This window comes from Stegostoma tigrinum, unplaced genomic scaffold, assembly GCF_030684315.1.
Source record: "Stegostoma tigrinum isolate sSteTig4 unplaced genomic scaffold, sSteTig4.hap1 scaffold_238, whole genome shotgun sequence".
Taxonomy (NCBI): Eukaryota; Metazoa; Chordata; class Chondrichthyes; order Orectolobiformes; family Stegostomatidae; genus Stegostoma; species Stegostoma tigrinum.
This window is the reverse complement of record NW_026728172.1, coordinates 38,918-111,006: the sequence shown is the minus strand read 5'-3', so window position 1 is coordinate 111,006 and position 72,089 is coordinate 38,918. Positions and strand designations below refer to the sequence as shown.

The 72,089-nt window shown below is 44.7% G+C and overlaps 1 protein-coding gene and 1 long non-coding RNA gene across 6 annotated transcripts; one reads left to right on the top strand and one right to left on the bottom strand.

Annotated features, from left to right (window-relative positions):
- Positions 1-33,824: 33,824 nt before the first annotated feature.
- Positions 33,825-40,021, bottom strand: LOC132207991 (uncharacterized). Of its 3 annotated transcripts, XR_009444099.1 has the most exons (3): positions 39,938-40,021; positions 39,733-39,827; positions 33,825-34,738 (listed from the first exon to the last, which is right to left on the bottom strand). XR_009444099.1 is itself a non-coding variant. In XM_059643763.1 (2 exons), the coding sequence occupies exons 1-2, from the start codon at positions 37,645-37,647 to the stop codon at positions 34,532-34,534; spliced, it is 636 nt and encodes a 211-aa protein (XP_059499746.1). In that variant the 5' UTR covers positions 37,648-39,567; the 3' UTR covers positions 33,825-34,531. The 3 variants fall into 3 exon arrangements, 1 of the variants encoding a protein (XP_059499746.1); XR_009444098.1 differs by lacking the exon at positions 39,938-40,021 and having other exon boundaries at positions 39,733-39,925; XM_059643763.1 differs by lacking the exons at positions 39,733-39,827; positions 39,938-40,021 and adding an exon at positions 37,219-39,567.
- An 8,086-nt stretch (positions 40,022-48,107) lies between these two features.
- On the top strand, positions 48,108-60,059 carry LOC132207992 (uncharacterized). Of its 3 annotated transcripts, none has more exons than XR_009444102.1 (3): positions 48,108-48,340; positions 49,108-49,249; positions 53,081-60,059. It is a non-coding gene; the product is annotated as an uncharacterized LOC132207992 (long non-coding RNA). The 3 variants fall into 3 exon arrangements; XR_009444101.1 differs by having other exon boundaries at positions 48,108-48,679; positions 53,103-60,059; XR_009444100.1 differs by having other exon boundaries at positions 48,108-48,679.
- Positions 60,060-72,089: the final 12,030 nt, after the last annotated feature.

Sequence of the window (72,089 nt, the reverse complement as noted above, 5' to 3'; positions counted from 1 at the left end):
ACGAGGTCCCATCACTGACTGAATTCCAAAAGCTCCCCAATTTCTCAGCACTTCCCCCTGACTTTTAAATCCAGAGAATGGGAACAGATTTCATCTGGATTCGAGGGGCAAATGCTTTCTGACTGCCCCCAGGGTTTATTTTCTGAGAGGCTGGGCAATGACTCAGTGGTCGGAGTGACCCCACAGGGCCCGTGTCTCTCCCTCCCTCCGTGTTTAACCTGCCCCCTCCAGCTGGTTCTCTGACATTATGGGGTGGGGGATGTTGAAAAACAAAACCAATGCACCCCTCACCCTCCCCCGGTCCACTCCCATTCACCGGGCTCAGCCCCCATGTCCATTCTGTCTGGGGTTGGTGCTGTTTCTATCTTAAATATTAGACGTGGATCTTCCGCTGGTACAGTCACCTCTCTCTCTCTCTCTCTTTCCTTTCCACCCCTTCCCCTTTCTCCCTCTCTCTCTGTCCCTATCACTGTCTCCATCTCTGTTGGGCTTTCTCTTGCCCGATAATTGCTCAATGCCTCCCTCTCTCCCTATTCCCTCTCTATTTGACAGCAATGCCCTCTCCTGCCTCACATTTGCCACGTGTTCCCATCTCCCCACTGTGTCTGGGAGGCATTTGACGAAAGGTGGTGGGGAGGGGCGTGTCTGGCCTGGGGGGGGGGGTGCGCAGCGAAAGGGAGGGACGTTACACCCCACCCACTATCAGACTGTCAGAAAACTCAGCCTGGGTGCCTGCAGACAGCCTGAGGGTGACATGCTGCCAAAGGGGATACACAGCAAGATCCCACAGACTACAGTATGCAGGACCTCCAATGGATTCCCTTAATGACCTGTTGGAGCCCATCCCCCCACCCCCACAGCGCCCCCACAAGGAGAGGAGCTGACATAGGAATGAAGGACATTCTGCACAGCAGGATCCCACCTGCTGTCCCCTGCAATGCCCTTACCCCACACTGAAGAAGCCTGAACGTTTCTGCATCATTATCACCCACTTTCGGAAGCCCTCCCTCCTCACCCGCCCCACCACATCTGAATTTGGAAAGTGTAGCCTCGCTACTGTAAAGAAACAGCTCAGGCTGTCCCCACACAGCAAGATCCCACAGGCTGCAAAGTGCAAAAAGGGGCCTCCCCCACCAGCAAACACTAAACTCTCCCATTTCAACTTGGAGCTGGGCTCGGCCTGAACACTGGAGTAACCTCCTCTCCCCTATCCCCCCCCCACCCCAGATCCTGTACCTGTCACACCCCCCACCACACCCACCTCTCCCTCTTTCCGCTGTCTCCCTTTTTCCCTCCTGCATCCCCATCCTCCCCTTACCCTACTCAGCTCAGTGAGATCCCACAAGTAGCTCCCTCCACCCCCTCGAGTGTACCTCGAACATAGCACAGTACAGGCTCTTCGGCCCACGATGTTGTGCCAAACGTTTACTCTAAAACCAAGGCCTATCTAACCTCCACCCCTACCTGAGATTGTCATCCATATGCCGATCTAATAGCCACTCAAATGCCCCTAATGAGGCCGACTCCACTATCTGCTTCAGAAATGCATTCCACTCCCCAACCACTCTCCGAGTAAAGAACCTCCCTCTGACGTCTCCCCTATATCTACTGCCACTCACTTTAAAACCATGCCCCATCATAACAGCTACCTCCACCCTAGGAAAAAGTCCCTGGCTGTCCACACTATCTATATCTCTCATCATTTTGTACACCTCTATCAAGTCACCTCTCATTCTCCTTCATTCTAAAGAGAAAAGCCCCGGATCTCTCAACCTTTCCTCGTTAGACCTTCCTTCTGTTCCAGGCAACATCCTGGTAAATCTCCTCTGAATCTTTTCCAATGATTCCACATCTTTCCTGTAATGAGGCAAGCAGAACTGGACACAATACTCCAGATGTGGCCGAACCATGCTTTTGTACAGCTGGAGCATAAATTCACGGCTCTTGAACGCAATCCCTCTATTAATGAAAGCTAACACACCAAGTGGCTTCTTAACAACTCTATCCACCTGGGTGGCAGCTCTCAGGGAACTGTGGACATGCACCCCAAGATCCCTCTGCTCCTCCACACTGCCAAGTATCTTTCCGTTAACCCTGTACTCTGCTTTCAAATTTGTCCTTCCAAAATAAATCACCTCACACTTTTCAGGGTTATCTTCCATCTGCCATTTCTCATGCCCAGCTCTGCATCCCTTTGTAACCTAGAACAGCCCTCCACACTATCCACAACTCGACCCACCTTCATAGCGTCTGCGAACTTAATAATCCACCCTTCCACTCCTTCAGCCAAACCATTCACAACAATCACAAATAGAAGAGGACCCAGAACAGATCCTTGTGGTACACCACTCGTAACTAAGCACCATGTTGAATATTTTCCATCCACTACCATCCTTTGTCTTCTAAGGGTCAGCCAATTCTGAATCCAATCTGCCACATTTCCCCCGATCCCATGCCCCCTTACTTTCTGCATGAGCCTACCATGGGGAACATTATCAAATGCCTTCCTTAAATGTATGCTTCCCAATGTGCTCCCCTGAAATGACCCCTGCCAAAATGAACCCTAGAATTTTGTGGCATGCAATTTTGAGCCATCCTCATTTCACACTCTCCTCTCCTCCATTTTCTGCCTCCTGCCCAAATCTTCTGCCCAACATGTTTCACAGCCTCCACGTTTTGCCCCTTTTTCCCTCCCCAGAAATGTGTCCTCCACTTTTTCCCGACCATCACAATATTGTACCCCATCTCCAAATCCTGTGCCTCCCCAAAACAATACTGCACTCCCCCCCCATAAGTAATTTGCCCCGACCTGTCAAATATTGTTCCCTCATATTGTTATTTCCCCCATTTCAGTTGCTCTCCACAATATTGCCCCAAAGCTTGCCCTCCATCCCCATTTTGGGACTCCCCGACTTTGCATTCCCTCTGATATTAATCCACTCAACAAATGTTTGCAACCCCGTTCAAATTCCCCATCTTGATTTTTACCCCACAAATATTTTGCTCTTCACAAAATGTTTCAATGCTCAGTTTGTAACTGCCACCCCGCCATAGAGCTTCTCTCCCCTCCCAGTTCCTCACTGACCACAAATCCACTGTATATAAATGGCCCTCTGCATTTCCTTCTGTGGACAATCCCCCCGCCACCTCATCAAGTTGTTGCCCCCACCCTGGGGGCAGAGGTCACAGGGCATAGGGCGAGAGACTCAGGGGCCTTTTCACTGACTGCCTTACAGTACAGCAAGATCCTGGTCCCCAGGCAGACCCTGCCCCCCTCATTGAGACAGGTTCGTTACCTAAAACCCCCCCTTTCAGTTCAGAGAGAGCAGGCCGGGGTGAAACTCAGGTAGGGCAAGGAGCAGGAAGATCAGAGGATGAGACAAGTGATGGGGAGAGAGGGCCATTGACAGAGAGGGGGAGAGAGAACCCAAGAGAAAAGAGGCACAGATAGGCTAAGGGAGAGACAAGCCATGGGGAGTGAGATGTGGGAACAGACAGAGGAAGAGAGAGGGGTGAGAGAGAGAGAGAGAATAAGTGGCATTGAGAGACAGAAGGAGAGTGAAGTCATGGGGAGAGGGGGACAGATAAAGAGAGAGGGATGCAGAAAGAGAGAGGGAGAGAGGAAAACAGGGAGGATCCCACTCCAATAACTATTCACCCCTCTCCACTGTGGCACAAGGTCCAAATCCACCCTAGGGAGACAGACAGAGAGATACAGGCAGACAGAGTGGCACAGCCCCTGGGAGGGAGAGAGACCAATGGGCAGGCAGGCAGATAAACCCAGGGAGGGAGGGAACGTGAGAGAGAGAGAGAGAGAGAAGGGGGTGAGGGGGAAGGAGAGAAAGATCCCAGGGAGTGAAAAGGTGTAGGACAGAAACAGTGTGAGATGAAAAGCTATGGAGAGAGAAACAGAGGGACAGAGAGACCCCAGAGAGAGATAGAAGGACAGATAAGCGAGAAAGAAACATGGACCGAGAGAGAGTGAAACCTGAGGCTGGGAAACAAAGGACAGACGGAGAAAGATAGAGGAGAGAGACAGAGGAACCGAAAGGGAGAAAGAGACAGAGGGAGTAGAGAGAGAAAGATCCCAGGGAGAGACGTGAAGAGAAAACCCAGGGGCAGAAACAGGGCAGGAGAGACAGAAGAAGAGAAATCCCGTTGAGAACAAGAAAAAGGACACAGAGACAGTGGGAGCGAGCGGGGGGAAATAAACTCAGGGAGAGAAACAAAGTAACTTGAAGTGAGAGAAAACCCAAGGATAGAATGGAAAAGCACATAGAGAGGGAGAAATCCTCGGGAGAGAACAAGAAAGGACGAACAGAGAGAGAGAAATCCTGGGGAGAAAATAGGAAAGGATAGGGAAAGAGAGAGAGATAGAGGGACAGACAGAAATCGAGTGAAAGAAGAGCAGACAGAGAGATACCATCGAGAGTAGGTAATGGAGAGACAGTGAGGAGGGCATGCAGATAGAATGACCGTCAGGCAGGAATGGCAAGATCTCACAGGACAGCGAGAGAGTGAAAGTGTAGAGAGAGGTGAATGGGGAAGGTCAGAGTTTTGAAAGGCTGTACGATGGAACAGTTCCTGAAAATTCCAGGAAGGGAGCAAGTGATTCGAAGGAAGGTTATCAGAGGATCAGGGGAGAGTGGATGGGGGAGATATGAAGGATGTGGGGGAGATGGAGACTTATAGAAAGCTGCGAGAGAGACAAGAAGCTGGGAATATGGAGGCAGAGAGGAAGGCAGTGAAATCTGTGGGATCAGACTGTGCAGCAGCCCCATTTTTGTCCCTTTGTCTCCCCCAAGCCCCAGCCCAGGGCTCACCCCCTTGAGGTCCAAACTCCAGAGACTGCCTGAGCCGCATAATTCATTTTCCCTGTGAGCATGTGAGTGTGGAATTGAACGACAAAGACACGGGATGGTTTATTATGATTCTCTCGGTCTCTCTCTCTCTGGTCCCAGCTCCTGTCTGACGATTCCTCACTGCAGAATGATTTGATTCTCTCTGTCTCTGCATCATCCCGAGTTTCAGCTCCTGAATAAAATCTCCTTGGGGGTGGAGGTAAGACAGAGAGAAATGAAAATGGATTAAAATTTTTAAAAAGCACCGAAAGCACAGCAAAATCTCACCGCTTGCTGCCTTCAGCAACCTGAGACATTGCCCACCCAGCACAGCAAGATCCCACTGCTGAACATGCCTGAACATCCACAATCTCTCACACTCCTCACTCCACCCCAACCCCACCCTCCCCACCCAAACACCAGCACAGCTCCTGATTTTAAACCCAGAGAGCGGGGAACAGGAAGATGTCTCAAACTGCCTCAGGACTGTCCCAGTGTTTCTGTTTGAGGGGAAGGGCAGGAGAGATATTTACTCCAGGGCAGGGATTCACACCCCCCACACATCCCTCATCCCCACTCCCAGAATCTGTGTGCCTTACTTTGTCTGCAAGCTTCAGTGTCAGATATCTCCCTGCCTGCCCCAGCACAGAAAGACAGAGAGAGAGACAGAGGTGCCCTGTTTTTTTTTTGGGTGGGGGTTGTGGGGGAAGAGAGAGAGAAAAACAGACAGCCAGAAATTGATCAAATTAAATTGAAATAAAAATAAAAATAAACAGAAACAAAGGCAATCCCACCACTGGCTGACCTCCAACATTTCCCCACTTTATCAGCAGTTTCCCCTGGGGTTTTGAACCCAGAGAAATGGAAGAGATTTTGACTGGGATCAAGGGGCAGATGCTTTCTGACTGCCCCCAGGGTTTATTTCCTGAGATGCTGGGCAGAGACTCAGTGGTGGGGAGTCACTCCCCAGAGCCTGTCCCTCTCCGTCTCCCCATTCAATGTTTAACCCGTCCCCACCAGCTTGTTCTCTGACACTCCAGTGAGGAGTCGCCAAAGAAATGATCAATGTTCCCCTCTGCCCACTCCCATTCACCAGGCACAAACCCCATGCCCACTCCATCTGGGATTGGTGCTGTTTCCACATGAAATATTAATGATGAACCTTCCAAAGTGTCCAGTCATCTGTCTCTCTCCCTCCCCGTCTCTGCCTCTGTCCCTATCCATGGATCCATCTCTGTTGACTTTCTCCTGCTCGAGAATGATCAATGTCCCTCACTCCCCCCATTTCCTCGATGTTTCAATAGCAATGCCCTCTCCTGCCTCACGTTTCCCATGTGTTCCCATCTCCCTGCTGTGCCTTGTGGCCATTTGCATGTCAATGTCACATTTTGGAGGTTGACGGGGTGACGGGAGGTGGGGTGGGTCTCGGCTGAGGTAGTAGGGGTGAGAGAGAGACAACACACCCTCTCACGACACTCACTATCAGGCTATCAGCAGACTCAGCCCAGGGCCCTGTGGATAGCATTGCATCACATGTGAGGGTGACCTGCAGGCTGCAGTGGTGCACAGTAAGATCCCACCGGCAGCTGTGTGTGGGACTGCTGAGGGATTCCCTCAACACCTTGTCGGAGCCCACCCCTCTTCCATAGGCTGCAATGTGTAAACAGGCCTCTCTCCCACTGAACCCACCAACAAATATTACACTCCCCCATTTCAACTTGGAGCTGGCTCAGACTGAACACGGGAGTTAACCCCTCACCACGAACACCTCCCCAGATCCTGTACCTGGCCCCACTAAACATGCCCACCTCTACCTGCTTCAGCTGTATTCCTTTTCCCTCCAACACTCCCATCTTCACCCCAACCCCACCCCCACACTCCCTGCTGTGCAGGATCCCACAAACAGCAAAATGTGAAAATAGCCACACGTTAATGGAGAAGGTTAAGCTCATTCTGAGCACTGATGTAGAGGGAGTGGGGATGGGATGTCAGACCCTGCAGTTTCTGCTCCCTTGTAATGCTAAGCCCTTCCCCTGTCCTGGAGCCCACACTCCCTCACCCCCACCCCTCCCACATATCAGAATAAGGTCCCAGTCAATGGGAACAATTCACTCCACTCACCCCCAAACCTCGCAGACAGGTCGAGAGGGGCCAGGAGGTGGGATTGGATCATGGGATAGTGGGGCGAGGTCGTGGGATCCTACTCTTCCTTTCCCACATCCTGGCATCCCCATCCTACCCCAAACTCTCCACTAAAATGACAATAAGTCCCAGCAGAGTTTCTCCCAGATATTCCAAGATGAAATGCAGGAGAGAAAACAGTTTGATGGATGGACGGGAGTATCCAGCTCACCCCTCCCCTCCCCTCCCCTATTACCTTCAGCTCGCCAATACACTTCATTCGAGTGGTGCCTGCACCTTCCATTTATTGCTTGCTGCCTCATGGCCCCATCTGAAACACAGAAATGACTCACAAAGCTTCATAGGATTAGGATTCCTGATCTCCCCCCGCCCTCCCCTCTCCCCATCCTCATATACAACACCCAGAAGTGGCTGAAATTGGAATGAACAAGCAACCACACAGCAAGATCCCAACACAGTCTCACTGCATTCCAGTAGAAACATATCACAAACACAGTTCGAAACTAGAGGCTGCAAAGTTTGAGACAGTCATCCCTCTCCCCTCCATGTCTGTGTATCTCTCCGACTTGTCTCTGTCTCATTCTCTCTATCTCAGGCTGTCATCTTATGCAGGTGTTATGAACAATTTTCTCTGCATTTTAAATATTCAGTGACTGGAAACCCCACCCCCGCCTCCCCCAGCCCTTGTATCTATTCCCCACCTCCCGTACATCTCCACCTCCCCAATCCCACTGCCCTCCGATCTCACTCCCACCCCTGCCTTTCTAAGCTTTTCCTCTCCGTCTCCATCTCCCTTTCCCCCCAACACTGTCTCTGAATTATACCTCTGTGTCTGAAATGTTGTCACCCCTGCCATTTAGTAACCCTGGCCTGTCACACTGCGGCATTGACTGTCTAAAATGGTGGGACGTTCTGGAGAGAGTGGTGGGAGTGGGGAAGGCCTAAACAGGGGAATGGCAATGCCGAGAGGGAAAGGGGGAAGAGATAAAGTAAGAGAGAAAGAAAGAGCCAGAATATGGTCAGAGAGAAAGGGAGGAAGACCCCAGACTGAGGAAGGTGCGTGGAGAAGGAAATGGACAGAGTGAGACAGAGAGACAAAGAAAATGTAATAGCAAAGGCTCTGTAAACAACATTTGGACACTGAGCATCTTGTTGCAATGTAGGCCACACTGCAGGTAATTTGATACACAGCAAGATCCCACAGGCAGCAGTGTGGCTGCAGACAGATTGTGTGTCTCACTGATGCTGGTTAAGGGCTCAATTCTGGCTCTAGGCTGACAGAGAGGGACCAATCCTGCTATTTACAAAATTCAAAATGCTTCCTTCTCTCTCTCTCTCTGTCTCCCCTCCACCTCTGATATCTCTCTCTCACTCTGTCTTGCCCACTTCTTTATGTGTCACTCTCTCTCCCTTCTAAATCTCTGATCTTTCTGTCTTTGTTCCTCTCTCACTGGTTCCATTCCCCCTCCCCTCATTTCGCATCTTTTTTCTCTTTCTCTCTCCCAGATTACATATTGTGCACTGTAATCTTTATCATTTAAAAAGACTGTGACATTGATATTTGAGGATATTCTGTTTGATAAACGGGGGCACTGTTTCCCAGCATTCTGTGCCAGTAATGCTGCAGGCCATTGATACACAGTATGATTCCACAGGTCACCCCTTCCTGCTCCAAAATGTGTTGAAATCACAACTTCAGGCAAGAGGCTATCACTTTCTTCGGGACTCTTCTTTTAAAAAGAAAAACACCCCCTCCATCCCAGGATGTAATTTGGTGGATGGCACTTTCTGGAACAAAGTGATTGGAGCTGGGCAGTGAAGAGATATTGGAGACTCCAGTTCTCTTCCCTACAACATGCCCCCTCCCCCAGATCCTGCCTCCCTTTCCCAGCACAGATACAAAGACACATCTTGTCCCTTTATCCCTCGCACCCTCCAGCTCACTCTTTTTGTCTACGTCTGTGTTTTTGTGAAAAATATCACCTTGTATTGCACAATATTTCTAACTCCCCCATTTCAAATAATGATGGGTCATGTTGCTGTGTGTGAGATGTTTCTATTTGTTTGACAAAAAAAAACAATGAGAGGAAGCTGGAGGGGGTTCAGGAGAGGAGACAGAGAGAGAAAGACAGAGATGCCCTCGCAGTTACTCAGGGGATTGAAGTAAAATAGCCAAATGATGTTTTATTTATGTGATTATCAATTTTTTTTCATCATGGCCTACACACATCACACTATGACGTGAGAATGGGTCTTAGGAGAGAGTTTCACATTGATGGTTTTAATTTCCTCCGTGGGCAGTCCTGTCTGTCAGACACTCACTGGGAGGAGAATTAATATGTTTGTGTCAAATCCCAAAGCCCCGCTTACTTTAACCCCAGGCTTCAAACTCTGGGGTGCAGCCTGTCCAATAGGTCTCAGGATGATGTCCCCCTTTGGAGAAAGTGCTTGTTCTATGTCTTGTGGGCCCCAAACGCTCCCTATTTGGACATTCAAAAAATAACTGATTCCTTTGGAGAAAAAAAAAGAGACAGCATTAGTTGAAAGGCAAAGCAGAGATAGCACAACAAGATCCTGGGTTTTCCCCTCTGTCACACGGACAATCTCTCGGCAACATATGAACACAAACATATTGGGTGACGAGATAACAAAGTGTGGAGCTGGATGAACACAGCAGGCCAAGCAGCATCTTAGGAGCAGGAAAGATGCCGTTTCGGACCTCAACCCTTCATCAGAATAGGGGGAGGGGAAGAGGATTCTGAAATAAATAAGGAGAGAGGGGGGAGGTGGATCAAAAATGGACAGAGGAGAAGATAGGTGGAGAGGAGACAAACAAGTTAAAGAGGTGGGGATGGAGCCAGTAAAGGTGAGTGTAGCTGGGGAGATAGGGAGGTGAAAGGTCAGTCAGGCAAGGATTGAAAGGTCAAGGGTGCGGGATAAGGTTAGTAGGTCAGAAATGGAGGTGCGACTTGAGGTGGGAGGAGGGGACAGGTGAAAGCAAGATCAGGTTGGGGAGGTGGGGACAAGCTGGCTGATTTTGCAATGCGGTAGGGGGAGGGGAGATTTTGAAGCTTGTGAATTCAGACGACATGTCCATCCTGGGCCTCCTGCAGTGCCATAATGATGCCACCTGAAGGTTGCAGGAACAGCAACTCTTATTCTGCTTGGGAACCCCGCAGCTCAATGGTATCAATGTGGATTTCACAAGCTTCACAATCTCCCCTCCCCCTACTACATCCCAAAACCAGCCCAGCTGGCCCCCGCCTCCCTAAACTGTTCTTCCTCTCACCTATCCCCTCTTCCCACCTCAAGCCGCACGCCCATTTCCTACCTACTAACCTCATCCAGCCCCCGGACCTGTCCATCCTTCCCAGACTGACCTATCTCTTCCCTCCCTCCCCATCTACACTCACCTTTACTGGCTCCATCCCAGCCTCTTTAACTTGTCTGTATCCTTTCAACCTATCTTCTCCTTTATCCATCTTCGTTCCGCCTCCCCCCGCACCCTATTTATCTCAGATCCCTCTTTCCCTCCCCCATTTCTGATGAAGAGACGAGGGCCGAAATATCAGCTTTCCTGCTCCAAAGATGCTGCTGTGTTCATCCAGCTTCATACCTTGTTATCTCGGATTCTCCAGCATCTGCAGTTCCTATTATCTCTGATATCGGGTGACGGGTTGAGCTTCCATGCCAGACATTTGTAAAGCTTTGAACTGCTGTTTTAGCTGATTAAAATAGTCATTGCCTGTAACAATGGCAGTGGGACAATTAAAACACAGCAAGATCCTACATGCAGCAGTGAAGGAGCAAAAAGATAATCTGATTTTTCTTCCCTTCTGTAATGCTGGCTCAGTTTAAATATTTCCTGTGATCCCAGAATCTGACATTACAGTTAATTCACAATCTCAAATACTATCCCTGGCTCTCTGATGAAGGGTCTAGGCCCAAAACGTCAGCTTTTGTGCTCCTGAGATGCTGCTTGGCCTGCTGTGTTCATTCGGCTTCACACTTTATTATCTACTATCCCTGGCTCTCCTGTTTGTCCTGCTCTCTCAATTCTTCAAATCTTTCTCTCACTGTCACATTTTATCACGCTGCCCTCCTCCATAACCCACGTTGAACCTCAGGGCCAGAAAGAGACATGATTCATATGGGCCCCTCATGGGATGCAGTGGGAACAGGCATCAGGCCAATATTGTCCCCCTCTGGAAGTTGTTCTTTTTCAAAGCTTTCCTGGCCCCAGACATTTTGGATCTTCACATTGTAGCTTTCCAAATCAGAAATTCCTGGGGATAAAAGAGAAAAGATTAGTTGAAAGGGAGAGCTGGAGCATTTTGCAGCAAAGTTGCACAAGAGGCCAGGCTTATCTACTACCCCACCTCCATGGCATTACAAAACATCATAGCAACATCAAACTACCAAATAAATCATAAGCTGGTAATATAACAGGTTTAAAATAATAATAAACACACATACACACGCACAATCTCAATCAAACAGGGAGAGCTGCTCACTCTCACAGTGTGTCAGGATAAATCTGACACATTTCTCAGTGAATGGTTTGCAGACTCCACCTCTGACACATTGCAATGTTCCTCAGGCTGCTCATTAGTGAGGCCTCTGTGTGATAGAGATGGTAATTCCCAGGGTTGGAGTCTTTTGTTGGATTTTTCTGGTCATTGAGATGTTAATTCTAGGGCAGCAAAGCTTTACCATTCCTTGTTCTTTGAAACCTTTTTAAAGGTGTGTTAGTTCTGTCAGTGCAGTTTGAAAATATTTAACACAGGTCTCATATCGCACCTAAGAGCCTGACCGCAGACACCCCAAGAGACAGGAATGGAAAGATAGTGGGGATATTTGCTGAGGATCTCTCGGGATTTTCTGCTGTCAGTGTGGCTCCCTGAATCAAACTCTCTTTCTCACTCTCTCTCTCTCCTGCCCCTGTCTCTCCCTGGCCTGCACTCCATGCAGCCATTTCAAATTTGACATTCAAAACTTTGTTTCTTCTCCTCCTCCTGAAAATGTCAGTAGAGTTTGAGAATTTAAAGCATTTATCATATCTCTGCCCCTCAAACACCCACATTTTCCCGTCTCTGCTCCCACTTTGCCCCCAGCACAGGACTGTGGAGAACATGGAGCACTTTATACTGGTTTTGTCAGGGGGTGTAGTCAGTAAGGTTCTGAGCTCAAGGTGTCAGCGTACGTGTGTGTGTGTGTGAGTGCATGTGTGTATCTGCATGTCATACAGTCCGACAGCACAACAACAGATTCTTCGGTCCGACCAGTGCATGCCAAACATAATCCCACACTAACCTAGTCTTACCTGCCTGCTCCTGGCCCAAATGATTTTTAAGTGATGTAATTGTACCCACATACACCACATACAGGTTTGCTGTTCCTCCGAGTGCAATACCATGCTGCTGATCACCCTCCTCACTAAAGCCCAGTATTCACTTAAACCTACGCTTCAACCACCAGCAAAATGGCAGCTCTTCTAGAGCTTGCCTCCCTTTCAGATCTGAGGAAGGATCCGAAATGTAACTGATTTCCCTTCACAGATACTGCCAGACCTGCTGAGCAGCAACTTTTCCAGCAACTTCTGCTTTTGTCCCTTTTGTTTGGTCCTGGGCAGTTGCTGGTGACTGAGCCAACTGCTCCCCAAATCCTTCTCACTCACTTCTCAACAGAGCCTTCTGTTGGATGCCGCTGCACTCTTCGCTGACACTAGCTCTCCTCTGCTTCCCTCCTCAGTCGGAGAGAGTAAAATGACTCTTCCCAGGAATCAAAGTGTGGAGCTGGATGAACACAGCAGGCCAGGTAGCATCTCAGGAGCACAAAAGCTGATGTTTCGGGGTCTAGGCCCAAAATGTCAGCTATTGTGCTCCTGAGATGCAGCTTGGCCTGCTGTGTTCATCCAGCCTCACACTTTGTTATCTTGGATTCTCCAGCATCTGCAGTTCCCATTATCACTTCCCAGGAATCACTTCAGTCACTTCTAAGCAACGCCCATGGTCACAGATACACAAAGGGACTGACTAGGTGTGAATCAGAGGCACACACAGGGGATAAACTGTTGTGTGCAACGTTACACACCTTGCAATATTATGACAGACTTAAAATCAGTAATCATGAGTCGTCCATTCTGTGCTAATCTAGATACACTCTGGAAGAACAGCACAGAACAACAACAACATTACACTACAAAGTGGACTGGAATAATCACACGAACACAGGGACACACAGAACAGAAATTATTTCTTACTTAAAGTAAATATAAATTAAGTCCTGGTATCTTTATGATAACTGTGAGTTGCAGTAATTAATGTGAAGGACGAACATAGTGTTACTTTCATGGCGTAATCTTGAATAGTGTCTGGACTTTTCATTCTGCATGAGCAGATTATTTCCAAACCAAATTCAAAGCATGGACATGAACAGCCCAATGGAATAGGAGATGGAAAGAAGAGTGTCACAAATTCACATTGGGCAGAGTGAGACAGAGTCAGAGATAAGCAGAGGAAGACCATGAGAGCCAGAGAAAAGATTAGATTCCCTACAGTGTGGAAACAGGTCCTTCGGCCCAACAAGTCCACACCATCCCTTGCAGCATCCCACCCAGACCCATCCCCCTATAACCCACACACCCCTGAACACTATGGGCAATTTAGCATGGCCGACCCACCTAGCCGACACATCTTTGGACTGTGGGAGGAAACCGGAGCACCTGGAGGAAACGTCCCTGGTGCTGTGAGGCTGCAACACTAACCACTGAGCCAGTGTGCAGCATAGCTATAGAGACACACTCACACACACATATAGACACAGGGACAAAGAGGGAGAAACAGAAACAGAGACATAGATAGATAGAATCAGGGACAGAGAGACGGAGAGGGACAGGGACAGAGACAGAGTCACAAATAGACACAGGGACATGTTACAGAGAGAGACAGGCAGTGATTTTAAAACAATCCAAATGAGCAGGTTTAAACTATTCAGACCATTAGATTGCCTTCCTCAGACACACTGAGCCAAATTCATAAGATTGCAAACATTTTTTTTCCTAACGTGCTCAGCCCCATACAGATTGTAAGTGTTCTTACATGCTACAGCTGCACACATCACATTGCCCACATAATTATTGTAATCAGTGAATCTTACTCCAACCAATACACTGTCTGATTATCAATTCACTAAACTGGATTGTGAACCACAGGGAAATGTGGTTAATGTTGATAACTCTGTATTGCTGTTATAATATAGAATGGCACTTTACAGGGAACAATACAGAAAGCTTACCAAAGACTCACTACTACACTGACTGAATGTATCTCCCCTACAGTCCTCAGGTCTCAATGCCTGGCTCCCATTTTTCAGGTGTTCTGGGGAATTGTCAGAATAACAACTGCAGCCTCGTTCCAGCGAAAGGCCTCACTTACCTCAATCCTAATAATCATACTTGAACCCTCAGCACAATCTCCGGCAGAATCTTCAACACAATCACAACATTATAATCACAGTGACAGAGAGAGAGAGTCATAGAAACTCACAGGTACATAAGAGAGAAACCATGATATCCGAAGGGACAGAGAGATAGGCCTCATTGTATTATCAATACTGTCAATGCAGAAACTCAGTTAATGTTCTGGTGACCCAGGTTCAAATCCTGTCACAGCAGGTGGTGGAATTTAAATTCAATAAATAATCCGAAATTATGAAAGTGTAATTATGGTTTTGAAACCAATTTCAATTGTTGTAAAAACACATCTGGTTCTCTAATGTCCATTACTTAGTCTGGCCTATGTATGACTCCAGACCCACAGAAATGTGGTTGACACTTGACTGCTCTCTGTGTAATCAGGGATTGGCAAGAAATACTGGCCAGAGATGGTGATGTGATTAAAAAACAAACAGAGAAAGAATCAGAGACACCACAGTGAGAGAGGCAGGAGACAAATGCATAAGGGGATGGACAGAAAGAAATACAGTACAGACAAGGTCAGAGACTGAAAAATCACAAACACACACAGGGACGGAGAGATATAGAGTCACAAATGGACACAGGCACGGGGGAAGAGATACAGGCAGTGGAGAAAGGGATAGAGCGACAGAATCACATCATGTCACAGGGACAGAGAGAGACACACACACAGAAAGACACAGAGTCGGAGAGAGGGAGAGAATGATTACACTTGTAATTATATCAGCAATTAAACAGTTTATATAGCGAGGGAGGGAGAGACACAGATTTTCACAGGATTTGAGAGAAAGACAGAGAGAGAGGGTGACACAGATAGGCACGGTGTCAGAGAAAATCACAAATACACACAGAGACAGGCCAAAGAGAATCACAGATAGACACACGGAAAGAGAGAGAGAGAGAGAGAAAGAGAGAGAGAATCATAGAGAGACATAGCCTCAGATAGAGTGAGAGAAACAGATAGAAACAGGATCAGAGAGATAGGCAGAGAGGCACTGTGGCTCAGTGGCTAGCATTGCTGCCTCACAGCGACAGGGACCCAAGTCAATCCCACCCTTGGGTGACTGTGTGAAGTTTGCACATGATCTCCAAGTCTGCGGAACTTCCTTCGGGTGCTCAGTTTTCCTTCCACGGTCCAAAGATGTGCAGGGTAAGTGGATTGGTCGTGCTAAATTGTTCAGCAATGTGTATAACAGGTGGGTTATGGAGGGATGGGTTTGAATGGGAGGCTCTGAAGGTTGGTGTGGCCTTGTTGGGCTGAATGGCCTGTTTCCACTCTGTAGGGAATCTACAAATGAAAGAAACAGATATTCGCAGGGACATAGAGAGATTACTGATATATATAGGGACACAAACAGAACCACAGATAGACACATGAGGCAGAGAGAGATTATCACACTTATGAACTGATCACAGAGACATCGAAGCTACATTCAGCAACATGGAGTGAGATTCACAGAAACAGAGACAAACAGATTCAAAGAGAAATGGCATGAGATAGGTAGAGAGAGAGGCAAAGGTAAGATGAAAATGATGACACTGTTATCACAAGGAGAAATGGAGAATGAGACAGACACTCGCTCCCCTTTACCATGAGTACAGGGGGATAGAGTTGCACATCATCTCAAGGTCCATACAGGGATCACTCAGGATTATACAGCATCTCCTCCCAAAAATGATCTTCCACAACAACACCCACTATTCCAAGATTGACTGCTTTCACCCTTTTGGGAACATGCACATCCCTGTTCTCTGCTCCCAGACACAGAGCACACTGACTCCGAACGATATTCCCATTGCAATGCTGTCACTGGGTCTGAATCCATGAAGTGCCACCCTCACAACACTGTGGGTTGTAAAGGGTTCACATCCTGACTGATTGTCACTCATATCCCATGAAGGAAGTAGAAGAATATTGGACGCTGGAGAAGGAGAAAGACACAAAGACAAGGAGACACAGATGCCGAAACCTTACCAATGACTCACTGCTACGCTTTCTGAGTGCATCTCCCCCACAGTCTCACTGTGCCCAGTTCCCACTTTTCAGGAATGCTGGGGAATAGTCAGAATAGCAACTGCAGCCTCATTCCAGTGAAAGACCTCATTTACTGCAATCCTGGATAATCGTAGGGGAACTCTCAGCACACAGTCTCCAGCAGATCCTTCAACACAATCACAACATTATAATCACAGGGACAGAGACAGTCACAGAAACACACAGGTACATAAGAGGCAAACCATGAAATCCGAAAGGACCGAGAAATAGGCCTCATCGTATTATCAATGCCACTAACACACAAACTCAGCTGAAGTCCAGAGCACCCAGGTTCAAATCCAGCCACAACTGAGGGTGGAATTTAAGTTCAATAAAGAATTCAGAGCTGAGAATGCAACGATGATGTTGAATCCATTGTCACTGTTTGGGAAAAAGAAAACACTTGATTCAGTAATGCTCGTTGTCTGGTTTGACCTGTCATGGAGTCCAGGCCCACAGCTCTCTGCACAGTCAGTGATGGGCAAGAAATGCAGGCCTGGCCAGAAATGTTTCCATCCCAGATGTGATTAAAATAAATAAACATTGGGGCAGGGAGAATCAGAGACACGGTAGTGAGAGAGACAAGAGAAATATATACATGGGGATAGAAAGAGAGAAACACAGTACAGGTCATGTCAGAAACTGAGGATCACAAATGCACACAAGGACAGAGAGAGACACAAGTCTACTCAGGAAGAGGGAGAGAGAGAGAGAGAGAGAGAGAGCTAGAGATAGACATACACACATGGAAAGACACACACAGATCAACACAGGGATGAGAGAGACCTAGAGGTAGACACAGGCACAGAGAAAGAGACACAAATAGATCAACACAGGGATGACAGAGAGAGTCATAGATAGACACCAAGACACAGAAAGAAGCAGATAGACACGTGCACAGTGAGAGAGGTAGACACCGGGGAGACGGAGTGTCACAGATAGACACAAGGGCAGAGAAATTATGACAGATATGAAATGAGACACAGCGACATTCTGGGCCACAGAGAGGGATTTACAGGAATACACAGGGACAGAGAGTTACGGAGAGATTTACAAAGAACACGGAGTGACAGAGAGAGAGAGAGCACAAGAAACAAACATAAGATGAAGACAATGACAGCTCTACACAGGGAAAGATGGAGAATAAGAGAGACAGTGTATAAAACCTTAATTACTCTAGCCCTTTACCATCAGTTCAGAAGGACAGACCTATGCATCATTTGCAACATCTCTGCAAGTATCATTCAGGGTTATTCAGCACCTCCTTCCAAAAATGATTTCCCAAAACAGCAACCACTATTTCCAAATGGACAACAGCAGTCCATGCCTGGAACATCCCCATGTCCAATCTCTGCTTCCAGACTCAGAGCGCAATGACTTCAAATGATATCCCCATTCTGACCCTGTCACTGGGCTCGAATCCCATCTTCACAACACTGTGGGTGAGCTACACCACATGGTTTGCAGAGGGTTCACTCACCGACCGATAGACACTCATATCCCATGAAGAAACTGGAAGAAGAAGAGAAATAGAAGCATGCAGGAACAAAGGGAGGCTCAAAGATACACCCAGAGACAGAGCAGCGAAATTAGCACAGATTTGGTCTGAAGTTGCTCTGTGGGGTCTGAGGGACACTCGATGGGCCAGCAGTCATTTCCCTTCAGTACCTGCCCTCAGAAAGGTGATGGTGGTTGGTTTCACTGACACAAAGCAGTCCAACTAGATTAGGGAAGGCCAGAGCGTGAGTTAGGAGGGAGTTCCTGGATGAGACACAGTGCCAGGGAAGGAGCAACCATCTTGATCACAGTCAGGATATCGTGCCTCTTGCAGGGACACATGCAGGTGGCTGGCAGATGAATTCCAAATGCTTCTGTCACCTGGTCATTTTCAGTGGTGAGGGGTCATATAGTTGCTGGGAACGAGTGTTGGAATGTTGCTTCCATTGTTATTGCTGTGGGACACAATCCTGACCCTCTGCATTGAAAGAGAGAGAGAGAGAGGATGAATATACTTGTAACTGTCACATCAGTTAGAGAGTTTATGTAGTGAGGGAGGAAGAGATATTTGTAGATATTTGGGGGGGCAGGGTGTGGTAAGGGAGAGAGAGAAATAGGGACAGAAAGGGAGAAACACACACACACACACACACACACACACACACACACACACACACACACACAAAACGACTGAGTGAGAGACAGAGGGAGATACAGAGACAGAGGGAAATTGATAGACACAGTGACAGAGAGAGATCATCACACATGAACTGAGACAGACACAGTTTCACAGCTGCATTCAGGGATATGGACAGAAATGTACAGGAACACACAGGGACAGAGAGAGACCAAAAAGATTCACAGAGGGACAGAGAGAGAGCAAGCACAATATAGAGAGCAAGAGTCACAAATGTAAGATGAAGATAATGACAGATTTACGCAGGGACAAATGAAGAATGAGAGCAACATCCTAGACAGGACAGTGAAGACATTTGGACCAGTACGTGATGACCAGCTATGAGTTTGCCATGCTCAGACCAGGGGGTGGTCAGTATCATTTGCAAATTCCCAGAAATCAAAATGATAAAGAGATCCACACAGAGAGAGGGAGAGAGACAGACAGATAGACAGACAGACAGACACATGCAGAATCACAAGTAGACAAAGAAAAACAGAGACACAGATAGGCACAGAGACAGAGACAGACAGTCACAGATTAACATCAGGACCAACACAGACACAGGGCCAGGGGTGTGGGGGGAGATATCGTCACATGGAGACAGGCAAAGAGTGACAGATAAACACAGGTACAGAAACAGAGAGAGATAGAGTCTCAGATGGACACAACAATCAAGATAGAGTTAGATACACATAGGGACAGAGAGAGAAAGAGACAGACACTGTCTGTGTGGAGTTGGCATGTTCTCCCTGTGGCTGCGTGGGTTTCCTCCGGGTGCTCTGGTTCCTCCCATGTGCTGGCTGGGCGGATTGGCCAAGCTAAGTTGCCCACAGTGTTCAGGGATGTGGAGATTAGGTGGGTTGCAGAGAGATGTGTCTGGGTGAGATGCTCTGAGGGTCGGAGTGGAGTTCTTGGGCCGAAGGGCCTGTTTCCATACTGTAGGCATACTCTGAATTCTATGGAAACAGTGCTAAGTGATCTCTGATGGGAATATTGGAAATAATGCACAGCTCTGTCCTTCTGAACAAATGGTGGAGGGGTGGAGTTATAAAGGTGTTACACACAGTGTTAGTCTTATTCTCCATTTCTCCCTGCCTAAGGCTGTCATTATCTTCATCCTACATTTGTGACACTGTCTCTATCTCTCGTTTTCGCTCTGTCCTTCTGTATTCTCTGTGCACCCGCCCGTGCTCTCTGTCCCTGTGTGTTCCTGTGTATGCGTGTCCATAATCCCTAAATGCACTTGTGAATCTTTCTCGATCTCACTTTATATGTGTGATGATCTCTCTCTCTGTCCTTGTCTATCTGTGACAGAGAAAGAGAGAGATGCAGATAGTCACAGGGACAGACAGACAAAGAGAGACAGATAGACACAGTGACAGAGACGGAGTCACAGATAGACAAGAATAGCGAGAGATCATCACACATTTCAAGTGAGATCGAGAAAGATTCACAATTGCATTTTGGGATTATGGAGTGGCACGTGGCTGAACATTACTTTCTGCAGATTAAAATATTCTGTGAATCAGTAATCTCACAGAATTACAGTCAAAGGAGAATGTGAACTTGGCAGATTCATAATGAAACAACCACTTGTATAAAAACAGCTCATAACACAGGTTATGACAAGCAACACAGGTATCATCAGTTTTACAGGTAGAGATCAGAATTGTACAGCAAATCTTACCAGAAAATGCTGATGATGATGTGTGCTAGAAATTTTTCTCCGTGAAGTAACTTTGTGATCTGCCGCTTATTCGCTCAGAAATGATTCTGTGCTTCGACTGTGAAAAGCAGGTGTATAGTTTACTGGCCGCCTGATTTGCAGACAAAGGAAAGCTGATCGAGCAAATTACACTGTTAGTGACAGTCCATCGCACACAACAACAAGAGCTTCTTACAATGAGAACAGAACGGATTCTAGTTAAACAGACGTACATGCCAAAATGAAAATCTGCTGCTTTGACAAACATGCTGCCTGTTTGAACAACATAAACATGTTGCCAATATAGTGAGACATTTGAACTGCCCGATGCAACTGTCATGTCTTTCTCAATTCATAATCACTGTTTCTATGTATTTTTCAAGCTATTATGAGTTGTGTATGTATAATTAGCTCCTGGAACAATCTAGATATTCTGTTGAATAAACACATTTACAACCTGTACATTGCTTAGTCTAATTTTCTAAGTAAAATATAACTTTTTTCAGTCAATCACAGTAACTATCTTTTAAATGGTAGTTTCATAATCACAATAAATTTCTAATTATTCTGAGTGAGGAACACCTTGCAAAGGAAATTATTTTTCATGTCCGCACTGACATTGTGTATTTAACAGTTTCCAGTGCAATCATCCAACTCTGTGTACAAGTATTCCTTAGGTCCATGAAGCTGCAACTAAAGCTCTTTTTCTGACATCCTTGTGGAGTTACACTTAATAGCATAAAATATTACAGGCATCAAATAAGATTGAATTATCAATGCAAAAACTGGTACAATAATCACATATTATTCAGCTCATTCATTGTAGTTAGTTTTTAATGATTTTTTTCACTGTATGATCACATTAATTTCACTGAAATAATTACATTACACTTTTTAGCGCTATACATGTGTAAAATGAATGTTAAGTCATTCATAAGTGGCATCAAAAACTGTTCACATTTTGTTCTTTTTTAGTCCAACAATAAGGGAACATGTTTTCCAAAAATTGGTAAATTCTATCCCAAAGAATCTTCTCCAATAATTTCCCAACTACTGACCTAAGATTCACATTTCTGTAATTTGCTGAAATGGGAAAATCCTGGATGGATTGATAAATGAGTGAATTTGACTGATTGATGAATTTGGGTAAAGGGATGTTTCAGCACATTAATTAATGTTTAATGTTTCAGGTCGCATTGCTCTTCCTCAGAACTGATTCCCATTTTTTGTTTCAGATCCAATGACTTCATTTCACAGGGACAAAGCTTCCAATTTGTATCAGGTTAACTCTTGGCCTCCTCTTTTCTTTAGAAAAGAGTTTTATGCTATTCAGTCTGGCCTGGTAATTACAACCTGCGTTCTGTAAGATTTGTGAATGACCCTTTATTTTCCCGATCCTTGTGAGTGATGCCAGCAGCAGAAATATTTCCTAATCTGCAAGTGATCTTTAGTTACAAATTCACTCTTACCTTCAAATAGACTGTGTAAACCATAAAATGTCTGAGTACCAATCCACAAAAACACAAAGGCAGCATGACAGCCTGAGCTGAATGAACCTGGTGATGTGTGGGCTGTCATGAGGAAAATGTGACCATGATCACAACTGGTTAGAATCTCATCCCTATAGTGCAGAAGAAGGTCATTCGGCCCATCACTGCACTGACTCTCTACTCCCATAACTCAGCATTTACCAGGGTTAACCCATCCACCTAACCTGCACACTAGGGGACAATCTAGCGTGGCTAGTCCACCTAACCTGCACATTTTTGGACTCTGAAAGGATCACAGCTTAGCTATAATGACGCAAATTTGTGAATGAGGGTTACAAAATGCTCAATGTTGAAACAATTTCACTGTTTTTGTTTTAAAAATGATGTGCCTGGAACCTGGTGTGTAGAAAACACGGAAACAAATTGAAACAAGAAATGCAAACAAATAGGGGCAGAGTTCACAGCCTGAAATTGCTCTTCTCAATGGTGAATCCAGAAAGCTGTAAACATGTGTGTTTCAATCTCAACGAACACAAACATGATGGGCCAAATAATACTGGCCAGCCAGCGACACCCACATCTCACAAATACATTTTTAAAGATAGTCTTAGTCTGTGCTGTAATTTTCTGATAGTTTTGTTCTGAAATTTGGAGTTTGTTTCTGATGATGTTTATAATCTCTCAAATTGGGCTAAAGTTTAAAATAAATCAGCTTTGCTTCAAACACATCACTGTAGATTGTTGTATTTGTCCTCAGGGTTGAACAGCACCTGGAGTTCAGAAAGGACAATCTCAGGGTGGGGGAGGGAGGGTGAGGGGGGCAATCGAATGGCAGCAACAGAGCTTCAGTCGGGGCAAATCCTTCAGGGTCACACTGAGGGGGTCAGATGGCACTTTAATCTTTCACGTCTCTCTTCACTGACAACCAAGCCACGGTGTGGGTTAATCCTGCTGTGTGTAAGAAATGTGTCCCAGCTACTGTCTTCCATGGCTCACAGCTCCTTGACACGGAACAGAATCTCGTTTCCAACTGGGTTTAGAGTCAGGGGAAGTACAACGGTGAATGCTGGAAATGTGCTTCAAATCAGAGATTAGCGTAAATCAATGATCCGTTCCTGACTGGAAGTGAATCTGCAGGTTTAGGTTTCTTCAACATTGCTAAAGATAAAACAGTATTTGGCAAACGTACAACATGGAGATCAAAAGCACATGAGCAGTGGGAGCAGGGGTATGAGCAGCCTGTCTCTGCCTCTGTTGTAACCACACAGTATGCACCAGGGTGACGTGAGAGAAGGGTCTGCGTTAGAAATTATACTTCACCTACAGTGAATATACAGGAATGGTTCAAAAATGTTAATTTTCATTATCACTAACCATGTGTAACATTTATTGGTCAGGAAGGTGTGCAGCAGGTGTTGGTGCTGGCTGCGGGAAGGCTTTTCTTTCTGAAGGAGACTTGTCGGGGAAAATTTCGAAATGGCAAATCAAGCCAATCATCACTTCAAAATCTGACAGGATTTCTCAATTTATCAGGACCTGTGTATCATCTGCCTTTGAATGAGGAAAGAGAAATGACTGGGAAAGCACTGAGACAGATGCAACATGAGTGGGTGACAGTAAACTGATGATGAAAAGAGCTTTATGCAGTCACAGTGCCTGAATGACAGTGCTGCAGTCGATGAACTCAGATGTGTTCTGTGTGTAGACAAGTTTTGAATTGATTGCTCAACCTGGAGAAAGACAAGGACATGGTCACCTTGGAGAAACAGTGGAATTGTGGGAAATGTGGGAAGAGATTCAATTACCCATCTCAATTGGAGATTCACTAATTCAGTCACACTGGGGAGAAGCTGTTCCGCTGCCACATGTTTGGGAAGGGATTTACATTACAGTCAATGTTACATTCCCATCAAAGGCCTCACACTGGGGAGAACCTGCTCTGTGAGTGGGAAAGGGATTAATTTTCTGTCCCAGCTGCTGGGGCACGAGCTGGTTCACATTGATGAGAGATAACAAGGTGTCGAGATGGATGAACACTGCAGGCCAAGCAGCATCAGAGGAGCAGGAAGACTACTGTTTTGGGCCTAGACCCTTCTTCAGAAATGGGGGAGGGGAAGGGGGATTAAAGGGGCTGGGATGGAGCCAGGAGAGGTGAATGTAGGTGAGGAGGTAGGGAGGAGATAGGTCAGTCCGGGGTGGACGGACAGGTCAAGGGGGCAGGATGAGGTTAGTAGGTAGGAAATGGAGGTGCAGCTTGAGGTGGGAGGAGGTGATAGGTGGGAGGAAGGACAGGTCAGAGAGCTGGGCTGGTTTTGGGATGCGGTAGGGGGAAGGAGGTTTTGAAGCTTGTGAAATCCACATTAACACCGTTGGGTTGCAGGGTTCCCAAGCAGAGTATGAAGTGCTGCTCCTGCAACCTTTGGGTGGCATCGTTCTGGCACTGCAGGAGGCCCAGGATCGACACGTCATCTGAGGAATGGGAGGGGGAGTGGAAATGGTTTGCGACTGGGTGGTGCAGTTGTTTAGTGTGAACCGAGCGGAGGTGTTCTGCAAAGCAGTCCCCAAGCCTCCATCTTGATTTCCCCAATGTAGAGGAAGCCACAATGGGTACAGCGGATACAGTCTACCACATTAGCAGATGTGCAGGTGAACATCTGATTGAGGTGGAAAGTCTTCTTTGGGCCTGGGATGGAGGTGATGGGGGAAGTGTAAGGACAGGGGTAGCACTTCCTGCTGTTGCAATGAAAAGTTCTGGGTGTGGCGGGGCTGGGGGGAGTGTGGAGTGGACAGGGGGGTCCTGGAGTGAGTGGTCCCTCCGGAAAGCAGATAAGGTTGAGGAGGGAAATATGTCTTCGGTGGTGGGGTCAGATTGCAGATGGCGGAAGTGTCGGAGGATAATGTGTTGGATTGGAGGTTGGTGGAGAGGTACGTGAGGACGAGAGAGATTCTGTTTTGATTGTTATTGCCGGGAGGGGATGTGTGGGATGAGTTGCGGGAAATTAGGGAGACATGGTCGAGGGCATTCTCCACCACTGAAGGGGGGGAGTTGAGGTCCTTGAAAAACAAGGACATCTGAGATGTACGAGAGTGGATTGCCTCATCCTGGGAGCAGAAGCGTCGGAGCCGAAAGAATTGGGAATTAGGGATGGCGCTTTTGTAGGAAGGTGGGTGGGAGGAGGTATATTCTAGGTAGCTGTGGGAGTCAGTGGGCTTGAAATGGAAATCGGTTTCCAGGTGGTTGCCAGAGATGAAAACAGAGAGGCCCAGGAAGGAGAGAGAGGTGTCAGAGGTGGTCCAGATGAGCTTAAGTTTGGGGTGTAAGGTGTTAGTGAAGTGGATGAACTGTTTGAGCTCCTCGTGGGAGCACAAGGCAGTGCTGATACAGTCATCAATGTTGCGGAAGAAGAGATGGGGTTTAGGTCTCACATTGATGAGAGGCTGTTTAACTGCTCTGATTGTGAGAACAGCTTTAAAGGATAAACTGGGTCAAACACCAGCTTGTTCACACCGAGAAACAGCTTTGTGCTCTCACTGCTGGAGGTCATTTAGACACTCATGGATCCTCATTAAATATCATTAGATTCACACTGGGGAGAGGCCGCTTCCTTGCTCTCTGTGTACAAAAGCATTCACTCGCCAATCTGACCTAAATTCCTATCAGCCTGTTCACACAGATAACAGCCATTTTGAATGTTCTGAATATACTCTGAATGTAAAAGCAGAGGACACTGCTGAGTCACCAGCAAAGTCACATCGGGGAAGAGGGTGTTCATTTGCTTCATGAGTAGGAAGCAACTTACTCAGTCATGTCACTTACAGACATGTCAGTGAGTTCACAAGCAACTGCAGGGGATGGATTGTGCTGTTGCTGCTGTTAATTACAACAGAGTTCATGCTGAAAGTTGTGTTTTATTTCTGTTGATGTTGTTAATCCCAAATCTGGACTGGAACTTACATACTCTATTGAATCAAAATGTATGAATGTAATTTGAAACAGTGTATCCTCAATTTCTGGAAGATACGATGAGAATAAGTGATGTCCTGTTGATGACTGCTGCATGTTTAGGGCTCTTCTCTTTTCTAACTCGGGATTCTTTCTGTTCCCAAACTTCGGTTACTCCTGTGGACAAGAGAGTGTCTCTCTTCCTCTTGGTATCCAGCAAAGGTCCTGTGATCACTTAAAAACAAAACCCAATCTTTCCGTCACTTTCAGCGTCAAGACCTAATATGTGTCCCACAGCAAACATTATGTAAAGCTGTTGGGAAAATATGGTGCGACTTCAATAATGAAATTCTCAATGTCAAAGACTGAAAAGTCAAATTTTCCACCCAAGATTTTAACAGAGACAAAGAGCTTGGTGGTAAGTAGTGAGACTCCTGTTTGCATGCACTTACACCTCATTATTATCTATTCCCACCTGACTTATTTGCAATTTGATATTCTCCCGTGTGGCAGTGAGAAACATGGTGCTGATGATTTCCAGCATGAAAGTCTGACCAGGTAATTAATCATCCTCGCCTGCTTCTGCATCCTCCATCTCGGCAGCATTCCCCAACATTTCAGGATTCATGCTCCATGAGCAGTGATTTCCTGCATCTTCCTTCTTCTGAGGTTGACATTGGAAATGCACGAGCCTCCCATCATCTCCTGGCACATCCCTGGTTCACTTAGAGAACAGTTCACCACTTCAATATGGAGCATACAGAAAGAACTGGGTGGGAATGTGTGGAAGCTCAGAACTGATAGGGTCGACAGTATCACAAGGAACAAAAAGGAATGAAGGTTTGGGGGAATCACCTTGATTAAAGGGCTGAGATATGACTCAAACTGCAATTGAGGAAACAGTTTCTACCAAACTTGGAGTGGGCAGAGTAAGTGGCTGTTCGTGTCTGAGGACACAGGCTCAGTGAGTAATGTGAGAGCCTTCTGGGGTCAAACTACACTAATCAGACACTCAGAGACTGGGTTAAAGAAATCTGTAATCATGTGTCCTGTATGTGAAACCCATGCAGCGATCAACAGTGTGTGATTCAATTCCTGGCCACAAACAATCTTAGCCATGTCATTGATCATCCCATGTTGATCACAGTCATCGCTGTGAAGCAGAAGTAATCTGAGGTCACCTTAGAATTGTCAACTGCAGGGATCAGAGATTTTTGTGAATGGAATCAAAGGTTATTTGGAGGATACAGGAGCAGACATGATCTGAGTGAATGGCAAAGCAGGCTCAAGGGGCTGAATGGCCTACTTTTCCCAGTATGTATATTTGAGGTTGGCAGGAATGACTTTGTCACCTGGTACCCAGAAGCAGCAGTACAAACACCACCAGCTTAAGCAACTGACCAGGGCTCCTGAGATAGCACATTCCAAAACCATAACTTGATCACCCAGAAAGTCAAGGGCACCAGATACTTGGGAAATAATGGTGTCTACAACTTCCCCTCCAAGCCACACACTGTCCTGACTTGGAAATGCATCATGTTCTTTGACTGTTGTAGGTCAAATTTGTAAGCCTCATTGTTCAATCATCGGTTTCTAACTGGAGAGTAACTAGCATATTTGATTAATTGCAGGATGTCCTCTTCAATTAAATGTTAGGCGCATAATTAATTTTATTACCTTACTTCAGTCAAAATAAGTTTAACTGTTCAGAAGATAGAAGCAGAGAAGATAGAAGGATCAGGAGGGCATTTGGCCCTTTGAGCTTGGTCCACCATTCATCACAAGCATGGCTGATCATTCAAATCAATAGCCTAATCTTGCTTTCTCCCCATAACCTTTGATCTCATTTCCCCCAAGCGCTATATCTAGCTGCCTCTTGAATACATTCATTGTTTTAGCATCAATTACTTCCCGTGGCAATGAATTCCGCAGGCTCACCACTCTTTGGGTGCAGAAATGTCTCCTCATCTCCATCCTAAATCGTCTCCCCCGAATCCTCAGACTGTGACCCCTGATTGAACACATCTACCATCAGGAACACCCTCCCTGCAATTATCCTGTCTCGTCCTGTTCGAATTTTATAAGTCTCCATGAAATCGCCCCTCAAAGAAACTGAGCTTCAGCGAAAACAATCCTAACCCAGTCAATATCTCCTCATATGTCAGTCCTGCCATCACTTGAATTGGCCTGGTAAACCTTCATTTCACTCCCGTGAGAGCAAGAGCACCCGTCCTCAGAAAAGGAGACCAAAACTGCACTGAACATTCTAGCTGTAGCCTCACCAATGCCTGTATAACTGTGACAACACATCCCTGCTCTTGATCAAGTTCGATTGAAATTCATTACCCAAGCCATTTTCCTGGTATCTGAAGACATTTGCTTCTTTCCCATATTAGCCCCAATACCTCAAGCAGTGGCCAGGCTATCAAACACAGTTTTATTGAAATATTCACAGAAAAAGATACAAAAATCTCCAAGAGAAGCTTTCTAATTATTAATCTTACCTAAACTTTCTTTTCACTGAATCTCCATCAGCAAAAAGAGTGAACTTAATCCCTTTCGACTCCTCCACCATTCAATGCAAAGAGGACTGATGCTTATTCCAAATTGCTCGAAGACTTTAACAAAAATCTAACACTGCAGTTTTAAAATGTATAGTTGGTCCTTAGTATCCATAACCTGTTGGAGAAAGTTCTACATTTTAATGCTCCATATTGCTGTCACACTGATATTTCTGTCATCGGCTCAATGCACTCTTCCAATGATGCTAAATGTCAGCTCCAAGAAAGCAGCACACCTTTCAATTCAGCACTTTACAGTTTTCTGGATTCACCATCGAGACTAACAATTAGTGTGTGAATGCTGCCCCCTATTCTGTTCTCTTTGTTTGTTTCAACTTGTTTCTTTGTCAGCTGCATACCTGTCCCAGCCACATCTTTTGTTTCTGTTTCCTTCACAGCCCCAATTCCATTCCCCATGGCCTTGAGAGGCGAATTAATGTTGTGTTCCCTGCTCGTCTAGTGGTTAGGATTTGGTGCTCTCACAGCCCTTTCCCAGGTTCAGTCCTCATTCAGGGATTTGTTGTTCTTGTACAAACTGATAAATCCCAGGAATTCTTCACAGTGACAACAGCATAAACAGTGTAACTCCATCTGAATCACTGTGGGTTTTACTTCAGAGATGAAATCAACACGCTACACCGGGAACAAATCACATATTTGTCCACTCCTGAGTATTTAGCTGCTCCTAAATACTGGCCACAGGACTACATAAGCCCTGCTCATATTGAAACAAGACTAATAGACTAATAACTAGAAAGCTTCTCTTAGGAGCTTGACAGCTTCTTGTCAAAGTTGTTTCCCCTTCTGGGACAATCTTAGAACAGAAAATAGAATCTCAGAACGAGGTTCACACATTTCAGACAGAGCTGAGGAGGAATTTCTTCTCTCTGAGAGTTATGAATTTGTGGCATTCTTGACTGCAGAGAGCTGTCGAGACTGGCACATTAAGTCAGATTTCTAATCAGTAAGGGACTCTAGCGGGGAAAGTCAGGAGAGTGGTGTTGAGAATTACCAGATCATCCATAATCTATTTGAGTAAACCATGACTCAAAGCCTGAAAATACATTTCACTGGAGTGGCTGACCGTGAGTAAAATAACAGAAAGTTCCAGCACAGATAGAAGGGCATACTGAAGCAACTACCTGAGAACAAATGTGTTTCTTTTTTGCCAGTGAAATTCACCTAATCTCAAAGTGGGGGCCACTGAAGTGCAGCAGTGATGGTGATGTTCCTGTTCACACCACAACTCTGCAGCATGTGAGCACTAGCAGGTCAATGGTGTAATGAGTAACACATCTGACTGCAGATCTTAGGTTTGTAGGTTCAACACCTACCTGACTTGTGTGCAGTTTGCAGGTTTCCCATCAGGAAATGCCACTGAGAACATCAGAGTCCTGAAGTTGGGTGTTGGGAATTGAAAGTTGCACATGAGCAGCTTATGGGATGATTTCACCTTCCCTTTCTCTGAGGCTGCTGGGACGTTGACTCTGGCATTCTTGATGATATTTACTTATCTGAGACATTGAAAGGATTCTTGTTTCTGCATATCAGGAATTCAAATCTCACCTTCGCTTGAGCATAGTGAGAAAACTGATATGAGAACTAACTCTGTTCTCGTATTTGTAATATACAGGAGAGCTTGTTAAGGACGGAACTTGGTTGTATTTTCTGTTAATTTGATTCAACAGACAGCAAAGTCAGGCATATTGTCTGATGAAGGGTCTCGGCCCAAAATGTCAGCTTTTGTGCTCCTGAGATGCTGCTTGCCTGCTGTGTTCATCCAGCTCCACACTTTGCTATCAGGCATATTGTGTGCTCTGATTAGACTGTGGTGACCCAGGGAGTCCTGGGGATTGAGAATCAGTGCACAACCCCCACCCCCCCCCCCACCCACTGGGAAGGTGATGGCCTAGTGGTATTATCGCTGGACTGTTAACCCAGTGACCCTGAGAATGTTCTGGGGCCTGGGTTTGATTCCCACCGTGGCCCATGGTGGAATTTGAATTCAATAAATATCTGAAATTAAGAAGCGAATGATGACAGTGAATCCATAGCCAATTGTCAGGAAAACCCATCTGGTTGACTACTGTCCTTTTAGGAAGGAAACTGCCATCCTTCCTGGTCTGGCCTACATATGACTCCAAACCCACAGCAATGTGGTTGACTCTAAACTGTTTAGGAATGGACAATAAATGCTGCCGAGTCAGCGACACCCTCATCCTGTGGAAATACATTTCTAAGTGTCTTTTAAACAGTGTAACTGTGCTGACATCCACTACTTCCTCAGAAAGTTCATTCCATGTTAGAAAACGTATTTTTAAAAAATTTTCTCCTCTCACCTTAAAAATATGCCCGCTTGTCTTGAAACCCCCATCCTTGGAAAATGGCACCTACCATTAATCCTGATTTTATAAACCCAATAAGGTCACCCCTCAACATCCAATGCGCCAGAGAAAGCAGTCCCAGCGTATCCAGTCTTCCTCTGTAACTGACATTCCATGCTAGCAACATCCTGGTAAATCTCTTCTGAACCCTCCCTAGTTTAATAACACTCTTTCTTCCTGTTCTTTAGTATCATTCTTTGTTCACTCAAATTTGTACAATCTTCTGACCTACCACTGACCTTTGTAAATGGGTGCAGTGTTTCTTTAAATTTGGAAGTATTCTTAACTTCATTATTTAGTCACTTTCTGACTGGGATACATTGTTGCTAAGATTTGGTAAATGTCTTCTTGAAGGTCTGCCAGTATACCGCTACAGTCAAACCCAGTTTCTCCATACTGTCACACTTTCCTGTATTTAGATTTCAAATGCTGTTCTTAGAAATGTAAGAAAATCCCCAAACCTGCCTTATGTATTTTCATGCCCCTAACCATGGACCAAATAAGATGAGAATACCTGTGAGCTGTGACTATCACCTGGAACAAACTGTCCAGGTAACTTTCTCCCTGATATTTTGCAGCATTTGTAATATAACATCTAATTCAATGATTATGGGCTGAGGTTCCTCTAGCCGCAGATGCTTATTGAAGATATATCAGTCTGGGATCACACCAGTCTCCAGGAGTTCCCACATCCTGAAGTCACAACACATCACCTTCCCTACTACCTGATTGGGCTTTAAAAACTAATTATTTTATTTAAAATAAGTAAAATTTACTGCATCTACTTATGTTCTTCTTATTTATTATGGGTGTAATTAAACCAGGGGAGGAAATCCACCAAATAATTATAGAATGGGATTAACTTGGTCACACAGCACCACAAACAAACAAGGAGACAGACAGTTCTGACATTTCAAGAGTGCAAAAGGACTTGTTCAATTTTTCTTCCTTCACATGTACAAATTTTGAAACTTTAAAGCGTTCCTTCCATATTCAACACATTTAAACTGAAGAAAGGTTATTTTAAATAGGTTGAAAATTAACAGTAATTCAGTTAATTCTTCTGCATTCTTCATAGTTCTCATGACCCCACTAAAAACATTATCTCATTGATTTCAGTCTGTTCCTGCACACAATGTGTGGTGAATTCAAAGCAGACAAGGGAGAGGGAAGGAAGAGACTGGAGTGGAAAAATGAAATTGTATAAATGCTCGAATATTTAGATTTCAGCCGACGAGGGCCAAGATTAACAGATTCACTACAAGAACAGGTTTAAAAAAGATCCAGCAGAGCACCAAGGTCCCACGAGCAAACACTGCTGCTGCTGCATGCAGACCTGAGAGTTCAACACAGCAAGGGAAATGAGCAGCAACACTCTCAGGGAACAAAGAGGGCGTTGGGTGAACAGGACCAGAATTCCCTCTCATTTTCATTCCGGTTGTGCAGGCCTCCAGGAATGGTGCACGCTCATGACTTCCAAAATTGGAAGTCAATGCCTCAGTCAGACCACTTAAGGTTGGAGTGACTGCACTCACACAGTTTAGCGGAAATGTCAACAGGAATTGCAGAACACAGATTTTGGGAGATCTCACATTTCCACACGGGTCTGGGGTGAACGTGAGAAGGTGATCAGGAATGCATTGCAATTATCAAGTTTAACATGGGTACAGACAAGGATTTCAGGGTCAGATGAGCTGGGCTGAGGTGGAGATGGCTGGCTTTATGGAAATTAGAATATCTGGTGTGAGTGAAAGGATGGTTTTGTGATTGAAAATTCATCTTCATGTCAAATCTGTGACTGAGACTATGAGCAGTGTAGTTCAGCCTTACTCTCAGGAAAGAGTTACAGGTTCAGATTTTGAGAATGGAATGTGTAGCAGTAACTGAAGAAAATGGATTGTTCTTTCAAACGTTTCCCTGGAGGACATTTCAGCTTTTCCAGTATTAGGTGTGGGATCATTGAATAACAATAGAGGAATAGACAGGGCTGGTGATGAGTTAGAACGGGTAGTTGTCAGTGACCATGTGAAAACTAACAAAATGCTTCTGGATGATGTTTAAAAGTGGCAGCGTGTAGGCGAGAAATAGGAGGGACCGAGAACAGCTCTTTGGTGAACACCAAGTTCAAGTCTTTGCAAATACCATGAAATCTAGGCTTTTCAAAAAAAATTGGGAAGATGAAATTTTAAGGGACAGTGAACTTTAACATTATTAGCAAATATGTTTCGTGAGAATAGGTCAGTGGAACGAACATGGGCCTCATGGGCAAGACAAGCTCTGACAGGAGAGAAACTGGAGAAAGCTGGGGATCCGGGGTCAGGCTAGAAGCACTTGACAAGCAGTTTGACCCAATGAGTTCGAGGAAGGGAGGGGAGCAGCAGAGGCAGCCAATCAGATTGTCTCAATTGTACTGGGGTCTCAGCTCCTTGAACGTCTCACCCGTGTCATGAGAAGAAAGAGGGAGAGCCTTCAAAAGGGACTCACTTGTGTTCGAGCTATGAAAAAGACTCAACACACTGGGTTTAACACTAAGCTAATTCATGTGAGTTTTTATTCTGAATATTTGCATTTAAAACTTCTGGAATTTATTAACACCAGTAGAAAAAAGACAAAATGAGAAAATGAATGTGTCTCGCATCTGATTAACAGGAAATCCAACTCCTGTAGTCACTAATGAACTCACTGGCGTCTCAGAAGGTGAAAGGTCTGAGTGAATCTTCTCATGCTCAGACCAAGTGAACAGCTTCCCTATTGTGTGAACACACTGATGCGCAGTGAGACAGACGATTGCCTGAGGCCAGCCCTGCAACAAGAGCACCTGAATGGTCTTTCCTCTGTGAGTAAATACATTGGTGGAAAATCAGACCCATTTTCCAGAGCAATTTTCCCAGTCTGGGCAGAGGCAACTGATCAGATGGTCTTCATCTCAGTGACAATGGAGCTTTCATACTTCTTGTTAAAGGTGAGGGTGGAGGGGAGTGGGACAGCAATTGAAAGGGAATCCCCTGTGTTAGAGACAATAAGAAGATGAAACATTGTATTTTACACAAAACTGGTTTATTCGATACGTATCTACATTAACATATACCTGAACAGGTGGTTATTAATATCAGCAGAAACAGATCACAATGAACCTGGTTAATTCCTGAACGCGGTTAATAGTAAAGCCCAATCACTGCAGTTTCTTGTGAACTCTCTGGTCACTCAGCAGATATGACACCTGTGTGATTCCCTTCCCACAGCTGGGGCAGGTGAATGGTCACTGCACAGTGTGAATGTGCTGGTGCCTCAGCAGATGGGGTGACTGACTGACTCCCCTCCCACGGTCAGAGCAGGTAAAGGGCTTCTCCCTAATGTGAACATAATGGTATACAGTGAGCCGAGATGATCACTGAAATGTTGTCCCACAGTCAGGACACCCAAACAGTCTCTTTCAGTGTGAGCACATTGATGGAGCATTAGTTCCCCAGACCTTTCATAGCACTTCCTGCAGACTGGGCATTTAAAAGGTCACTCATCAGTGTGAACTTGCCGGTGTGTCACCAGGTTTGAAGAATTGATAAATCTCTTTCCACACTCTGTGGGGGTGAACAGCCTCTTGCCACACTCTGGTGTGTCAGCAGGGTGGATGATTTGAGTGAGTCTCTCTCCACACTCAGAACAGGTGAATGGCTTCTTCCTGGTGTAACTACGCTGATGATTTTTCAGTACTGATGGATGAAAGAAGTCTTTACCACAATCCCCTCATCTCCATGGCTTCTAATCATTATGAGTGTGTTACATTCTGATAAGCCAGATGATTGATTGAAGCCTTACCCAAAAAAGAACCAGTTTCTCCCCACTGGGAACAGTGCTTTCTCCTTCCATGTCCAATATTCTGTTGTATTCAGGTTGTGATACGTTTGGTAACTCTCTCAGATCCTGAGTGACGTTTGGTTTCAGTTTGTAAACTGCAAAATCTCCTCTTCTGAAAACCATGTTCAGCTGATTTGGATGAAACAAGGAGAGTGAGACAGAAACCATAAAATCAAAATGGTAGGTTATAAAATGTGAACTGGATGAATCTTGTAATTTGCAGAGTAGAAGTTGATAGCAGAACACTAAAAACAATTTCTGACTATTAACAATTCTGTGAGAAAATCAAGTTGGTCAGTCAAAAGCACACGGTCAGGGGATAGGCAGTGGTGAAAGTCTAATTAAGGCACAATTAGCAGATGTAACAGTAAAACACAAAACAGAGCTAAAATGCAGGGACAGAAGTTAGACAATTGCAGACAGAAGATCTAGGACAGTAGAAATGAAATACAGCAATGGTGAACATGAATTCAGAGCCAGATTAAAGGAGTCACATCAGCCCTGGACCATGCAAACTCTCACAGATAACAGAACACAGCAGTACCAACTCAAAATTTGCTGAATAGTCCATTATGCTCAGCTCTGAAACAATTTCACTGCTTCCTATATTACAGTCTCCTGCTGGAACTTGCAACTGGAAATATGTCAGAGCACTGTAAACAGAGGATCCAATTCAACACATTACCCTGTTATCCATGCGTTTTTACTTTTGACCAGTTTGCTGTGTGGGATCTTGTCAAATATCCTCACAAAATCTATGAAAACAATATCCACTTCACTACCCACACTGAGACTCCTTACCAATTTCTCAAAGAATTCAGTCAAATTGCTCAAGTATGACCTTCCCTCATCAAAGCAATGCTGACTATCCCGGACAAGTTCATGCATTTCTAACTGACAGTTTCTCTGATCTCTCAGGATTGATTCTTACAGTTTGCCCACCACCAAAGTAAGAGTGACTGGCCTATAGTTGTATGGCATTTCCTTTGTACTTGTTTTAAACAACAACACCACATTTGCATTCCTCCAGCCCCTTGGCACCTCACCTGAGTCAAGTGAAGATTGAAAATTAATCCTCACAACATCTGCTATTTCCTTCAACACGCCAGGGAACTATCTATCTGGGCCTGGTGACTCATCCACTTTCAATGATTCCAGCTCCTCTAACACTACCTCTCTCTATTTTGTCTTGTATTTCACACTACACCTTTTGGATTACTTTATCCACATCATTCCTTTCTTAGTGTGTGTAGCAGGGGGAGGTGGTGGGGTGGGGAGCAGAGCCCTGCAGTGGGTATGCCTAAACCAAACAGTGCCTCAGACTCTGTCTTGTTTTGCCAGAGGGAAATGAAGCAAAAGTGAGGGAACATCACCCACTTCCCGCTTTGGGAAATGCTTTAAAGTGTTGTCAACAAGTGATATCATCTCCAAATCTGACTTGAAACCAAGACAGCAACTGGAGCTTCTTCTTGATTCATGGTCAGTGATAACTTTTGTCCCTCACTCAGCAACACAAGAAATTGCTGTTTGCCTGCAGCAAGAATAATGTTTCTTTGTTTTGGAGACCAAACTTGCTCATAGATTTCATTGTGGCCTCACAAAACCCAACACAGCTGCTGTAAGACCACCTTGCTGCCATACTCAAACCCTTTTGAAATGAAGGAGAAAGTTCCATTTGCCTTCCTAACTGCTTGCTGCACCTACAAGCTTGTATTGAATGACTGGTGTACAAGCACACCCAGGTCCCTTTGTACATGAACATTTCCAAATTGACCACCACTCGAATTATACTCTGCCATTCTGAATTTGGTACCAAAGTGGATAACTTCACATTGATACTGCATCTGCTATGCATTTGCTACTCACTCAAATCATCTAAATTACTCTGAAGTCTCTTTATGTCCTGCTCACTCACAATCCCCCTTCTTTTGTGTCAACAAACCTAGAAATAGTACATTGGATTCGCACATACAAATCATTGATGTACACTTTGAACACATGAGGTCCAAGGGCACTGATCTTTGTGGTGTCCCAATTGTCAAAGCCTTAGACACTGAAAAAAGATCATTTATTTCTACTGTTTCCTGTCTGCTAACCAATTCACAATCGACACCAGTAAATTCCCAACAATCTTATGAACTTTAATTTTGCACACTAACTTCTTAAGTGGGACTTTATCACCAGCTTTGAGAAAATCCAAATGACCCCATCCACCGGGTTCTATCAGTTACATTTTCAAAAAACACTTTTGCAGATTTGTCTAACATGATTTACCCATCCGAAATTGACAGGCTTCAGGTCCAGTAGAAACGCTGACTTGCCTGGTCCCCAGCATAATAGGCAGTCAAAGATTATAGACATGGTCCATGGCAGCTCTTTCTCCACAGCACCCGAGATGGGCAATAAATGCTGATCCAGGCAGCACTGGCCACATCTCACCAACAAACATTTCATAACAAACAATCTAAGGCCCGCTGTTCAGCCCCATCCTTATTTTCAAATTCCTCCATGGTCTTCCTTCTTTGCCTCCACATGGTCCATACCTTTCCCCACAGACAGAACAGGCAAACCATAAACAGACAGAACAGTCAGAGGCTGATCATGGTCACCTTCTGATTCAGCAATTGCCGCCGGAGGGAGGGGGAGGGGCAGATCCCGAGCAGCTTCTCGCTCTGATTCGAGCCGCCCGCTGGTTGCCCCGGAAACCTTGGCAGCAGGAGGGGAACAGGTGGGGGCGGGGCTCCCGTGTCCACGTGCCTGAAACCTGAGACATCACCACGGAGCACAGCAATTCCTATTGGCTGCTTCAGTCCTGGGCTCACAATGCAGATGTTGTCTTTCCAGTGAAACCTCCTCCTCTGTGCAACATCTGGGAGCAAAGCAATGTCTCCTTCCTTTCCATTTCTTTCGTCTTCCTGAGTGGTAGGGTGGGGAAACTGTTCACTTGCAGCAAAGGAAGGGACAGGGAGTGAATCCAGGGAGGGTGCCGACACTGCAAATGTTGGTTCTGGTACGTCTCTTAAATTTACTGTCATCATTTGCTCTCTTAGCTTTACACATTTGTTTTCCTGCTAAAATGGTGGCCTCTTTCCTCATGTTCATGTTTGCATGATTTCTATTAGAGATGATCAAGATTTAGGGGACAGCAAATTGATGAGCAATAAAAGCCAAAATGTGATTTTCGTTCCTCATAATTTGCAGCACCATACATTAGAGCCTCTCATTTGAGGTCTAACTGTGGAGTGAGCAACATGTAGCAAAATTGTCTTACAGCCAAAATCCCCATTTACAATCCAGGACTGTGTCATGGTGTATGTTGATGGGAAAAGGAAATAGCCTTCCTCCCCTGGCTAGTCAACTAATCACAAACTGTTTGATTAACAAATGAATTCAAGGACAGGATAACTTGTCCATGTATTGCTATTCACGAATCTAGATCAAATTCCATTTACCACTGATCAGCCTGTCTGTAAACTAAGGCTATCCATCTCATTATTTACCATCTATTACTTTTGCATCATCTGAACTAACTGATCAACCTTCATACATTCAAATCTAAGGCATTTACCTAAAACAAAAATAAGGGCCCAACATTGGCCACTCTGCCACACCAATGTGCACAGATTTGCGGTTAGAAACAAGAAAAAACCCACCTCTCTGCTTCCTGAACCTCAGCCAATTGTGGATCCAATTTGCTAAATTTCAATGGATTCTATGCGCACTTAGCTTTGCTTTCAGTCTCCCAAAAGCCTTGCTGATGTCCAAAGAGATTAAATAAAAGTATTGGGAACAAAAACAAAGTTGCTGGAAAAGCTCAGCACTTCTTGCAGCAACTGCGAAGGAGAAAACAGAGTTAACGTTTTGGGTCCGGTGGCCCTTCAGAAGGGTCCCTTTGTGGTTAGTGGGGAATTAAGAACCTTGCAAGCACCCTGCTATTTCATCCTAACATCACAGGAGACATTTCACTTGACCTTGGATACTGACCTGCATTTAAACCTTCCAGACTACTCAGTACTTCCTCTCTCTCTCTGTGATAGTTTCTTCACATTCTATCACAGACCTTCTCCCTGATTCATCTATTTCACTAGTGAGCACTGACACAAAGTATTCATTTCGACCCAGGCCAACACTCTCTAGTTCTACGCACAGATACCTCTGTGGTCCTTAATGGACCTTACACATTCCCCCTTATCCTTTAACCATATGTCTACCTGTAAAACAACAGAGCATTTTGCTTCATTTCACTTGGCAGTATCAATTCATATTTCCCTTAGAGCTCTCCTTATCTCTCCATTTATGTTCCCTCTTGCACATGTACCTGAAAGTATCTACTTCCTGTGCACTATGGCCAAATCATATCTTATTAAAATCAACCAAGTTAGAACTTTGATTACAGGTCCATCCTTGTCCTTTTCCATAACAATCCCAAATCTTTTCAAAAGAGTTCTGATAACTGCCTGCAAAATTCTCCCCGCTGATACTTCAAGCACTTGTCCGCGTTGGTTGTCTGAAGTTAGGTCCCCTCTTTCCTCATTGGGGTTTCTACATCCTGGCTTCAAAAACTCGATCCGAAACTTGAGCTCTGATTTCTCTCCAAGATGCTGCCAGATCTGCAGAATGTTGTCAACAATTTCTTTTTTGTTTCTGATTTACAGCATCCCAGTTCTTTCCGTGTTTATTTTATACATCTCAATAGTTCCGGAAATGTTATGACCATTTCTAGCTCGACCAGGCTGCCAGGCAGTGAGTTTCAGTTTCCCCCCATTATCTGAGTGAAAAAAATCCGCTCAACTCATCAAAACTTCCCGCCGCTTACCATCAATCCATGTCGCCCGATACTGATTCCACCACTAAGCAGAAAGATTTGTTCTTGTTTTCTCTATTTCCCTCATAAATTTATACATGTCAGTCATGTCCCCCCCTTAGTCTACAACAAAACGGAAGTTGCTGGAAAAGTTCAGCAGGTCAGGCAGCATCTGGGAAGAAGATATAGCGTTTCGGGTCCGATGACCCTTCCTCGGTCTGTTCTGCTGGAAAGAAACTAACCCCAGTCTGTGAGGGCTGTATGGTCCCTGCTGACAACATTAGAATCTGTCCTGCTGGGAAGAATGATCTGTCATTACCTCAAAAACTAAACCGTCTTCTGTGAACCGAAACCAGCGCCGAGATTGACCACAGCCCCGCATCCGCCAGAGCTCCCTGAGTCAGCAGCGTGTAACTGGGGATTGGGAGAAAGGGGATGAGAGAGGGTTGGCGATATGATCTAACACACAGTGACCTACAGTTCACCTACATTACCGGGAAACCGACAGAGTTCTAAACACTCACCAACTCGACTGCAGGGAAACATTCACCAAGAAAAGGCGGAGCAGAGGCTGTTTCTGGACTGAAAAACACCCCCTACCTGTCAATCACAAATTTAGTCCCGCCCACTTCACAGAACTTGCAGTTTCCGGAAACTGAACTCAGACCTGCCCAAAAGCGGGGCGGTCCAAGGCGAGTACCACAGGGAGCCTCGCTGTGCTGTCCCCATTCTCTGACCCAGTTACGTGTCTTTATCCCGCGATTCCCAATCCAGTGACTCCCACTTTTCGCTGTTGACCCTGTATCCCGGTATAACCAACAAATTCCCTCCCCATTCCCCTGGTTATCTTGTAGTGTGTGTGTGTCAGACTGTGTCCCGCCTTGCTAAGTGTCTCTTGCATTTCACTGTTAGTCTTTCAGCTTCGAACCATCAGCAGTGTTTTTTCGTTCTATAATCCTATCACACCGATTAAACATTATTAACAATTCAATTCATTGCTCCATATGTGTTTTATAACTTCCTTGAAATTGTGTTCAATTTTCGAGGGATTTTTCAGTTGGGGGAGGATTTAAATGTAATTGCAATGTAACCTGTTCCTCCGATTCGATCACGGCTGCTGGCACTGATGAAATCCTCACAAAACATCAATGGAAGGACTGCATCCACTGTACATCTGCCAATGTGGTATACTGCATCCACTGTACCCGGTGTGGCTACCTCTACATTGGGGAAACCAAGCGGAGGCTTGGGGACCGCTTTGCAGAATAGCTCCGCTCAGTTCGCAACAAACAACTGCACCTCCCAGTCGCAAACCATTTCCACTCCCCCTCCCATTCTTTAGATGACATGTCCATCATGGGCCTCCTGCAGTGCCACAATGATGCCACCCGAAGATTGCAGGAACAGCAACTCATATTCCGCCTGGGAACCCTGCAGCCTAATGGTATCAATGTGGACTTCACCAGTTTCAAAATCTCCCCTTCCCCCACCGCATCCCTAAACCAGCCCAGTTCATCCCCTCCCCCCACTGCACCACACAACCAGCCCAGCTCTTCCCCTCCACCCACTGCATCCCAAAACCAGTCCAACCTGTCTCTGCCTCCCTAACCTGTTCTTCCTCTCACCCATCCCTTCCTCCCACCCCAAGCCGCACCCCTTTCTACCTACTTACCTCATCCCACCTCCTTGACCTGTCCGTCTTCCCTGGACTGACCTATCCCCTCCCCACCTCCCCACCTATACTCTCCTCTCCACCTATCTTCTTTTCTTTCCATCTTTGGTCCGCCTCCCCCTCTCTCCCTATTTATTCCAGAACCCTCACCCCATCCCCCTCTCTGATGAAGGGTCTAGGCGCGAAACATCAGCTTTTGTGCTCCTGATATGCTGCTTGGCCTGCTGTGTTCATCCAGCCTCACATTTTATTATCAATGGAAGGAAGGTGCGTGGAAGGTGGAAGACAGAAGGAGAACAGATATCATGTGGTCAGTTCAGTTATAGATTTCAATGTTCCTCCAGGCTGTAAAGTGACGAAGTGGCGTAAAAGAAAACAAAAAGAAAACAGAAAGAGATATGCAACCAGACAGCAGATGAGATTAAAAAAAAACTTATTCAAAATTTTAGGGGGTTGATACCCTGCTGATGGAGATAGATCGTTTTCTGCCTTGTATGTCTGGGCATTATTATCGACATCTGATTAAAATATGAACTGGAGCAGAACAACAATTGTAATACACAGAAATAAAGTCAATTTGACAAGCGAGTCGCTAACCCTCCAACTCTGGCAACATCCTTGTCAATCCTCAGCCCTTTCACAACATCCTTCCTATAGCAGTGAGACCAGAACTGCACACCATTCAGTCATGACGGAATGGCACAATTCTGTTCGGATGCATTATGGTCTTGTGATCTGAACACTCAGCAAAACCAGCACAGTTTGAACTGACATATCAAACATGGGGAAAGGCATAGCAGCAAAGTAGTAGACTAATGGTCACTGTTTCAGGTCAATCTCTTCAGAATGAACATTTCCCATTCTGTCGAACATCCTCCCCACTCATCCACAATCACAGCCTGCCTGGACTGGCAATAAGCATTATCTTCTTTTGTGATTACACTTGTCAGGCAGGAGCAGGCTTGGCAGCAGAGCTGGGCTGTGAAGCAACAATCAACTTTATTGAAACAGAGTCAGTAGAAGGTGATCTGCTGTCAGGCAAACTGCAGTGATAAATGCAGACAACAACTTACACTCAAACAGTTGTACTGTTCCTGTCAGTGGCTAAACAACAGTGTTAAAAGGACTTCTGGTAGTTTTTGCAGCCTTGATCTTCAAAGTGTCTGTCTTGGGCCTTCATCTTCTGATTCTGGTTGGTCTCCACTGCACAGACACAGATCTATTTTATCCTGGTTCTTATCTGATTAACTCCCCACTGTGCCCAGTCACAGTTCATATAAGCAACACTGACCTTCGTCAACCTCGTGATCTTCTGCATATTTATGCCTGTGCTGTTTTCCTCTTAACTCAGGGCTGCTACATCTATAATCCTTTATTTCACCAGCACTTCTGTACTCACTGACAAAAGAACTGCAAGAGCTTTCTTTAACTGTTACCTACACAAAACAGTTTCAAATCTGACTTAAAGTCCCAGCATGTCTAACTTGGCATCTTTTTGAACTTTTACTTTTTATGTTTTGTTTATCTACTGTCCTGCATGTCCATGAAGACCTCACCAACCTTTACAGATGCACCATACAAAGCATCCTATCGGGTGCATAATGGCCTGGTGCAACAACTGCTCAGCCCAAGGGCATAAGAAACTGCAGAAAGTTGTGTGCACAGCACGAATCATCACAGAAGCCAAACTCTTATCCAGAGAATAACAGGTGTAGAGCTGGATGAACACAGCAGCCAAGCAGCATCATAGGAGCAGGAAAGCTGACATTTCGGGCCGAGACCCTTCTTCAGAAATGGGGGAGGGAAAGGGAGTTCTGAAATAAATAGGGAGAGAGGGGGAGGCGGATTGAAGATGGATAGAGGAGATGATAGGTGGATAGGAGACAGGTCAAAGAGGCGGGGATGGAGCCTGTAAAAGGTGAGTATAGGTGGGGAGATAGGGAGGAGATAAGTCAGTCCAGGGAGGATGGACAGGGCAAGGGGGCAGGATGAGGTTAGTAGGTAGGAGATGGGGGTGGGGCTTGAGGTGGGAGGCGGGGATAGGCGGGAGGAAGGACAGGTTAGGGAGGCAGGGACGAGCTGGGCTGGTTTTGGGATGCAGTGGTGGGTGGGGAGATTTTGAAGCTGGTGAAGTCCACATTGATACCATTGGGCTGCAGGGTTCCCGAGCAGAATATGAGTTGGTGTTCCTGCAACCTTCGGGTGGCATCGTTGTGGCACTGCGGGAGGCCCAGGATGGACATGTCGTCTGAGGAATGGGAGGGGAGTTAAAATGGTTTGCAACTGGAAGGTGCAGTTGTTCAGTGCGAACCAAGCGTAAGTGTTCTGCAAAGCAGTCCCTAAGCCTCTGCTTGGTTTCCCCAATGTAGAGGAGGCCACAATGGCAACAGCCTCCTATCCATGGACTTCATTTACACTTCTCTTTGCTGCAGAAAGGCAGCCAACATCATCAATGACCCGTCCCATCTCGGTAATGCTCTCATCCAACTTCTTCCATTGGGCAGAAGATTGAACACACCCATCAAGGGATTCAAGAACAGCTTCTTCTCTGCCATTATTCGACTGATGAATGGACTCTATAACTCCAAATAGTGTTGATCTTGCTTTGCACACCTCCTGTGCAGGCATAACCTTGCATGCCTTGCTCTGTCTATGCACACTTTGATCTGTAAATCATTGTTTGCTATGATCTGCCTGCACCACTCTCAAAAACACTTCACTGTACTTCGGTACACGAGACAACATAAATCAAAATCAAAACATTCTAATGGCAATCGATGATAGCTTTCAATAATCTTCAAAGTCAATGTTGAAACTCATCTTGTTGCTGACTTCATAAAATTGCAGGATGAAACCAGAGCAAGAGTGACCTGGCCCTCCAGATCTGAGCATGGATAAGGGTTAGAAGTGGTTCCAAAAAGGCATTTCAGGTGACTATTCAAAAAGGAAACTGAAAATTTTGTCAAGTGTCCCAAACCCCCGGCCTGTCCAAATTTGTACAGATGCACACTTAATCAATTCCAGTTTGTATTCCACATGCTGCCTATTGCTTTGACCTGGTGCTCCTGTAAGTTTCAGCAAAGGTGCAGACAGTCTTCTCAAATCTTTGCTCTCACCGCTCAGATGCTTTTGATCTTCACTCAGAGTTTCAGGTCACCACATGGTCCTGGAAAAGACTCCCACTTCTCCTTGTGCAGGGGCAGACACAGTTATTGTGGGGCAAAGTGCTGTGACGGGAGATAGAGGTGGTATGTTAGGTGCTCCCTTGGTTTTGCAGTGAAAATAGTGAGAAGAGGAGAGCGTTTTATGTGACATTCCTTGCTCCCTGTCTCCTCTTCTGTAGCAGCATCCCAACAATACCATGACTCTGAGGTAGAGGCGATTACTGACATTTTGCAAGCCCATCGATACAAATATTGATCAGCCTGATTAAGGCATCAGAAATCTTCTGTACCTTTGTGGTCATGACTTGTAATGGATTGAGTGCAGAGTAATGCCTTAAGCTCCATGCGACATCCGTACTCTCCAATGACAGTCTCTGAAACCTTTGCCATCATTAAGGCCATATGTGTTTTTTACACTCCTGCAATTCCCCTTTCCAGATATTTTTCTGACCCACCCCACTTACAACACTCCAGGGTTGGAGCTGCTGACAACCCAAACTACGGAATTTCCTCCCTAAACCTCTCTTATTCTTTATGATACATCGTAAAATTGATATCTTTAATCGATGTTTTGCTCATCTGTGAAGCACCTCGAACATAGAACGTAGAACAATGCAGCACAGAACAGACCTTTCGGCCCTCGATGTTGCGCCGACTTGTGAACTAATCTAAGCCCCTTACCCTATACTACCCCATCATTATTCATATGCTTATCCAAGGACTGTTTAAATGTCCCTAATCTGGCTGAGTTAACTACACTGGCAGGCAGGGTGTTCCATGCCCTTACCACTCTCTGAGTAAAGAACCTGCCTCTGACATCTGTCTTAAATCTAACACCCCTCAATTTGTAGCTATGTCCCCTTGTACAAGCTGAAGTCATCATCCTCGGAAAAAGGCTCTCACTGTCCACCCTATTTAATCCTCCGAACATCTTGTATGTCTCTATTAAATCCCCTCTTAGCCTCCTTCTCTCCAATGAGAGAACAGACCCAAGTCCTTCAGCCTTTCTTCATAGGGCCTATGCTCCAGACCAGGCAACATCCTGGTAAATCTCCTCTGCACCTTTTCCAATGATTCACATCCTTCCTGTAATGGGGCGACCAGAATTGCACGCAATATTCCAAACGAGGCCACACTAGCATTTTCTACAGTTGCAGCATGACATCATGGCTCCGGAACTCAGTCCCTCTACCAATAAAACCTAATACACCGTAAGCCTTCTTAACAGCACTATCAACCTGGGTGGCAACTTTCAGGGATCTTAGTACATGGGCACCAAGATCCCTCTGCACAGCCACACTACCAAGAATCTTTCCATTGACCCGGTATTCTGCCTTCCTATTATTCTTGCCAAAGTGAATCACCTCACATTTAATCCATATTAAACTCCATTTGCCACCTTCCAGCCCAATTCTGCAGTTTATCCAAGTCTCCCTGCAACCCGCAACATTCTTCCACACTGTCCACCACTCCACTGACTTTAGTGTCATCTGCAAATTTACTAACCCATCCACCTATGCCTGCGTCCAAGTCATTTATAAAAATGACAAACAGCAGTGGTCCCAAAACAAATCCTTGAGGCACACCACTAGTAACTGGACTCCAGGCTGAATATTTTCCATCAACCACCACTCATTGCCTTCTTACAGAACGCCAGTTTCTAATCCAAACTGCTAATTCTCCCTCAATCCCGTGTCTCTGTATTCTCTTCAATAGCCTACCATGTGGAACCTTATCAAAGGCTTTACTGAAGTCCATGTACACCACGTCAACTGCCCTTCCCTCATCCACATGCTTGGTCACCTTCTCAAAAAACTCAATGAGTTTTGGGAGTCACAACCTGCCCTTGACGAATCCATGCTGACTATCTCCAATCAAATTGTTGCTTGCTAGATGATAATAAATCCTATCTCTTATAATCCTTCCCAAAATGTTTCCTACAACAGATGTAAGGCTCACACGTCTATAATTACCTTGGTCAGCCCCACTGCCCTTCTTGAACAAGGGCACATTTGCAATCCTCCAGACCTCTGGTACTGAACCTGTAGATAATGAGGACTCAAAGATCAAGGCCAAAGACTCCGCCACCTCCTCTCTGGCTTCCCAGACAATCCTCAGAAAAATCCCATCTGGCCCAGGGGATTTATCTACTTCACACCTTCTAGAATTGATCACACCTCCTCCTTACTAACCTTAATCCTTTCAATTCTAGTAGCCCGTAACTCAGTCACCTCCTCTACAATATTCTCCTGTTTCTCAGTGAAAACAGATGAGAAATAATCATTTAGCACCTCTCCAATCTCCACAGGGTCCACACACAACTTCCCACTTCTGTCTTTGACTGGCCCTATTCCTCCCCGAGACATCGTCTTATTCCTCACATACCTATAGAACGCTTTAGGGTTCTCCTTTATTCTACCTGCCAATGTCTGCTCATGTCCCTTCCTTGCTCTTCTTAACTCTCTCTTTAAATCCTTACTAGCTAATCTGTAACTCTCCATCGCCTCATCTGAACCATCTTGTCTCATCGTCACATATGCCTCCCTCTTCTGCTTAACAAGAGATACAATTTCTTTCGTAAACCACAGTTCCCTTACCTTATCGCTTCCTCCCTGCCTGACAGGGACATACTTATTAAGGACAGCAATATCTGTTCCATCAACCAGCTCCACATTTCGATTGTCCCCATCCCTTGCATTTTGCTAACCCATTCTATGCCTCCTAAGTCTTGCCTAATCGCATTATAATTGCCCTTCCCCAATCTATAACTCTTGCCCTGTGGCATACTCCTAAACCTTTCCATTGCTACAGTAAACATAACCAAATTATGGTCACTCTGTCCAAAGTGCTCACCTACCACTAAATCAAACACCTGGCCTGGTTCATTACCAAGTACCAGATCCAGTGTGGCCTCCCCTCTTGTCGGCCCTTCGACATACCGAGTCAGGAAACCCTCCTGCACACATTGGACAAAAACTGATGCATTCAACATTCTAGAGTTATAGCATTTCCATTCAATGTCAGGGAAGTTAATATCTGCCATAATGACCACCCTGTTCTTTTCACTCCTGCCCAGAATCATTTTGCCAATCCACTCCTCCACATCCCTGGAACTTTGCGGGGGCCTATAAAAAACTCCCAGCAGTGTGACCTCTCCTCTCCTGTTTCTGATCTCAGCCCATACCACCTCATCAAAAGTTCTTTCAGCCACCGTTGTTCTGTCCTTGGCTAACAAAGCCACACCTCCCCCTCTTTTACCATCTTCCCTGACCTCAATGAAAGATCTAAACCCTGGAACTTGCAACATCCATTCCTGACCCTGCTCTATCCAAGTCTCTGAAACAGCCAAAACATCGAGGAAAATGACAGAGTAAAAGTTTCCATAAAATACAAGCTGTTTTGCCGTACATTAGGAGAATCAGGAATGGCCCTTTTTTTACCCATCTCGGGATGAACCCTCACCATCACTCACAGAGCGAATGAACAGCAGGAAAAATCTTCACCACTGACTACCTGCACTCACCTATCACCTTCCCACCTACCTTCCCCAGCCCCCACTCTGTTTATGTCTCAGCTCCCATCCTCCCCCCCCCCCCCGCCGCCCCATTTCTGAAGAAGGGTCCTGAACCATTAACTTTCCTGCTCCTCTGATGGTGCCTGGCTCGCTGTGTCCCTCCAGCTTCACACTGTGTCATCCTTGACTCCAGCACCTGCAGCTATTGCTGTCTCCCTGTGAGCGATGTCAGCTTTGGTTCAATCGGAGCACGGGGCGGGGCTTGGAGGACCCAATGGAAGCGGCCTATCCTCCAACCAATCAGAGCGAGTGAGATGTTTGTCTGTTTGAAAATCACGTGATCGTCTTTGTCCGGAGACGCAATATCTCTGCGACTGAAGGTTAGCTGCTTGCCGAAAGTACAGTACACGGGACAAAAAGGAAAGCTGCAAAAAAACGGGAGGGAAATACTTTCGGTATTGACTGAGAGGCTTTAATAGCCGTTGATGCATGTCAGAAAACAAATTTTAACATGCCGGCCCCGTGTTTTGCAGCAAACGAAAAAACTGCTGCGGACCTGAGGCTGCGATAGGCAGAGGTAATTGCCACCATCTTTATTAGGGGCAATGATCTTCGGGACTCATGCGGGATCGCCATATTTATAGGTGGCAATCTGCAGTGGAACGCAAGCGCAGCCTTTCTTGTTTGGGAGAGGAGATTAAGACAAGAGAAATGTTTGTTTTTGTTTTTCTGGACTTCTTTCCCAGACTGTGAGACATGGCGTGTATTTCCTGGGAAGGACTTTTGACACTGGCGGAGTACTGGCTTCAGGCAGTATAAATTGCTGCAAGTTATACGTTAGATATTTAATGGAGGAGAAATGCCGAAAACGCGTTCAGAACTGCATGTTCAAAAACAAAGTTGCTGGAAAAGCTCAGTAGGTTTGGTAGCATCTGTGAAAGAAAAAAAAATAACGTTTCGGATCCGCTAACCCTTGCTTAGAACTTCATGTTACCTGTTGCACTCTCACTGTAGGAAGTCCTGCTTTAAATATTATGATCTATTAAAGCATATCCGTTTGCCCAGTATTCATATGATTGGGATCAAATCACTGAAAGTGCTCTGAGTCCCCTTGTGCTCCCTGGTCAAATTTATTAATGTCTGACTTCCTCAGTCTCTAATAATGGGTGTATTTTACCTCTGCATTTTTCTGTGTGGGGGAGCAGGGTGCTTTGAAGAGGAGGATTTATACATAACTAACAGAAACCAAGAGAAATGTTTGCCTTTTCCAGACAATCTTGTTGTGTTTTCTGGATTTCTGTCCAGGGCTGACCGTTATTTATCTCTTGTGGATTTGCTTTACAGGATATTTATTGAGAATAATTTGCAGACCAGGATCACAAAGCATGTTCTCCATTAAGCGGAGTGATCAGGATCTGAGTATCATTGACACTTAACTGGGAAAGGGAAGAGGTATAACCATTCTATGCGTGGGAGAATATTCCTGGTAAGTTTGTAACTTGAAAGCAGGATATTCAAATTTTTGGTTTGATCACCCCTGGGATAAGTGTTCAGTTCTATATCCTGCAGCTGAGAAAGGAGATATTGGCCTGAGAGGGGTAGATTTGTCCAAACAACACCTCGTCTCTTTTAAAGAACTGCCATATTTAGTCCCAATCGCCTACTTAATGATTTTAATCCATACATTTTTCATTCTTGAATACCTGCAAACTTCCTTTTAAAATTCCTTATGTGCACAAATTCCAGCACCCCTCCAGGTGGAATCTTCCATTTCCTGACAACTCCATTGATCCTGAAACTGAAGTCTGTGTTGATTCCTGAGGGTTATAAATTACTGCATTTAATGTGAAGATGCTGTTCCCTGAGCTTCCATTGAGCTGCGTTGAAACAGTATGGGAGGCTGAGATCAGAGTGGGTGTGAGCAGACAATGAAAATGAAAAGGCTGCACTGTGAGTACTGCTTGGCTAAGTGAGAGTGCTTTGGAGTTGGGTGAAACAGAAAGTGAAACTGAAAGATTGAGTGTGATGCTCAGTCTCAGTTTGGGCAGTTCAGAAAGTCTCTCAAATTGATATTTGATACCGTAAAGAACTTTCTTACAGTTTTTAAAGTATGTATTAGCTTAAATAAAGTTAGGGGCTTTAGGTTTATAATAGTAATGTTTGAAATGAAGGGGGAGGACCTAGCTTAATTAAATTCTTTTTAAGGCAGAAACTGGTTTAATCTGGAGAGAAGTCATAACAGAAGACATCACATCTGTGGTGTGCTCCTCTTGCACAATAGAACATAGGCTCTTGATGTTGTGTCGACCTGTGAAACCACACTGAAGCCCATTTAACCTACACTATTCCATTATCATCCATATGTTTATCCAATGACCACTTAAATGCCCTTAAACTTGGCGAGTCTACTACTGTTGCAGGCAGGGCATTGCACGCCCTTATTACTCTGAGTAAAGAACCTATGTCTGACATCTGTACGATATCTATGACCCGTCAATCTAATGCTATATCCCCTCGTGCTAGCCAGCTCCATCTGAGGAAAAAGGATCTCAGTGTCCACCCTATCTAATCCTCATATCATCTTGTATGTCTCTATTAGGTCACCTCTGAACCTTCTCTTTAACGAAAACAGCCTAAAGTCCCTCAACCTTTCCTCATAAGACCTTCCCTCGATACCAGGCAACATTCTGGTAAATCTCCTGTGCACCCTTTCCAATGCTTGCACATCCTTCCTGCGATGCGGTGACCAGAACTCCAAGTGCGGCCGCACCAGAGTTTCGTACGGCTGCAATATGACCTCATGGTTCTGAAACTCAATCCCTCGATCAGTAAAAACGAACACATTGTACACCTTCTTAACAACCCTATCAACTTGTGGAAACTTTCAGGGATCTATGTACATGGACACCGAGATCTCTTTGCTCATCCACACTACCAAGAATCTTACCATTAGCCCAGTACTCTGTATTCCTGTTACTCCTTCCAACGTGAATCACCTCACGGTTTTCCGCATTAAACTCCGGGACATTACCAGTGTCCCTATTGGCTATTTGTGCAGGAAGTGTGTCCATCTGCAGCTACTAGTTAACTGCTTTTCAGAGCTTGAGCTGTGGGTGCAGTCAGTATGGAGCATCCATGGTAACTGAGAAGGTTGTGGTCGCATTCTCAACAGATTGGTCACGCAGCAGGTGAAGATTACACAGACAGCAAGGGAATGGGTGACCATCAGACACGTAAAAGGCTCAGAAAGGAAGTGCTAGAGTCATCCCCCTCAAATAGATATACTGTTTTGGGTACTGTTCGGGGGAGGTGGAGGATGTTGGGGTGGCCACTCGGGAAGCAGCATCAGTCGGGTTCATGGCACTCGGAGTGACTCCGCTGCATAGAAGGGGAGGGAAACGATAAATATGACTGTAGAGACAGGGGATTCAATAGAGAGAGACATGAATCCAGGATGGTATGTTGCCTCCCTGGTGCCAGGATTAGCGATGACATGGAGCAGCTTCAGGACATTCTGGAGTGGGAGGGTGAACATCCGATTGTACCAGTGACATAGGAAAACCAAGGGAGGAGGACCTGAAAGCTGAAGATAGGAAGTTAAGAGATACACTAAAATACGAGATCTCAAATGTAGCATTGTCAAGCTTACACCCAGTGCCACATTGTTGTCGGGAGAAGTTTGTGTTGTGTTCAGTTGTACAAGTGACCTTTATTCAGAGCTCTGTTACCGCATGTGTGGGAGAGGTCAGAGTCCACTCCAAACCTGGCTTTCACATGAGGCCTAATTCCCCTCTTAAATACAGCTCAGATTGGAAGAGTGGACAGTGACACTCAAACTTTCCCTGGCTGATTGTGATATTTTTATTCCATTCGCTAGGTGTTATTTACATGCAATATTGTTGTCATTGTTAGCCACACACCCCAAATCAATATATCCAATCCAGTAAGCAAACCATTTTCCTAGGATGGTGACGGCGAGTACGAGGGGGCATAGCTTGAAATTGAGGGGTGAAAGATATAGGACAGATGCCAGAGGTAGTTTCTTTACTCAGAGAGTAGTAAGGGAATGGAACGCTTTGCCTGCAACGGTAGTAGATTCGCCAACTTTAGGTACATTTAGGGTGTCATTGGATAAGCATATGGACGTACATGGAATAGTGTAGGTTAGACGGGCTTGAGATCGGTATGACAGGTCGGCACAACATCAAGGGCCGAAGGGCCTGTACTGTGCTGTAATGTTCTATGTCCTATGTTCAAACAATCGTGGACAACACTATGTTCAGTCCTAAACCCTTCTATAATCTCCTGAGGTTAGCTCGAAAACTACTTCGTCTGTCTTTGGGACCTTACAATGCTTTTGACAGTTATATTCCTCCTCAGACATTTGCCAGCTGCACCACATTTTTTTGCCAAAAACCAAAATGGTATCTTATCACGAAGAACTTTTCCAAATTCTCTACTAACTGTAGTGTGGATTGTTAGGAATTGTGATTAAGTCTTTTAAACTCAACTCTGATATAAAGTGACTACAATTTTGTAATACAGTTGACAAATTGTGGAAAAATCCCTCTCTTACTTCAGCTTAAAAGATCAAACAGTGTTTCTGACTTGCTGCTGCAGTTTACAATCCCAACGATTTGCATTCTGTAAATGATTTTTAAACTGAAGTTTCATTTTCTACTCTAAGCGCTTTCCATTATTACTTTCTTGTTTTAATAAAAAGCATCTATTCCAGTTCCACTGAGTGTGAAATTCAGTCACTTTAGAGCTTTACCAAGCCATGAAACAAAATTTGTTCAGATTTCACAAATAACTAAGGCACTAACCATATCTTCATTTCGGATTTTGTAATCTATCTTTGTCACTCTTCCCTTGATCTTTGGATGTAAGAATTTATTCAAATTATCCGTATCTACATTTCAATTGTTTTATCTCTCTGCAGCCCTGACTTCTCTCTTTATAATCTTCCTTTGCCCCTTCCTATGTTGTTGGTCTTTTCGAGGTTGTGTTTACGCCATTTATTGCTTTTCCTTCCATAATGATACAGTGAGCTGCTTTTATTGCTGACAAACATTTGCTCAAGGAATTCAGCTAACCATTTCATGTTAATTGGTTGTTTGCATTTCTGGTTACAATTACCTAAACAGTTCAGAATGCTGTAGGATCAGACTTTTGCTTCTACTTTTTATTAAGTAACAAACTTGTGATTGTGGCTGAACCAGGCCTTTAAAAACTGCCTCTTGTTAAAATGCTTATGTGTTTTGAACTGTCTGTTTACAGAAACCCAAGTAAATTCCCTAATGTTCCTTCTCAACAGGACTCTTTTATACCCCCCACAGGACCTTTCGTGATCTAATCCCGTAACAGTGTGAGCTGCTACAATGCATGTGCTAGTAAAAGCATAAGAGGACAGATGAGATGAGTGCATGGCTGGAGCTATAACTTAAAAGGTTTGGATTCCTGAGGCATTGAGACTGTTTGTTTGTTTCTGGGGAAGGTGGGACATGCACAAGCTTGAACAATTGTCCTGGGCAGAGCTGGGACAGATATTCTTGTTGATGCTTTTGCTAGTTCCACTGGTGAGGATTTAAACTCGTATGACAGGGGAATGGGAACCAAAGTATAGCTTTAGCAGTAAAAGACTCAAATCAGCAAATGGGATTTGAAATTAGTTCATGATGTTGTCGGTGGCTGAAAGATTAAAAGAAAGAAGGATTAATCAAGATCAAATCTCTTTTCATACATCAGTCCTGTGATCCCAGGAATTGGTCTGGTGAACCTTCTTTCCGATCATTCAGTAGCCAGGCCATCCTTCCTCTGGAAAGGAGAACAAAGGTGCACACGACTCCAGGTGTGGTCTCACCAAGGCCCTTATAGAAAGATATCCCTCTTCCTGTACTCGAATCCTCTCACAATGAAGGCCGAAATATCATTTGCATTCTTCACTACTTGCTGCTGCCTGTTTCCTAAAAGAGAATAGGAGAGAAACACGGAACTAAATGGGGTCAGACACTCGGGTAACATTGTGTTCAACAATGTCCCCATTGTATCGGTGCTGGCCATCAAGCACCTATTGAAGCTAGGCCCGTTTTCTGGCACTCGGTGTGTAACCTGTATTTTGGTGCAGTGGATGATCATCTCAACACTTCTTCAAGATTGCAATGGTTCCTGCATCTATCACCATTTCAGATGCTGCCAGATCTGCTGAGTATCTCTATCATTTTCTGTTTTTATTTTAGATTTCAGGTATTTTTCTGCATCTTAGTCCTTCAGAAGGATCAGAGGGTATGGAGAGAAAACAGGAATTGGATTCATTTTCAGATGAATAAAATGCCTGCCCTTCATGTCTGTCCAAACTCTATCTCTTTTTGTAGTTTTGGACAAACGCTGACTGTTTCCCTTCCCTGAAGGACATTTAATGAACCAGTTCAGTTTTACTGATAATCCAGCAGTGCCCCTCAGTGTTGCATCCACAATTGATCAGATTAATTTCTGAGTTTGACAATCTTTGTGTGTGTTCTTCTGGTTTCTCTCTCTCTCTCTACTTTTTTTTTCTTCAGTTTGAAATTGTGATTGCATTCAGAGAAATCAAACAAAACCACATCCAGATCTGACACTCAATCTGTTTGTCGTAACCTAATTATCTCAGGATTTTGAACATTAAAGGAAGAAGCACTGTTCACACCAGGGAGAAATGCGTATTGTCTGTGTGTCGAAGATTCTGTGAAGATTCATCTGAAATGCCCAAACACCAGCACGGTCACACTGGGGAGAGACTGTGGTAATGTGGGGATTGTGGGAAGGGATTTATTTACCCATCCCAGCTGGAAATGCACCAACGCAGTCACACTGGGGAGAAACTGTTCATTTGCTCTGATTGTGGGCTGGGATTCACTCAGTCAAGCAACCTGCTGAAACACCAACGAGTTCACAGTGGGGACAGACTGTTCACATGTTCCGAGTATGGGAAGGGATTTGCTCACTCAACCAACCTGCTGAGACACCAGCGAGTTCACTCTGGGGACAGACCATTCACTTGTTCTATGTGTGGAAAGGGATTCACTCAATCATCCCAACTGTTAACACACCAGCAAGTTCACCACAACCACATTTGAAGGATTTTGCCCTTAAATCAAGGAATGAACTTTGATCTTTGGGCTGTTTGTACTGGTGTCATTAGTCCCTGCTCAAAACTTGATCTTCTCTTGGGAAATAAGGTAGGGCAGGGGACTGAGGGGTCAGCAGGGGGGACAATATTTTGGGGCCTATGATTATATCTCTATTAGTTTTAAAATAATTATGGAAAAGGATAGACTTTGGTCGAAGAGTCAAAGTTTTAAATGAGGCCAATTTTGACACTACTATGCTTCTTAAAAGCACAGTAAGACCGCCTATGTGTGGGAATGCACGAGATGGGTGAGATACAAAAAAGTATTTTACATCAGTATTTACTGTGATAAAGGATACAAAAGCTAAAGAACTTAGAGAAATGAATGTGTATCTTGAAAAGTTCCATGTTGTAGAGGAGGTGGTGCTGGATGCCATACAGAGCATAAAGGTGGATAAATCCCCAGGACCTCTTCAGGTGTATTCTCGAACTTTGCGGGAAGCTAGGCTTGCGATTGGGCCCCTTGCTCAGATATTTGCACCATTGACAGTCATAGGTGAGCTGTTACACTGGAGGTTGGCTAATCTGGTGCCATTGTTTAAGAAAGGTGGTAACATAAAACCAGGGAACAATAAACTTTTAGTGAGCCTGATGTCAGTTGTGGGTAAGTTGTTGGAGGGAATTCTGAGGGATAGGATTTACATATATTTGGAAAGCGTGGACTGAATGGGGAATAGTTGACATGGCTTTGTCCATAGGAAATTATGCCTTACTAACTTGATTGAGTTTTTTTGAAGAAGTTAGAAACAAGATTGATGGCAGAGCGGTGGATGTTTTCGATATTCCTCATGGTCGACTGATTAACAAGGTTAGATCACATGGAATCCAGGGAGAGCTGGCCATTTGGAAAGGCCTTTGACCTGCAGTATGCTGCAAGGATTGGTACTTAGTAACTATAACTCCTACATTCACATCCAAATCATCTTTATAAATGACACACCACTGGTCACAGGCCTCCAGTCGACAAAGCAACCCTCCACCAGCACTCCGTCTTCTACCTTCAAGCCAGATCTGTTTCCAAATGACTGGTTCTCTCTGTATTCCATCTGATCTGACCTTGCTAATCAGTCTACTATGAGGAACCTTGTCAAACGCCTTAGTGACATCCATATAGAACACATCCACCTCTTTGCGCTACTCAATCCTCTTTGTTCCTCCATCAAAAAAAATCAAGTTAGTGAGACATGATTTCCCACACACACAGCCATGTTGATTATCCCTAATCAGTCCTTCCCTTTCCAAATATTTCAAGTACTATCCCTCAGGATTCCTAGAACGACTTTCCCACCACTAATATCAGGCTCACTGGCCTATAGTTCCCTGGCTTTTCCTTACCACCTTTCTTAAATAGTGGCACCACATTAGCCAACTTCTGGTCCCTCAAATGTGACTATCGATGATACAAATATCTCAGCAAGGGGCCCAGCAATCACTTGCCTAGCTTCCCTCCGAGTTCTCGGATACACCTGATCAGGTCCCAGGAATTTATCCACTTTTATACGTTTTAAGCATCACTACCTCTGTAATATGGATAATTTTCAAGATGTTGCTATTTATTTCCCCACAGTCCATATCTTCCATATCCTTTTCTGTAGTAAATACTGATGCATAATACTTGTTTTATTATATTCCCCATTTCTTGCAATTCCACACATAGGAGGCATTGCTGCTTTTTAAGGGGCCCTATCTCTCCATCGTTATCCTTTTTGTTCTTAATCTATTTGTAGAATCCCACTGGATTTTCCTTAATACTATTTGCCTAAGTTACCTCATGTTCCCTTTTTGCCCTACTAATTTCCCTCTTAAGTATACTATTGTCATTATACTCTTGTAAGCATTCACTCGATCTCTGCTGTCTATACCTGACATGTCCTTCCTCGTTTTTCTTGACCAAAACCTTGATTTCTCTAGTCATCCAGAATTCCCTATACCTACCAGCATTGTCCTTCACCCGAACAGGAGTATACTGTCCCTGAACTCTCGTTATCTCTTTTTTTTTTGAAGGCTTCCCACTTTCTAACTTTCTGTTTTACCTGCGAACATCTGCCCCAATCAACTTTTGAAAGCTCTTGTGTAATACCATTAAAATTGGCCTTCCTCCAATATAGAGCTTTAACTTTCAGATCCGGTCTACTCTTTTCCATCACTATTTTAAAACTAATAGAATTATGGTCACTGGCCCCAAAGTCCTCCCCTGCTGATACCCTAGTCACCTGTCCTGCTTTATTTGCCAACAGCAGGTCAAGTTTTGCACCTTCTGTAGTCGGTACATCACATACTGAATCAAAACATTTTCCTCTACACTCTCAGCAAACTCCGCTCCATCCAAGCCTTTTAGACCATGGAATTCCCAGTCTGTTTGGAAAGTTAAAATCCCTTCCATCACCACCCTGTTATTCTTCCAGATAACTTCTTTCAAAATTATTTGTCAGATTCCTGCTGACTAATGGGGGTGGCTATAGTATAATCCCAATAAGGTGATCATCCCTTTCTTATTTCTCAGTTCCACCCAAATAACTTCCCTGGATGTATTCTCAGATATATCCTGCCTAAGTAACGCCGTAATGTTATCCTTGCTCAAAAATGCCACTTTTCCCTCCTCTCTTGCTTTGCTTCCCCCTCCCCCTTCGACTTTCTATCCTTTCTATAGGAACTATATCTTAGAACATTAAGCTGGCAGCCCTGTCCACCTCTGAGCCTTGCCTCTGTAATTGCAATGATAACCCAGTTTCATGTTTCCAATCTTGCCCTGAGTTCCTCTGCCTTAGCTGTTAGGCCTCTGGCATTGAAATAAATGGCGTTTAATTTATTAGTCCTTTCGCATTAATCTCAATAACAAATACGTAACTGTAGAGTAGGTTTTGAAAATGATAACGTTTTATTGCTGTAGATCAACACATTCACACTGGGTAAAGACAATCCACCCGCAGTGTGTGAAAAGGGATTCCCTAGTTCATTAGGACGGGTTTTCATAGAATTCGGAGTATTCCTACAGTATGGAAACAGGCCCTTCGGCCCAAGAATTCCACACAAAACCTCAGAGCATCCCACCCAGACACATCTCCCCGTAGCCCACCTAATGTACGCATCACTGAACACTCTGGGCAATTTAGCTTGGCGAATCCACTAACCAGCACGTGGGAGGAAACCAGAGCACCTAGAGGAAACCCACGCAGCCACAGGGAGAATATGCCAACAACCACACACTCGGTTGCCCAAGGGTGGAATCAAATCCAGGTCCCTGGCACTGTGAGGCAGCAGTGCTAACCGCTGAGCCACTGTGGTTAAACACCAATGAGTTCCCAAGAATCTGTAGGAATTTTTGTTGCTCGTATTATCTGTATTCAAGTCATGTTATCTGGGCTTGTTTCTCATGATGTTTGAAAACACCACATGTCTGGTTACCTTGTTGGGAGAAAAAATGATATAAATTTTATTAAAACTACTGTGCATTGGATCTTTATCTCAAAAGCAGACTAATTTATTTTGAAAGGGGAGATGGAGAGCCTATCTCCTCTATCCTCACCTCCAACAAGTGCGAGGAACCTGTGGTTTTTATTTTTCACTCAATGACAGTCAGTACATTTCATATGAGCAACTGGGAACCGAGTCATCCCAAAATGCTTGAAACTTAGTGTACTAATGGTACACTATTACAATAATAACCATTACAATTCTTTTCTGAACCTTTTGAAGTTTTACAACATCCGTCCTTCAGCAGGAAGAGTAGAATTACACACAGCGGTTACACCTAAACTGGAATGGGAACTGCATCCTTGTGGGAGCTGGGGATGGGTTTCCAGTACTGTTGGGGGTCATGTAAAAAGTTTAGCAGTGGGCTGAAATCCAGACAATGTTCAAAAATAATAATGGCCAAAAAGAGAAGAAACAAGAGAGTCTGGAAGGCATTGTCATTGGGCAATTAAGATATAAGCGAGTTTGCCACGGGTGAATGGTATTTAATGCTTGGAGTCAGATGAATAAGGCAGATGATTTGAGGATACAAATTAGTGGGGTCAGAAAGCCATTGCTGTCACTTGGACATGGTTAGCAGCTCAGTATTCCAGGATACAGGGCCTTCATGCAAGGCAGTGGAGGTGGTAAAGGAGGAGGAAATATTGTTATTTTGCTTCAGGAATCTATAGAGCAATAAGGACAGGTGACATTTTTGAAAACCCCTTTAAATAAATAAGGAGACAGATTTTGAGAAAGTGTAGAAGTAGCAGGATTATGGTAGCAGAGACTTTCAACTTCCTCAACATTAATGGAGTCGTCATAATGTGAAGGATTTATCAGAATTTTTAAAATACATCCAGGAGAGCATTTTTTCAGCCACTAAGTAGAAGTCCCAACAAGGAAGGGGAAGGTCCTGGACTTGACTTTAGGTTACAAAGTTGAGCAAGTGGTTGAAGTTTCAGTGGGATAGCATTTTGCAGGTAGTTATTATAACTATTCGATTCAGGATTTGTATGGAAAAGGACAAGGATGGGTCTAAAGTCCTAAACTGATGCTGAAGTTATGAAGAAAGTAAATGGAATTTTGGCCTTAACTGCGAGGTGTTGGTGTTTTGAGGATCGGGACATCTTGTAACAACTGTATTGGATGTTGGTGAAGCCATATTGGTTTAGCTACTCGTATTTAAGAAAGGATATGCTGGCGTTGAATGCGGTGCAAAAGAGATTCGCTAAGCTGATTCATGGGATGTAAGGGTCATCAAGAATAGCTGGAGGAAGGGAATTTGCAAAGGGAAAATACTAAATAAACAGGTGGTGCCCAGTGTTGGGCTCATACTCACAACTCTGCACTTAAACAGCGTATGTTCCAACAACTGAGTTAACTTGGCCTTCCACAGTCAATGTTCAAATCCTGCTTTATAAGGTGACAAATGGGTTTTTCACGGACGCCGCTGCAGTCCAAGGAAGTAAAAGGTAACTGCTTTAGAAAATCCCAAGGTTCCAATGTATTCTTCTCATTCACATTGCAATCCATTTTCAGTACTTGCTCCAGGATTTAACATTCAAAATTAATTTCGTGATGTTGTTGCCCTCATCTTTAAGTGCCCTGTATAACTCCAGTCACTCGGTCGAATGGTGAAAAAGTCTGTTTCAATAAACCAATTTTTTTCAGCTACAGTCTAAGAAATGTTCCTTTATTTGCTGAATCTCACACAACATTTTCTTTCTTCTGTGTGTCAACAACTTTTGCCAATTCTCATGTTACGGACTACATTTTCAGAATCTTTTTAACCAGAGGTTTCTGGTGCAGTTGTAAGACTTCATATTAAATGGTACAAAAAACCAAACGGGCTTAAAAGATGAGAAAGGAAATACATTTTTGTATTTTTGCGTGAAGACGGTTCAGTTACTGTGTGCTTGTTTCATATAAAATGGATGATTGAAGTGTTCACAGTGCACTATTTAAATAGCAGATACGAAGACCTTGTGAGCAAGCATTTAAGACATTTGACACATTGAGGGAATTAATTTAGAAACCCAAAATGTCCAGAAAATGTGCTGGATAAATTCAGCAGGTCTGTTATTTTCGCTCTTTTCGATTCAGGATGGGTATGGAAAAGGACAGAAATGGGTCTAAAGTCTTCTGCGGGTGCTGCAAATGATTAAGAGAGAAGATCGAATTTTAGCTTTAATTGCTACATAGTTGTTACAATTTTTAACAATTATGTAGGATGTTAGTGAAGCCATTCCTGCGGAGAGAAAGAAATAGTGCAAATATCTTGAAACTAACATGATTTCACTTGTCTCATTGCCAGACCTCCTATGTTTCTTTCACACTTTCTGTTAAACAGCAAGAAGTTCTTTTCTTGAGAAGAGAAAAGCATGAGAGGTAACCTGAGAGAAATTGGAGACTCTGCAGGGATTTGAGGCAAAAATGGTGTTGAGGTTGAGGTTGTTAGAGATTTAAGAAATGGTAATGCAGTCTCGAGGCCTCTCCTGCTCCATGACTAAAATTTGGTGCAGCGACATCATCATTGAAGACAATAAGGATGACCACGACTTGTCAGTTACTGTGGCTGAACAGTCTTAAGGAGCTGAATTAAGACTCCAGTCTTTTCATTGATGTGGGTTTGAATCCCACTGTTGCGAATGTTCCTTCAGCAACTGGCATTTTCTTCTCAGCAGGATTTTGCGAGTGTAAGAAAAGAGGAGACAATACACATATGACTTGCTGCATGAAGCAAAAAAGAATATACTTGAAGTTTTATTAAAGTTATCTTTTCAAGGAGCTACACAGACATGTTTGAGTGTACAGGAGACATAGAAACAAAATGGTACAACAGGGATGAGGAAGAACAGTGCGAGAGAGGGAGGGGAAAACCTATGTTAGCTCATCCTCAGCGTTTATCCAGAACAGCATTCGGTGAGAGTAACTACTGTACAGTCCTGTGGAAAGTAGGTCCCATTCTCACTTTGAGAAAAACTTATCATGCTGTATGGTACTATCACGATGCTAAATTGGATAGTCTTTTAACAGATCTGTTGATGTATCTTTTTAGCACCTGTGATGCACTTTGGGCCAATAACACTAGAAATGAGACAGCAGAGATTTGAATCACTCCAACATTACAGGAAGGTTGAATGTGGGGGACCGGTCTGTGTTAGAGTAGTTAAATCTAGAAGTAACAAAGAATGGATAGGGTTTCAGCAGCAGATGAGCTGAGATGTGGATGGAGTCAGGTGATGTTACTGAGATAGAAACAGTTAGTTTGGTGATGATGCAGGAGAAAGCTCATCTTAGTGTGAAGTATTTCATCAGAGTTGTGAACAGTCTGGTTCAGCTTCACACAGTTACTAGACAGAAGGTTGCAGTCAGTGTAGAAGCTGTCTCAGTGTTTAATTGGAGGAAATTGCTGTTCATCCTGCACTGGATTCAAACAAGTCAGGATGATGTGTGACTTGGAGGGGGTCCTCACCGTGATGGTGTTCCATAGATCTTCCACACTGGACATTCACAACAGTGAAGATTAAGGGTTTGTGACATGATGTCAAAGTCCTGATTGAGATGTGGATTTAGTCAATACCTGTATTTCACCTCTTTCTCAACATTCTTTGTCTGTCCACTCACAAAGACGCCAGAGTCTTGTATAAGTCCAGACCAGGTGGCAGCTTCTGTTCCCTGATCGACATTAGTGAATCACTGGCTTTTGTGGTCACTTTTTTTTAAATAGTGTGTCATTAATCCTACGGGGTGGCACGGTGGCTCAGTAGTTAGCACTGCAGCCTCACAGTGCCAGGGACCCGGGTTCGATTCCAGCTTCGGGCAACTGTCTGAGCGGAGTTTGCACATTCTCTCCATGGCTGTGTGGGTTTACTCCAGGTGTTCCGGTTTCCTCCCACAGTCCAAAGATGTGCAGGCTAGGTGGATTGGTGGATTAGCCATGCTAATTTGCCCGGAGTGTTCAGGGGTGTGTGGGTGATAGGGGGATGGGTCTGGGTCCGATGCTTCAAGGGGCAGTGTGGACTTGTTGGGCCAAAGGGCCTGTTTCCACACTGTAGGGAGTCTAATCTAATCAAACTACCAGATTCATTACGAGCTGATTGCATCGGCAGCCTGGTGTTTGTGTGGACTCTCTCTTCATTGCATTGTTCTGTTTTAAATTGATTTCACAGTGTACTCAAAGGGAAACTGACACCAGGCATAATCCCAGGGTCTTATGGACACCTCAGTTTATTGTAAACAGAACATTATCAGATTTTGAACATGTAAGGAGAAAGCATACACGTATTGTGTGTGTGGACACGGTTTTAGTTAATTACCAGGACTGGCACAATGCAAGCCTTGATTGTGGGGAGGGATTCACTTGGTGAACCACAGTCCTGGCATACAAGCTGCTCACACTGACGAGAGACCTTTTAAATGTCCAAACTGTGGGAAGTGCTTTAAATGTTCTGGGCAACTGATGAATCATCAATATGTTCACACTGCTGAGAGACTATTTGTGTGTTTTTTGCAGACATATCTTCAGGTGATCAACTAGCCTCAATATACGCCAGCGAGTTCACGCTGGAGAGAGGCCATTCGTCTGCTCTGAGGGTGGGAAGGGATTCACTCATTTATCTCATTTGCTGACACAGAAGTGAGTTTGTAGGTAGCTATTGGATGTTTGGATTTTGCTTTCAATCACAGTCAGTACTGAACCATTTCAATGGAATCTGTTTCCACTGGTTTATAACTCCAGTTCTCAGTCTTTATATTTAGCATAAGAGCCAAATCAGCTTTCTGTGTGACCTGCAGTATGTTTATTTTTTAATGATATCTCTAATACAAGTTTGTTCTCATTGAACATTTCTTCCCCCTCCCCCATGTATCCTCCATCCTCACCTACAACAACAACTGAGGAGCTCAAAGAGCTTCATTGTCTCACTCATGGTGGCAATCGATCCACTGCCTCTGCTGCTTCCGATAAGGCCAAGGGGCTCCTAAATTTTGCCCTGTGTCTGAGCCCAGAATCTGCATGTTTCTCTCCTACATTGTTATAGCCAGTGTGTTACCAGCCCCTCTCAACTGGCTGCCAACCTTTTCTCCTAACTGTCTCCCTTCCTTGTGTGCTTTTTCATCTGCTTGCCCCAACTTCTGGACCTTCTGTATTCCTTGTGACTGTCAATTTGGACTTTTCTCCTTGACACCTATCATAAGTGTTTTTTTTAAATCTTATCTTAAATTCTAATTGTCATACAAGCAGCCCTGAATGTTTGCACTTCCTTTCCTTTTTGAGTGTACTTGAGCCATCTTCTCTTTGAAAGTAGCCCTTATTATTATTTATACTTTGTCCCATCAACCTGTCACTCCAGTCATTGCTGTCCAGCTTTGACCTTGCCCTTGAAGACAACTTTCCATCAATTGAGTTTTCTCATTCTGAATTAATGCTGGTTATTATCTGACATTATTCTGTACCTTCCTACACGGGATCATGGTCTCCTGAATGGTCTGACACTGACACTTGATCTACTTGGCTCCCATCATTCCCAAGAAGTAGGACCAAACGAGCGCTCTTTCTTTTTGAACTGAATGCACTGTTTTCGGAAATTTATCGTGCATACAATCCAGGAAAACTTACCCTTGCTGCCTCTTACTCTACCAATATTCCAGTCTGTATTTGAAAAACTGAGGTCTCAAATAACACTACAGAACAGGAATAGTCCCTTTAGCCCACAAGCCTCCATTAACGCATGATTTTCTAATCATGAAATCTCTTTCTTTCCCCTGCACAGTTTGTATCTCTCTATTCCCTGCCAATTCACAAATCCATCAAGATGTCTTTTAAGCATTGTGATTGTACCTGCTTATCCCACTTCCTCTGGCAATGCATTCTAGGCACATACTGTCCTGTGTGTAAAAACTTACTTTTCACACTTCCTTTACATTTTTCCCTATTACTTTAAACTTATGTCCCCTACACAAACTGTCATTTCTACTCTAGACTCCAACTATCCATGTCTCTCCCAGTTTTGTAAATTTCTACCGGGTTGCCCCTCAGCCTCTGATGTTCAAAAGAAAATAAACCAATTTTATCCAACATCTCCTCATAACTAATATCCTCCAAACAAGGTGACATCCTGGTAACCTGTTTCTGTACCCTTTGCAAAGCTGATCATCCTTGTGGTGGTTTGGTGAGCAGAATTGTACACAACATTGCAGATGTAGCCTCACTGAAGTTCTAGCGAGCTGCAACATGACCAGTTTTTATACACTTTGCCCTGACCATCTTCTCCACTAGACTTGTCATTTTCAGGGAACTGTGAACCTGTAGACCTAGATACTGCTCTATGATTGTGCTTCTCAGAATTCTACCATTTACTGTGCACTTCCCTCCTTCATTAGACCTTCCAAAATGTATCACCTCACATTTGTCTGGATTAAATGCCACCTGCCATTTTTCCATACAAGCCTCCAGTCAATCTATATCCTGCTGTATCGTCTAGCATTCCTCCTCACTACTCACAGCTCCACAGATCTGTTATTCACATATTTACTAATTTGATCACCTATGTTCTCCTCCAAATATTTTTTATAATAAATATGTTAACGACAGCGGTCTGATTCCTACAGAAAAGCACTGGTTTCAGATCTATAGCTACTCTTCATCTTCTATGACAAAGCCAGTTCTGTACCCAACTCATGGTGTAACCAAGGTCACTTCGACTTCTGTATCAGCCTGCCACGAGGAACCTTGTCAAAGGCCTTGCTAAAGTTCATGTGGATAACATGCAACGTGGCTTCCTGCAGAAGAGGTCATGTCTCACAAACTGGCTTGTGTTTTTTTTGTTTTTTTTGAAGTCACGAAGCTGATTGAAGGCAGCGCAGTGGATGTTGTCTGCATGTACTCTACGGAAATATTTGACAAGCTCCCTCATTGTAGGTGGTTCCAGTAGATTAAGTCACATGAGATTGATCCATGGTGCGTTGGTAAATTGGATTGGGTTAGAGGACAGAGGGTGGGTGGCGATGGTGTTTTTTGACTGGAGATCTGTAACCAGGGGTGTTCCACAAGGTTTGTTATTTTTATAAAAGATTTGGATGAAAATCTAAGTTGGTTTGCTAATGCTGTGAAAATTGGTGCAGCTGAGGATAGTGAGTTAGGGTGTCTAAGGACACAGCAGGATGTAGATCAATCGGAAAGTTGGATGGAGAAATGGCAGACGGACTTTAATTCAGAGAAAATTGAGGTAATGCAGTTTGGGAGGCTAAATGCAAGAGGAAAGTATACAGTAAATGGCAGGGCCATTAGGATCATTGGTATAAAGGGGGATCTTGGGGCCTAATTCCAGATAGCTCCCTGAACACAGTTGGATAAGGTGGTAAAGAAGAAAGTTGAGTGCACCAGTGCACTGTCATCAGTGTAGGGTAGAGGCTTAAAGACAAGCTTTATTTTTGTCTTTGTTTTCGGTCTGGATTGAGAGTCAGGCTTGCTGCCTGACCAGGTATACAGGTAAACTTCTTCATTTCAGAGGGGAATGTCAAGGCCAAGAGAAAGAAGAAGAAAATGTGAAACAAAGTTAAAGTTATGACAATAGCCCAGTTTCACTTCATTCTTTACCCTGGCCCTATCAGATGTGACGCTGTTAATCTGTACAATACAGGGCAGTGAAAGGAGCAGTTGGCCCTGCAAGCATTGATGAACAAAACTTGTTTGGTCATCTCCTTTGTCAGCTTTCTTTCTATAAATTGATTTTTATGTTTTCCCTTTCACAAGGCATCTGCTTCTTTCTCCAAACACAAATCTTGAATTCAGAATGACCGTTGGTGCTTTTAAAAAGGGACACTTGTCCAAACCATCAGCAATATATCCAGATTACCAAACTGCAGCCAATTATAGTTGTGTTTACATCAGTTGAAACAGATCTAATATTGTCAGACTTAATTTTGGTAGCAGAATTCAATTCTTTCTTAAAATACGGAAATCTCTTGCTGGGCCATCATTAGTCACCCTGGAGAAGATGCTGGTGAGTTTCCTCCTTGAACTACTGCAGTATAAAAGTATTCAGGTTCACTTATTTATCTCTAGTTGAAGGACTGAGTGAATCGCTTCCCACAAATGGAGCAGATGAAAGGCCTTCTCTCGTGTGAACTTGCTGATGAGCAGAGCGAAGATGAACACCTGAAACTACTCCCACAGGAAGTGCAGCTGAACAGCTTTTCTCTGGGATAAACTCGCTGGTGTCTCAGCAAACTGGATGATTGACTGCAGCCCTTCCCACATACAGAGCAGGCGAATGGTTTTCTCCCCCCCCCCCCCCTTGGCGTGAACTCGCTGGTGTCCAATGAGGGCAGATGCGTGTCTGAACTTCATTCCATAGGAGGTGCAGCCAAATAGTTTCTGCTCAGTATGAATTTGCTGGTGTGATTGAAGGCTGGATGAATGAGGGAATCTCTTCCCATGCACCGAACAATTGAATGGCTTCTCCCCTCCTCGGTGCAAATCCACTGATGTCACATGAGCCAGAATGTCTGTAAATCTCTTCCCGCGCTCTGAACAGGTGAACGGTCTCTCCCCAGTGTGAATTCTCTGATGTGACATGAGTTTGGTTGTTTGATTAAATTCCTTCCCACACACAGAACAGGTAAGTGGCTTCTTCCTGATGTGAATTCATTGATGGATTTCCAGCTGGGATGGGTAATTGAATCTTTTTACTATAGTTCTCACATTTCCATGGTTTCTGCACAGTACTGTCACCTTTGTATCACTTCAGAATGGTTGATCAACTGAAGCCTTGACAGCACATTGCTCGAGCAGAGTATCTCCCCACTGTGAATGGTGTAAATGTTTTCCCAACCTTCTTGATTGATTGGTTCAATTTCTCTCCACAAGAAATATGCTGGAATGCTCCCACATTGGATGTGTAACAGGGTAAATCTTTTATGCAGTCTCCTCACTGCAATATTGTCAGCTGAATATTGTGTGTATCACCTACATACAGGTCAAACATTTCTCCTTCCACATTCAGAGGCTGAAGGGACTGAGCTCCTCATAAATTGCATGAGTCAACCATTCACAGCAGGAAATTTGATTTGTGTTTAATATCTGCAAATACTTCTCTTCTAATATCCTGCAAAAGGAGTTTACAAAAGTCATTTACTGTCATTGCAGGAAAAAATTCAGAACAGACATGTCCAGATCCTAAGGAACATTATTCTTCTCTCTTATTTCTCAATTCTGTAAACTCCTGGCTCTACCCTCCTTCCTCTTTCGACTGAAATCCAGAACTATCCCCCTATCTCTGTCCTCCTCTTCCAGTTTTCTCCCTTTCTCCGTCCTCTTCTCTCTGGATCAAGTTCCCAACTCCAGTCGGCTGACTGAAAATCAAATCAGTGAGTCTGATTCGGGGTTTGAGTCTCCAGTGGCTGTTCGGTGAATCCTCCCCATACACCTCTAGGATTTCCTTCTCAGTCACAGCCTCATCGATTTCTGCCCAAGTGAGACACGGCTTCCCTTTCCGAAAATGGCGGCCAAGTATCTGGGGAGAATTCCCGTCCCCGACCTAACCAAGATGGCGGTTAGTAATCCTTGGCCTGATACATGGGGGCCCCAGGCCTCCACTACGAGATTATAAACTGCCCAGGCCATCACCTCCCGCGGTTTCCATTCCTACCCCGTCTCACAAACTCCTGCCTCGAGAGCAGGACAGGGATTTTGTTGCTTGAGCCTGGAGAGCTTCTCAAATTGAGTCCCCTCCTCCAACTTGGCACCACCTGCAGCCTGCTGCAATGCCTGCACTGCGCACTGGGCCTGTGTGATTGGCCTGGAGCTGCCGTCAGTGTGAATGTTGGGGCGGGGGGGGGGGGGTGCAGATATGTGTGACCAACAAAACACGGGCGATTGTCTAACCAATCGGAGTGAATGACGGGCAAGAATATATGTAGCTCTCGCTCATTGGCTGAAACTCATACCAAGCGTCATAGTTCCGGGGCGGACACGACATATCATACACCCAGTGAACTGAACAACACTGCATGACACCAGGGCAACTGCACCCGGAGTATTCCGTTCAGTATTGTTCTCCTTATCTAAGGAATGATAGTCTGTCTTTGTAGTCACAGTGCTATGGAGATATACCAGACTGATTCCGGGAAGGGGGTTTCTTCATTCAGAGAGGAGTAAATCTGTGGACTTCAACTACCAAAGAAAGTGGTTTAGCAAAATATTGAACGTTGTGAAGAAGGTTTAGATTATTGTTCAGAGGGATAAAGGGATCAAAGGGTGTTGAAAGTGAGAAAGTACTGAGTTGGTGATCAGCAATATCAGCATGAATGGCAGAACAGTCTCAAGGGCGAAAGAGCAATCTGTTCATGAAGAAGGTCTGAGGCTCCGAAAGCTTGTGTTTTCAAATAAACCTGTTGGACTAATAAGCTGGTGTTGTGTGATTTCTGACCTTGTCCACCCTAGTCCAACACCAGCACGTCATGTTCTTATTTTCTAAGACTCTAGATCACTATTCTTAATTTCCCTCCTAGTCATGGATAGGCCCCATTTCTCATTTTATTTTTGTGCCAGATAGGAATGAACAACTGTTGCAGTTCTCCAATATTTTCTTTAAGTGTTTTCACTTGCCTATCCAATTCTATCTCCTTAAGTTATGCTCCCCAATTTATTATGGCCAGCTTGTGTGCCATGCCATTCACGGCTTCCTCTTTTTAAATTCAGGATCTTAGTCTCAGAAGCAACTCTGCCACTCTCCAACTTAGAGCCACAGAGTTGTACAGCATGGAAACAGAATCTTTGGTCCAATGCGTCCAAGCTAACCAGGTATCCTAATTAATGTGGTCCCATTTAATACCATTTGGCCCATACCCCTGCAAACTCTTCCTGTTCACGCACCCATCTAGATACCTTTTAAATGTTGTAATTGTACCAGCCTCTACCACTTCCTGTGGTAGCTCATTCCATACATGTACCACCCTCGACATGAAAAGAAAATGCCCCTTAGGTTCCTTTTACATCTTTCTGCTATCAACTTAAAGCTATGTGCTCCAGTTTTGGACTTCTAGCCTGGGAAAATGACGTTGACTACTCACCTTTGCCACGTCTCTCACGATTTTATAAACATTTACAAGGCCACCCCTCAGCCTCCAATATTTCAGGGAAAATAGCCCCAGCTTATTCAGCCTCTCCCTGTAGCCCAAACCCTCCAACTCCAGTGAAATCCTTTTAAATCTTTTCTGAACCACTTCAAGTGTCTTTACTGACAGCAACATTCCAAAATTGGCCTAACCAATATCCTGTATAGTCACAATATGACACTTCAACACCTATAATGCATTGACCAACAAATGCAAGAATACCAAAGTCTTCCTTCACTGTCCTATCTAACTCTGGTTCCACCTTAAAGGAACTCTTGAACCTGCACCCCAAAGTCTTTGTTCAGCAATGTTCCCCAGGACCTTACCATTAAGTGCATGACTCCTGTCCTGGTGTGCCTTCCCAAAATGCAACACCTCACATTTATCCAAACTTAACTCCACCTGTTACTCCTCAGCCTGTTGGCCAATCTGATAAAGGCCCTGCTGTACTCTGAGATAACATTCTCACTGCGCACTGCACCAGAAATTTTGGTGTCATCTACAAACTTAATAACCATGCCTCCTATGTTCACATCCAAATCATTTACATAAATGACATCAAAGGATGATGTGACTGCACAAGTGCAGAGATCCAGCAGGATGTTGCTTGGGCTGGAGTGATGGGGTTATGAAGAAAAAGTAGAGAGGCTGTGTTGTTTTCCTGGTGGAAGAGGAGGCTGGATGGGGACCTGATTGAAGTGAACAAAGCTCTGGAGGGCATAGATTGCTTAGATAGGGATAATCATCTCCGCCTAGTACAGAAATCAATAACCGGGGCGGGGGAAACACTTTTAAAATAAGTAGTTGGAGGTTTTAAGTGGATTTGAGGGAAAACAAATTCTTCCAAAAGGAGGTGAGTGACTATCTGTAAGTCACAGCCTGAAAGTGTCAGAGGGAGGGTTCTGGAGTACTGACCACTTACACATTAGCACTATCCCATCACCTCCTTTCCATTTACCCATTGCCATGTAGTTACAATTTTAATTTTAGATGGGTACCGCTCGAGACTTATTTAAAATAAGTTAACAAAATTGTCTTATTTATAGATTCAGACTTGAAAGATGGAAAAAGTAAATATATATACATTGTCTATGAATAGGAAGGGAATAGAGGGATGTAGATCTTGTAGAGAAGACAGTTTTAATATGGAAGGGCAAAATCTGTCAGCGCAAGCTTGGAGGGCTGAAGTGCCTGCGTCTGTGCTGTATTGTTGTTTTGTACTGCACCCTTTTCCAACTGCCGCATCACAGTAAAATTTGTATTGATTGAGGGTTTTCAATGTCACGGCCGTTACCCAGCAGTCCCCGCGCTGGTAAAGGTCCCTGATGAACATTATAGGCGAGCACTGCGCAGGCGTCGTACCGTTGAGTTCTTTGGAATGTGTGCGCTGAGAGTGACGGCGACGGGGGAAGATGCTCTGCTCTTTTGTCACATTCGCAGTCAGTAAAGATTGAAAGTGCGAAGGGAGCGATGGACACCACTGCGGCCTGAGAGGGGTTTCTAAACACCTCTGGAAGGCAATGAAAACTAAAAATGAATCTACAGGCCTTTGACCCGGAGATAATGGGAACTGCAGGTGCTGGAGAATCCAAGATAATAAAATGTGAGGCTGGATGAACACAGCAGGACAAGCAGCATCTCAGGAGCACAAAAGCTGACGTTTCGGGCCTAGACCCTTCATCAGAGAGGGGGATGGGGAGAGGGTTCTGGAATAAATAGGGAGAGAGGGGGAGGCGGGCCGAAGATGGAGAGAAAAGAAGATAGGTGGAGAGAGTATAGGTGGGGAGGTAGGGAGGGGATAAGTCAGTCCAGGGAAGACGGACAGTCATGGAGGTGGGATGAGGTTAGTAGGTAGATGGGGGTGCGGCTTGGGGTGGGAGGAAGGGATGGGTGAGAGGAAGAACAGGTTAGGGAGGCAGAGACAGGCTGAACTGGTTTTGGGATGCAGTGGGTGGAGGGAAAGAGCTGGGCTGGTTGTGTGGTGCAGTGGGGGGAGGGGACGAACTGGGCTGGTTTGGGGATGCAGTTGGGGAAGGGGAGATTTTGAAACTGGTGAAGTCCACATTGAAACCATTAGGCTGCAGGGTTCCCAGGCAGAATATGAGTTGCTGTTCCTGCAACCTTCGGGTGGCATCATTGTGGCACTGCAGGAGGCCCATGATGGACATGTCATCTAAAGAATGGGAGGGGGAGTGGAAATGGTTTGCGACTGGGAGGTGCAGTAGTTTGTTGCGAACTGAGCAGAGGTGTTCTGCAAAGCGGTCTCCAAGCCTCCACTTGGTTTCCCCAATGTAGAGGAAGCCACACCGGGTACAGTGGATGCAGTATACCACATTGGCAGATGTGCAGGTGAACCTCTGCTTAATATGGAAAGTCAACTTGGGGCCTGGGATAGGGGTGAGGGAGGAGGTGTGGGGGCAAGTGTAGCATTTCCTGTGGTTGCAGCGGAAGGTGCCGGGTGTGGTGGGGTTGGAGGGGCGTGTGGAGCGGACAAGGGAGTCATGGAGAGAGTGGTCTCTCCAGAATGCAGACAAGGGTGGGGATGGAAAAATGTCTTGGGTGGTGGGGTTGGATTGTAGAT

Coding starts and splice junctions, on each gene's coding strand:
- LOC132207991 (XM_059643763.1), bottom strand. CDS start 37,647: ATGATGACAGTAAATTTAAGAGACGTACCAGAACCAACATTTGCAGTG. Junction 34,739..37,218: donor GGCAATTGCTGAATCAGAAG/GTGACCATGATC, acceptor CATCCAAATCAG/CTGAACATGGTTTTCAGAAG.